This window comes from Phytophthora infestans, genomic scaffold (assembly GCF_000142945.1).
Source record: "Phytophthora infestans T30-4 supercont1.74 genomic scaffold, whole genome shotgun sequence".
Classification (NCBI taxonomy): Eukaryota; Oomycota; class Peronosporomycetes; order Peronosporales; family Peronosporaceae; genus Phytophthora; species Phytophthora infestans.
Genome location: NW_003303685.1, coordinates 180,572 through 243,111, shown reverse-complemented (window position 1 = coordinate 243,111; position 62,540 = coordinate 180,572). Strand labels below are relative to the sequence as shown.

The window sequence follows — 62,540 nt, the reverse complement described above, 5'->3', positions numbered from 1 at the left end:
GATATGATTGATCAAGGTCTCCAACCTCTATTGGAAGTTATAACCAATTGGATCAACCTGTATCCCGATTCGACGAATTGATTACTTAAATTCAGCATCTCCTGGTTCAAGTAAAAACGACAGATGGGCAACAATCAAATCGCTTTTACAAGAATATAAGAGAAGAAACTTAAATCCTAAGAGCATCACGAGCCACAATTCTTAAAGACCATGCTGAAACTGCTAGAGCAAGTGCTGCCCGTTCGTTCGGCGTCTGACTACGGAAAAATTCGGAACAAATAACCTTATTCTTTAAACGTAATAGCGAATGTCGGCGCGATCAAATTCTCTCGAACATTGAAGCATCGCCTGGACATGATCATCCCGAAGAATATCCGATCGAAGAGCGTATGGCTTCAGCATGGAGTCACGTGTTTGGGCCCTCTCATGCAGATAGCCAATTAAACTAATTCACAGCAATGAGAACAATTTCTACAGGTGCCTGAAAATCAGCAACTCTCGCCGAAAGAAGCAGCAGAGATGTTAACCACATTACAGAAAACGAAACCTGGCTGGCGTTCCAGCTTCGGAAGAGCCATAAACAACAGGTCTGCCTCATAAAATTTACAAGGCCTTTGCAGCACTAGTAGTTCCAACCTTGTCGAAACTATTCAATGGTATTTTGAGTGGTGCAGGGGTACCCCAATCCTTTTGGCAGCTACGGTGATTCGGCTTCGTAAGAACGGAGATTCGTCGGACGCAATGGATTACCGCCCTATAGCTTTGTTAAATACAGCGTACAAGCTGTCCACTCGAATAATTGCAGAACGCCTGCACAAAGTACTACCAAAGTTGATAAGAGTCTCTCAACAGGGGTTTGTTCGCGGGAGAAGTATCAATAAAACGGTAACGATATTGAGAAGTATTTTGGACATGAGGACCAGCAACGAAGAGATAGAATGGAACGATGCATCTGCAGTACTCTGTCTGGGCCTACGAAAAGCGTATGCCACACTGGATCGTAAATATCTACAAGCAGCTCTTGGATCATACGGATTCTCAGACAGTTTTTTTAAACTCATCCGAATTATTAACAACAGCTCAATATCTCGTAAATGGCAAACTATCTTTAAAAATGGAGAATTAAATCAAAAATTCGACAAGGATGCCCGTAAGCACCGCTTTTATTTATTATCGCGGTAGATACGTTTGGTCAAACAATTAATCGACACCCGGGGATACGGGGGATACCGGTAGCCGGTAATGGTAATATCTGACACGAATCTTCGGCTTTTGTGGATGACAGCAATTCTTTTTTTCAGTTGTCGTCGCCATCGATTCGGGGGGCTGTGCCAACTTGGCACACATTAAGAAGCATGTATTGTTGCGCCTCCGCTGCCAGGGCGTGGCGTGGAGGATGCCCCAAAGTTCGCTACAAGGCAGGCTTCTTCATCATGTCGTTTGCCATTCGCGATGTTAGCCGCCCCCCCCAATGCGGGTATAACGCTCCACAGCGTCAGACTTCCACCTTCCAAATTACTCGACCGCCAAACTATCAAATCCAGCATTAAAGAGTGCGGTTGCACCTCCACTGCGCAGTGAGTGAGACTCAAAACGTTCTGGATTGTAACCCGCCTAGCTTGCAGCGCATTTGAGCGCCTTTACGACATCTTTGACTTGCAGATTTGTAGCCACACTAATCTTGCACAATAGAGTATTTTCCGCAACACCGAGTGACTTGTGATGCCAAACAAGATTCCATGCTGCTAAAACCGGACAGCACCATTGATACCCTAAACGCTCCAGTCTACGACTGCTTCCATCGCCAAACTGGTCGGACTTACTTCCGCGGAATGTAATCACTACTGCCACCACCTCGTGTAGATTATCAGTCGGTCTCTCGTCGGAATCCACAAATGAAATATCTGACCGCTGTATTGCATACGGCAACACTTTTGCTCCTTCGGCTAAATACTCCGATCTTTTGAGAAGAAAATAGAAACCCAGCACCGAAGCCCCCCAAATGACTCGGTGCTGGGCGGACTTGAAATCGAGGAACCCGTGGAGTTTCTTGAGGATATCGGTTATGACAGGAGATTTTGGGCTACGAGGTTTGTCCTTCCTCCGCATGCCAGTGATTGCAAGTTGGTGTCCTGGTAAGAGTGCGACGCTGAAACCGAGCATCCGTCGGTGATGCCACGAGATATGGCTAATTTTCGAGAGTACGGTGTCGGCAGAATTCCCTGATCCTGTGTCCCCATCCATAGCTCCAGCAGTGAATAGCGAATAAGGCGAGTTGGTAGGAATGTTTTCGTGGGCTGTCATGTAGCCATCTCGGGGCATTAAGCAACTTGCACCATTTACACCATTGTCGCCATGTACTGCTGTACTGCGATGCCGACGACGCATCCAATGAGCAGGATTGAAGCTGTCCGAGAAGTTCATGTAGAGTCTTCTGCATTGCAGCGGCACTGTGCTCTGTGTCCAGCAAGAAGAAAAGTTAGTCCATCTGGTTAAATGAGGTTCAGTCCAAGCTCGTGAAGCTGCATACGCGATCCAATTCGTCGATCCTGGGATATGGTCGGCGGATACACGTAAATTAAAGTACACTTCGGCCAGACCAATGCACCTATTAATTTCTTGGCTGAATGAGTTCCGAGAATGCAGCTTATTGCACAACTCAACAGCGGAAGTATTGTCACTCCAACATTTTATAAGTAAAAGCTTCCCTTTGGCTAATCGGCACCATTTCGCACCCCAAGTCCATAACGCAAGAGCAATACACAAATGCTCACGGACATTGATAGAAAATCCAGATTTGTGTAGCTCGTTAATCATCAATAGTTCTTTGGCATCAAATTGTATCTGAATAAATGCATTAGCCGCAGGATCAAGCACGGCCAATCCGACGTTGGACGCATCCATATACAACTCAACGTGAGGCGCAATCGTCTCTATACTTCCGAATATCGTCAGCGGTAGCTCTGCTAGGCAGCCATGCATAAGGATTTGGGCCGAATCACCGCAAATCGGTTGCTGTGCCACCGGACAGACGTGTTTTGCCAAATCGTGGCACTGCGTTGCATTGAGATTGAATCCGTTGATAAAATGGTTAAGCAGCTCGCAAGCATGTAGCTACGTGTCGAAGAGACCCGAGGACCTAGTAAAATTCTGTTTTCGTAGCCGTGTCTCGCTGAAGTATCGCTTGTACGCGTCAGTGTGCTTTAGATACTTTGTCGCTAGGGATTGATACCGTACGCCGCACGGTGTTCCACAATAACCCGAGCGTTACTATCTCAGAGCTCCAGGCTGAGAATTTGTCCTCATTGATTGAGCGAAGTCCAAGAACAACTAGCATAGCGTGACGAAGTGCTGCTTCTGCTAACTGTAACCTATCACCTTCGTCGGGCCTCACTAAAAAAGGGTCGTCAACCCACTCGTAAGGGAAAAATGGTTCATTGTCTTTGGAATCTGGCACTGACGCAGGTGAATTTGAGCCCATGAGCCATGGTATTGCCCGGCCAAATAACGCGTAGCATGCCGGCGACCCCGACCACCCAAACGGAGCTGCCAGATCGATAATAATAATTTCTAGCTCCTTGATAAAGGCTGCCATACAAAAAAACGGGTTAGCTCGGGTACGTAAATGCCGAAAAGCACCCTTCACATCGTCGTTAAGCATCATAATTCTCTCCGTGTAACCGCATGTAGCCAAGTACTCAATTCGCCTTGCAATAATCGCGACCGATTCATAGCGCACTTTTGGAATCGAATCCGCTACCAACGCGGAATTTACCGAGTCGTTCTTCTGAAATGATAAGTCATGAATAGTGCAAACTTCCTCGTTCGGATCTCCACCCTTCTTTACCACAGCCCCTAAAGAACTGCAGGTAATTTCAGACCATCGGTCGAGGGTTTCGGCCTCCACAACCATATACTGACCAGCGTCTTGGCCTTCGCGAATTGACCTGGTCACCGCGCGCAAATAACGACGACACGAACCGTGATTCTTAGGAGGTGGACGATTCTTCATCGGTCCTTGACGCCACTCTACATCGGTGCCGACCTCTGCAATTTTAGTTAGTTCATCGAGAGGTGGATAACCTCTGAGTACGCGATGTAGTCGTTCTGGGTCAATAGCTTTGTTCGGCCTTCTGTCATTGTCGTGTTCGCCACGGATAAATTGTGTTGCTTCTTCGACTCTCATGTTGCGTGTGCGAACCAAATGGGAGAGCGACTTACACGCTGCATTGTCGATCTCGTACGGCGAAATCTCGAGCTGTTTTGCGCGGACAAATCCCATTCCACGATGTGTAATTGATATTCGGGCTTCATCGGCGAGTAATTCTTCCTCCCATGCGTGTTTGATTTTCTGTGCCGACATCAACGATAGACTAAACTGTCTACCGTTAATATATGGCGGCATTTGGTGCTGTATGCCACGGACATGTGACACTTCGTTGTAACAAGGTCTTGACCGGCAACCGCTTGTACCCTTTTTCGCCGTCCCTACCGGTGTTGCCTGTCCGGCCTTACAAAGCGATCTCTCGGGACAGGGAACCATGCCAGTCGTGCTCTTTGCTCCAATAGTTGGATGTCTACAAGGCATCTGGTGACTAGTACTTGTATCTCGCTTAAGTATCTCGTTCTGGGGTAAAGCGGATTCTCCATGACCCGCTACTTTGAGACAGCGTACTTTGTCACCCTTGCGCTTTGCTGACACCATCGTTTTACCAATTTTGCATTGCTTGTTCTCTGATACTGCGTTGACGCTAGCAGTCCTCTTTGGGTGCAGACTTGATAATACCTTGTCCGATGCAGACTTGGGGTACACATCCACCGCAGTGAATCGGTCGTTACTCAACACACCATTCACTTGTGTAGCGTCCGAGTTAAGGCGTGAGAATACCAATTTCTGCTTCTTCTCAGGTCGATTTCGGGCCGCTGCCACAAACTTGAGCTGAAAAGCTGGCCGTACTGCCCCGCTGATCTTGGATAGTCATAATTGTCGGTGCTCCTCTTTCAAGCCACCAAACCGTCTAGTAATCGCTTTTTTCACAGCTTATTTGGAACAAAATGACCATGATCACTGGGGCACGTGCCATTTGCGTCGGGTGCACAGCCTGCCTTTGAAAGGTAGCGCATACACAGACTCTTAGACTTGCCCGAGCCAGGCTCGGTTTGTACTGGAAGTTGGCGCAGCACGTCCCTCGATATCCGACCGAGACGTCTTTTACCGTCCTGCCGAGGAGTAAACTGGTAAGTTGGTGCGCGCTTCGCCCCCCCTGTTCGAGCTTCATCCGTTAATCTCTCGTTCTTGATCTCGCTGACGTGTTGCTGTGCTTTCACGAACATCCGATCCCTCAGAAGCCTGTCATCCGTTGAGCAGCGTCTCATCACTTGCCTTAAGTCACCATCGCTTTCTGCAACACTTCTAAAATCCTCTAAAACATCGTTTACCCAGTAAACAAGTGTCGACAGCTGTTTTTGACTCCGGCTAACTCTCATGAGTGCTTCTTCTATAAACCCAACGATGTGTTCGACCAGTTCGATCAACTCTGAGCAGCAGTATTCTCGGCAATAGGTGAGGTACACTTTTGCTGCTTCTACGACATCCTCTATGCGCGAAGCAGGAGTAGCTGCAGGTAGGACCGAGCTGCAAGGCGAATCATTCTCCGGAGTGCTAGAGGCTGAAGGGCGGAAGCAAGAGGGCGTAAGGCGCGATGAGGAAATTCTGAAACTAACTACGGCCGCTCGCTCCTGTGGTCTCCTACGTTGGTTTCATCTTTTGTTACCTCAACTAAAAAAGCAATTTTCACCCGTTGCTTGAAATTTCCCATTTAGAACTCTCAAGGAGCTAGGTATAGTGAAGTGAGTCCTAGACGACTTCAGAAATGTATCGGGATTGAGAGTACAACAGCAAAAGAGTATACTGATTGGCCTGGACACTGATAAACCACCAGCGAAATGAAATGGATTCCCAGTTCTACACCCTAAAACGACGTCTAGACAGCTCGGTTACTGGGTTGGGAATGCAGCAACTGCGGTAGAAAACCGGGAAATACGAATAGAATAAAATACAACGACGACTGAGAATCGTGGCGACCATCAGCAATTCGGTAGCACAAAGAATTTTAGAATTTAATGTGGTTGCACAGCCGTCAATTTTGTATACGGCAAAGCGGTTTGTTCCTTCAAAAGCTATATTACGTCGACTGGAAAACCTACAAAAATAATTTATCTGGTATGGATTAGCAAGTACAACAGCAACAAAACACAAGTAAAACCCAGCGCTTTTGTTCACGCCAAGGGCACACGGAGGCCTCGGACTACAAGAAATGGGATGCAGCGCTACAAGCAACCCGAGCTAACTTAGCTGAACGTTGGCTACCGAGGCAAAAGACAATTACGCAGCAGCATGACATCAGGCGATACACACAGGACAAACTATGACGTCGGAATGCTGTTTCTTTCAGCCTACAAGTTTGAAAATGGTCAAGCGCTTTATAAGAGAGATTCATGGGATCCCCGCAAGCAACAGCATAGAAAGTGGGACTGCTCGAGCTGTCGTGGGCACACTCAGCAAGTATTGTTCCAACTTTAGCGCAGCATGATAATATCAAACTGTAACGGGGTAAGAGATGCCGTCACTTACACTATAGGGCGGAGGAAGCTCGCAATAAAAAAACCAAGTCTTAGATTTGTGCTCTGATTTATTTAGGACCAGGGCGGCTACCCCTGGCCTCGTGTGAACCACTCAAACACATGTCTACACCTGATTGGTCAATTAGTGAGTCTGGCTCCTCACTATCAACCAATCCGGTCATGACACCTTGGCACACGCTACCCGTGCGCCACTTTACCTACTTATGTAATAACTAAAGAAATATCTACCTACTTATGTAATTGGAGTTGGGCCCATTACACAAACAGCGACTGAGACAGGGGGCTAAGCAAAGCGCATGTTTTTGGGTGAAAGAAGATATGATGAAATTTACGTCATCAGATGTTAACACGGCGGATCTATCAGATAATGTGGTACCCTTACATCAAAACTCCACTTGGCACAATAATGCAACGATACTCGACGTTCAAGGAAAGCCAATTAGACAAAAGGATTTCCCAGCATTACTCTCCCAAAGACTGAGTGACATTTTTGTATATATTGCCTTGGAGCCGACCCGTACCGGATTCAAATAAAGCCGCCGATCAAAACAATTATACGCCAAAGCTAGCAGATACTTAGATGGTGCAGAAGCTTACTCCTCAGTTTTCCGTGGATCTTTTGGTCTCACCTACACTCTTGCAAATATTCGCGTCACCGGGAGTGAATGAGGAACTTCAATGGGAGGCAATAGGCTCGGAATGTGTGGAGGCAACATAAAAATAACAGATAGCAAACTTGAGCTTTAATGAGGGTTACACTCAGAAATATGGGATGGACCTGGTTTATTAGTTATGCTACGGATGTCTTCAAACAAACTAATGACGTTTTGACATGGAGAGCGTAGAAAAAACGGAAAGGGATAGCCTTGAAGGCTCACCCTCAAGCTGTAAAATATCCGTGGACGGCCCCTTGAATTGCAAAAGAGCTTCAGCGCGGAAAATGGTTAGAAAGTAACTTTCCAAGTAGATCAAGCGCATGCAGAATCCTAATTAACGCGCGGCAATCCAAAAGATTCAAAGCCATCAGATAAACTCAGTATGGCAACAGAATGCTATATCGCAAACAACAAATCAGCTATGGAAACGGAATGGACTCTTTACGGACTACCAAAACTGGACAATATATCGGATAGCGATTGGAGCTCTCAATCTGTTTTATGAATGATGACCCCAATGCAAAAAATGCCCCGAACCCACTTGCTCATCAATAAACGAAACAATCGACCATACCATTGGGGAGTGTGATAAAGCTCAAGGAGTATGGAAACACTGGATGGACCATTGATTAGCTAGAGATTCGTCAATACGTGAAAGATCAACACTACAACCATTCGCAGCCGCCAGCCAACCGCCCGCGATTACGAAAGAATTTCTTGCAAACGCTTAGCAATGCATAAGTAAATGGACACCGCAACATGAAGTCGCTATGAAGACATTGTGGATTATATGGTCCACGATAACACCAACGCTATAATGGAGACTACGCAATCGACATGTCTTCAATTAACTCCCTTCCAACATAAAGGAAATAGCGTCCATCATATGGGCAGCATGAACTTTGCAAGTCATGGCTGTTGCCAGCGCGTGGAAATCGCAACCTGAAAGAAGTATACACGAATATTCTTCAGAAGCGTGCCATGCAGTAATGAAACTTTCAATTCAGGAGGCCACACACACAGATTTCTCGGTATGGCGGCAACTGTCCCATAAGCAAAGCTCCCTTTAAGGAGGAGGATGGTTGACCTACCGTTTAGAAAGGGGGGAGAATGGAAGTTGACCGCACCGGGAAGCGTCCTGTTTCTTGCACAATAATTACACAACAACTATGGAAATGTTCGATTGAAGCAAGGCACAGCCATAGCTATGAACGATGAAACTAGTACCGTTTTTCTACAAGTAGATAGTCTGGAGAAACCACCTTCAGTCGAACACAGCTTTCAAGAAGGAGATCGATCAAACACAGAACAACTAGACCTGTTTTATGTGTCCAATGGGTCAAGCCAACACACAATTCCCTGCGAGTGGCGAAGATGCTCGCTAGGAGGAAAGAAACAAAGAGATATTTCTTCTCAAAAGAGAAACGCAACAATGACCCAATGAGTGTCTTCCTAGAGACAGAGGCGAGCGGTCCACGAAGAGACTCAGCCACGGATGAAACAATACGAAAGACGATCACTCTGCTTGATCGTCGTAATGCATATCAGGCTTCTATAGAAAAGAAAAACTAAACCAAATAGAAGGCCAACTTCTCTATCGATAGCTGTTGTTCACACTGAACACTACCAAATCCGTCAAGGGTGTCAAAGTACGTTTTGCTCTAATTTACTAATTGTTTTATGCAATTTGGTTTGAAATTTGTGTGGCGAATTTTGTGCAAATCGGTCTTTGCGATTTTTGCCAGGAAAACCGCTTTTTTACTGAAAATTATTAAACAGTAAACACCTTTTTACCAATGTAAATGAAGATGTTGTACAGTAAAACGAGCTACCTTGCTAAACAGAACAATAAAATACTTGAAACGCTATATTGCACATACTCCACCATTATGTGACGTACCGTTTCGTCTCAACGGACCGCAACACGAGGTATACGGCGCCTGCTCCAATTATTGTCTCCAGTGCAATTTCGTCCACAAAAAAGTAATACGAAATCGCGTACCATTTTGCAAAGGTTATTCCCATGCATATGTCCTCAAAATGCTCAGCTTTCCCGGTGTAATCTCTGTTGGACCTTTAGCTTTGAGATCCACAATTAGTTTCAATTTATCAACAGTCTTTGTCCTGCTTATTATTTTTAAAGAGATGGATGTATCTGCTGAATACTGTATGCCGCGTTTTACCGACTTCTCCTTGCCGAAAGGCAAATTAACTTACTCTTCAGAGCGATGCGAGTAGCGAATTTGATTGTCGGACAGTCGCTCGTCAGCAATTGAAATGTTGATAAAACTGGAAATGCTTGGGTCCAAAAAAACGTAAACTATTAAGGTTACCACCCGTTGTGCCTCTTCGCTCGTGGTGTTGTAGTATGATGTAGTGGAGAGTCATGAACGGCTCGTTGGGGAGCTTGGCGCAGGGCCCGCCTTCGCAAATATCGCGCTCTTGCCTTCGTTGATTTGGGGCGCTATCGCGCCTATCTGAAAAGCTAAAAAACAAATGGTCTAGTTATTCATTTTTACTTAAAACCCAGCCTAATATGTTTCTAACGCCTTCCATAATTGTAAGGATAGCTTCCTCATTAAAAAGAGACCATTTTCCTAACAAGAACTCACCTCACGTGCTGGGATCTATCGACAACGGATCGAATGATCTCAGTGTTCTGGTACACGTCGGACGTGGCCAAGGGCATACACACCATTTTCCCTAGAGCAGACAGAGGACGCAGACCGCAATCGATTAAAGACTGTACCAAGGGACTAAAGCCTTTAGTAAAGGTGCTTTCGAAGAAGCGGAAGGTGATGTTTTCTACATCATGATACCCGATGGATAATTTGACCTGGTGAGTCTTTGCGGTGGATGCTGTGTCGACAAGTATTCCGGCAACAAGTCGGTTTGGAACAAAAAAGGCGAGAGATTGAGTCGGGAGTAAATTCTAGCTGCTACATTATTAACAGCGAGATTTTTGTAGGGTTTGTCTTTTCTTGTTTCTGGTACCGAGGTATCTAGCTAAGGTATTCGTTAAGTCTTCCTGATCTATTCGTGAATTTACATTGGGGAGTGTCCGAGCATTAGCATCACTTTTCCAAGTATTTGCACAGCGCATCAACTCACTTGGGGACGGTTCTTTCCTAAAAGGAAAAAAAGAGCGCGACTAAACACCAACATACGGTTCATCAGACGGCTCAGTAATGTTCGAGCAGGGATTGCCGCTCTCACAGCTCGAAGCGCAGCACTTGTCAAAGGCCTCATTACTTAGATGACCCTTCTCCTGGCAGCAAACGGCGATGTTCACGTTCAGTTCGGAGTAGACGCCTCCTCCTCCACAGGCTGGCCGACAGACCCTCAGCTCTTGGGCTGCGGTGAAGGTAGTAGCCACAACGCCAATGACGGCGACAAAATACGTCTTGATATTCATCGCTGCTGCTTGGTCTTGTTTGCTTCTCGTCAAATTCGAAACTGGCATATTGACGGGATCCAGACCTTCAGATTTGTAAACATCATGGATCACACGATGACGCCCAAGAAGAGGCTGTGAACAAATGTAGACTACAGTATTCTGTATAGACCATATCCCATATATATCTATAAAAGTTTAGATATCAACTACCGAAGGTGCTCCATGAATCATTTATTTGGGAGAGACCTTATTACTGTACTTAAGTATTGTTTATCATTGAGGATTGGTTTACTTCTGAGTAATGGTAATTATATAATAGGAGGATAAAATTGGAACTGGATTAAGGCACCAAATAGGGCTAGGGTGTAAATGGAGGGAGTGATGCAGCTCATACGAAACGGAGTTTAATGAATTCGTGCTAGTTCTTTAAAGTGTAAACGCTTCAGAGCTTGTCTTGAGCATGATCTAACTAGTTATACTCAGGTGCTCCCTTGATCATGCAGAGCTGCAGCCAACAAAGCGCTTAAAAGTAGATTCCGAAGTGAGTCCATTTAAAGCAAACGATTCTCGTTCCTACTTCCTACTTTTCCTGCCTTCCCTGACGCCGTGCTTCGTGACAGCACTCGCCACCAGTCATTGTTTCTGGATTATGAATGTCGCTGTTGACGGGGCACATATGTAGATTAAGCAGTCGAGGTGATGATGCGGTCTTCGCGGTTGCTTGTTGTTGTCGGTCTATCATCATGGTCCATGATGATGCGACAGCACGTTGCACACTATTTAATAAGTGCCCTAGCGCTATTAATACTGTACAAGAGCGCTACTATGGTGATAATGTTGCCGCCGCTAAAGCTGGCTTTCAGGATTTGTGCGACATGACATCCATCCCTTTGTAGTAAAAACTTTTAGTCACCCACTTTAAATTATACATTAAGTTCTGGGTTTCGTGCCCTGTTTAGTGTCTAGGGGTTTGTGTTTTACATGTTAAGCTGTTTGGTGCCCCAACTTATAATATTTTACGCCTTCTTGTTTGGTGCCTCTATCCTTGGCCATATTTTTTTTGCCAGACGATAGCAGGATTGTTGTATTGTGCGCGATGCAGATGTTAATACTCTGTTGTAGTTTCACATTCATTTTACTATATTTATCCCTGTATTTACGGGTTTTGTGTGTAGCACATAATGATCTTGTTTCTCAAGGACAATAAGTACTGGGACGTTACTACCGTCGGCGGATGCATGTACGAAATGGTGAGCATACAGGTAAATGTAGCCTTCTGTTTGGATTTTAATCTAATTGGAATAAAGAAGCCTTATATGCACGAGGACTCTCGACGATGAGGAAGTGGAAACATGTTCAATTAATGCACTGATATATTATTTTGTAATGTTCAAGCTGCACTTATTTTTCTTTGTTTATACAGATCTGCCCTACGCTATTTTTTTGCCGCAGATCCAGGAAATATACTGGTTGTGTATCTAGAGAGCGTCCTTGTCCACCACCTGGAAATCTTGCAGTGCGATCTTGCCTCGACCATCTCGATTAAACACGAAGCGCTCGGGTAGTACTTGGACTGCATCAGGGGTCACAGAGCGTATACGGTGAAGTGCTTTCTCATACATAAGAGAATAGATCTGACAAGTGGTCACTATCCAAGATTAGTGACAACACCAAGTGGTTAGGGAGGATCTGGATCGCCCGGCATGGATCCACTGCTCGAAGTGGATTGGCCAAGATGAAGTGGCATCCTGTATGGGTCGACGATGGATCTGGTATGGATAACGTAGGGGGAGGCAGGATCCACCAAGTGGAGACTCGGATCCATCCTTACCTGATTACATCTAGGGGTATGGAATATACCATGTGCAGGTGGATCAAGTGGGGATCCTATGAATGAAGGATGTAGGTGGTATCCGAAGGTTGATCTGGTATCAACGACAAACGAGAAGGCAAGATCCACCACAATATGTCTCAGATCCCACACTTCCGAGTCCGGATCCAAGAGGGTGAGATCCCACACCCACACGGAGCGACTTGAATCCAGGATATGGGGATGTTGGATATAACGAATCGCGAGCTTTCGTGGAGTGATGAAGATAACAGACGGTCGTAAGACGATGTTGGAAGATTGAAGAGCTCAGATCTATGAAGAGCGTACACTTGTAGTGAGGTGGATCAAGGAAACCTGGATCCAGACAATTGTACCCATGATGTGACGACCATAATGATTACGCCATGGATCCGGTGGATCTGATGATAATACAGCTGGGATGATGGGCCAATGAGAAAAGGGACATGTAGCCGATCCTGGTAGGAGATTTGGCAGGTAAAAGACATAGAAGGTAGAAATCCAGGCAGGTATAGGCTTAATTATCATTACAGCTCTCAATTTGCACAGTATCACGCAAGTGCCCTCATGCCCTCAAGAATCGGAACTGCATTGGCCGTACGAGCTCGGTGAAGGTTGGGAATTGCGAAACTGGTGTTGATAGTATAACTGGATAATACATTGGCCAGATCCTACAGCCTAGTGAGCTTTCCTTTACACGTGCAGATCCGAAAGGTTAACCGGATTTACTACTTGGCCAGGTGTACCTAAGAGGCTCTCCACTCTCAAGATCCCGTCACAGGAGGCGGCAAGTACGACGAAAAGGAAAACAAAGGCAAGAAAATGCACCCGCAAGACAACCCTACAGCCAGATCCCAGATCTAGGCCCTGGATCCACTACTCGCTTAGGATCCAGAAACATCTACGGACGCAGAGTGGAGATCTTACCACTACTGCTCCACCTTATCCCCACGTCTCGCCAAGACACTCAAGCTTCACCACTTGAACGCTTCGAAAGTTACCGAGAGAGCAAGATCTCGCCCTACCGACGGGTACACAATGTGAGGAAAGTTCAGCAGATCACGGATCATAGGGGGGCCCAGTCGGTGTCTGGGTGCTGTGGGTAAGCTGGATCCAGCAATCTCGCAGATTTTGCTGATCCTGCTACACCACACGTAATTCGGGACCTAGCACGCCTAAAAGAGTAGTGTGACCGGCTACCGACTCGTATTTGAATTCGTATCGCTTGAGCGAGCATTTGCTTAGAGGCTCGAGGCTTTCGGACATGTTAACGTTGTGTATATTCTGTAGGGCGTCCGCATATTTTTCCACCGTCACGTTAGCTGCAAGCCCACCACCTTTTCCGCGAATTTCGAAGCGAGTGTCGCCACGCAGCGGAAGGAGATACAGTGACACAAACAACAAGAACCAGCACGCGATACTACCAGCAGGGGGAAAGAGAGATGTCGCTTGCCGTCATATTGGTTAAGTGAGATAGTGTAGCGCTGGAGGCACTGGTTCTACAGCCGGCCGCCGCATCATCATGTCCAATGACGATCAACGAGCTACGACAACTATATGTGTGCCACGTCAACAGCGTCATTTAAAAATCAAGGAACAACGGTTGGTGGCGAGTGCTGCCACGAAGCACGCCGCCAATGAAGAGTAGGAAGTAGGAACAAGAATCGTCTGCTTTTAGTGAACTCACTTCGCAATCTACTTTCAAGCGCTTAGTTGGCTACGTTGCTAACAATACCTACCCAAGACGACGATGGCTGGTTTCGGCGCTGTGGATCAAGACGGAGACGCCGAGATAACCGTCCCCCAGCCGATCTTCGAGCTCACCAAAGCGCCCAAATTGACCGCATGAAGCCAACCAGTGTTGGTCATATTCCTACGAGGCCGTCGTCAGTATTTGAGCAAGGTTCGAGAGCGATGTATGGTCACCGGCGAAGACCAAGAGAATGTGAGGTTTAGCATCAAGAGCTCTGTTGAGCCTCGGATCCTTGAGCATCTCGCACACTATGTGCTGCGGATCCCAGTCGCGGATGTGACGAAAGAGGCACTGGAACGCGAGATGGAGAGGAAGGCCGGTAACATGATGAATGATCATGTGCCGGATGGGGAGAAGCTGTTTGCCGAGGAGCTGAAGATGGACCTGAAGGAGGCCGACATCGAGGCTCGCGTGTCAAAGTACTTCATGGACTTTGACAGATTGGTCGAGGGTCAAGATTTGTCTACATGGATGGGTCGAGGTATTGTCTCAGACGTTGCTGGTAGACAACGAATGAAACCTCGCTGCAAGTTGCTGATAACTAACCTTCTGCCGGATGTGCTGCGAGTGGACGTGGAGCGGTTGGTGGGCATGACCCATCGTGAAGCAAAGACGAACGATGTTATCTTGTACGATCTAATTGTCGAGAGGGCGGTTCGTCAGTCGCATTATCACCTAATGCAGGCTGAGTCCAAACAGGGTATTCATGTCAGCGACAAGGTCAAGAGGAGCCAAAATGATAGTACTCGTCAAGGTGAGAAAACAAGAGACGCTTCAAAAGTGAGCAAAACGACTGCAGTGAAGAAGAGAGCCTCTCGGCGGCCACCAAGGGATGGCTGCTTTGTATGCAAGGGTCCGCATCGTGTCGCGGAATGTACCACTACTACAACAGAGCAGAAGGAAGAGGCGCGTTGGGCTTGGGCTGCGCGAAGGACGGAAAGACTCAGGCATATCGCTACGGGTAGAGTAAGTGGGCATACTGCAACAATCAATGGAGTCATGGAGGTGCCTTTGTGCGCGGACGCTGGTGCAGGCAGCAACGTTCTAACGCGTGGCATGGTGAAGGAATTGTGTACACTGGACAGCAGTGTGGTAATGAAGCCTCCCACTGTGGTAAAGGTGGCCGGAGGCACCACTTTGGAGTGCAGGAACTCGGTTAAAATTGACGTGCGCATCGGCAATGCAGCAGGTCTGTGCACCTCACTCGTGTGTCCTGTCTAGTATTGGATGGTGACGAGGATGAATTCCTGCTGAGTCGGTCGACGCTGAAGGACATCGGCACAGGAGGACAAGAGTCAAACTCCACAAGATGACACAAAATCGACCGAAAGCCGACGCGAAACACAACGTGCCTTAGTGAATATGCGTCGGTCGTTATGGAGACAAGATAATGAGCGAGAAGGAGATGTTAATGCGCTAAGCTACATAACTTTCCACTGAGCTGGCGAAAAGAAACAAGCAAGAAATTAGATGTTTAGCTGCTTCGCGACAGTTGGAGAGACGGGTGCAAGGGGAGCAGCAGAGGGGTTTACTGAGGGCAGAGGTTGTTGAAAGCGAGACTCAGCTATCGGATACTAGGAGAAGAAGCTGGAGAATAAAATATGCTAATAAATTTTCGTTTTGAAGCTCAGTAATATACATTGAATTGTGAGGAGAAATCGTAAGGCAGTTTTCTGACGATATAGAGATGTGTGTTGATTGGTTAAAATACATGCGCTAAGTGGCGTCGGTGGGTAACTTGATCATATAACACTAGAAGGCCTGCAACTGCTGCCCCCAAGGTAAGATGTCTTGGCACCCCGCATCCTATCCTACCGTCGGCTCACTCCGCTTGGCGCGTTTGCGCTTTCAAAAAGGTTCTGACAGTGCGTTCATATTGCAGACCCAGTCGCTTTTTCGATCTCAACCGTGATATGGCGGACGAACATTTTCCATTTTGAAAGCGTGTTGGCTCTTTGCCGGCTTGACAGATCACGGCTTGGAATTCGGTAAAGCGGTGAAAATCCTAGCGTTTTGTTTCCGAACCACCATAACATCCACGCCGTGAGCGGGTCTGCGCTGGGAAACGCAAAGTCAGCTAGTAGGAAATGGAACTTGCCGCCCCAGAAGTGTACATTTTGACTGCTTTCTGAAGGAGACTTTGTGGGCTGGGTTGCTGAACATGGCACACCTATGCCAGCATCTGCAAGTAGCTGGCGTATTGTTTGTGCTAACACGTCCCGCGTGATATTACCGGCCGCAACACCCTTTTCATCGAGCAAAATTTCAACTCCACTGAGCAAAGTTATCGGTAATTGTTTAATTGACTCGCGTAGGTCCTCCAATTGTTTGTAAATCTCAATATGAGGTGGGATACCAGTGGATTGCATCCAAGGCGAGTTGGACGTTATAACCTGCTGCTTCAGGCTAGTCATTACAGAGTCGTCTCTGAATAAAAATGTTGAGAGCAGCGCGTGGTTAAAAGGTAGTTGCTGTCGAAGAAAATCCGCGTGGTTCACTAGTGCAGCGACACACAACTGCAGACTGTCCTAGTTTTCCGTCAGCAGCAAGAGAGAGGAACATCCGTCGAACACACGCATCAACCTGGCTGTAACTGGGGTCGATGAAATGAGGCGGTAACGAGGAAAATTTACTGCTGTTAAGCGGTAGGCCTGCTACAACACGGCCGAGATACTGGTCCCCTGCACTTTCATAGCGAAAATATCTGTCTTGGACACTTTCTAGGGACCAACCACAGCGAAGACAGATACTTACGATGGAGGGGCCACCAGTGGAGCCACCCGATGCATATGATGCCACTCCTTTGCAAATTGAGTGTGTACCGAGGAATTTTGCATCAGAGTCATCCTTGAGGCACTGTGATAGCGCCTTACCGAACCGTAGTTTTTGATTAGAGCCTGGAAAAAGGGCACCGGGTTGAAGCCGTGGGTGACACGCTAAATAAACCCCTAATGCAGTCAGCCAGCACGTCACAAGCGACCCAGGATAAGTGTAGATATGTCGTGGATCTTTAGGGCCGCTTCCTTCTTGGTTGGTTTTCCTTTTGGGTAGCACAATGCCGATGCTGTCGTCGGCACCCACCAAGTGCGAGGTTTGGATAGTCTCCACAGATTTTGATCGGCACATTAGTTCCACTGCGCTGTCAGGAATAAATGGGCAAACCCACCATCATGCCGAGCTAGAGTCGACTTGCACACCGCTACGTATCGTGAATATGTAAGTGGCCGTTTTCCAGATTCGCGTCCTTGACCGGTTTGGTCACGATCAGCCTCTAAGCGCTTTAGACCAGAAAAAAGCGTTGTCATTTTCTCGCCGTACTCGCTTGGGAGGGGCAACTGGTGGCGTCGATACAGATCCTTCATTGCGCTCCTATACCCTCCGAGGGTACAGGTCGTCAGTTTATCTTGCTTGTCGACGAGGATCGCCTCAAAGTCCTTGGCCTTAAACTTCCTCGGGTCGAGATTTCCGGACGCGTCGAAGAAGCGTTGAGGGTTGGCTATGCTTTTGTTTGCTAACACCCATTGGCGAATTCCTTTTAGATAGCTGCGGTATCGGGCTATGGTGCCGTCAGAAATGCACCGTGCTCGAACGCCATCCCCATCTAATCTCTCTTGGCCAGGTGCGTCCACTTCCTGGCGCTGATCACGAGCGATTCCGTGTGAGCTCATCGAGCGCGTTTCTGCCAATGATATCACTGATTTCTACGTAAGGCAGATTTCTTACGCTGTCCCATACAAAGGCCGTTGATGCCCACCCCAGTGATTAGCCAATAGAAACCTGAGCAATGCTTTTCATCATTCTTAGAAATCGTAAGACCGCTGCCTTACGCATGACCTTTAGCTTGTATTGCTGCCTTACGAAAGCGCATGAATGAATTGTGAGGAGAAATCCGTAAGGCAGTTTTCTGACGATATAGAGATGTGTGTTGATTGGTTAAAATACATGCGCTAAGTGGCGTCGGTGGGTAACTTGATCATAAAACACTAGAAGGCCTGCAACTGCTGCCCCACGTGCAAGGTAAGATGTCTTGGCACCCCGCATCCTATCCTACCGTCGGGACACTCCGCTTGGCGCGTTTGCGCTTTCAAAAAGGTTCTGACAGTGCGTTCAGATTGTCTGCTTTCATCGCTTCACGTATAAGGCGAGTGAGGGTACTCACCTTAAGCTGCGTGTTTCTTCGAGCCCGAATAGTGGGGAGTAACTTGAGTCTGCCCATGCATTGTGCGAATAGCTTCTCAGCCTCTGTCTTTGTGTGCATGTTTGTTGCAGACCCAGTCGCTTTTTCGATCTCAACCGTGATATGGTGTACGAACATTTTCCATTTTAAAAGCGTGCTGGCTTTTTGCCGGCTTGACAGATCACGGCTTGTTATTCGGTAAAGCGGTGGGTATCCTAGCGTTTTGTTACCGAACCACCATAACATCCACGCCGTGAGCGGGTCTGTGCTGAGAAACGCAAAGTCAGCTAGTAGGAAATGGAACTTGCCGCCCCAGAAGTGTACATTTTGACTGCTTTCTGAAGGAGACTTTTTGGGCTGAATTGCTGAACATGGCACACCTATGTCAGCATCTGCAAGTAGCTGGCGTATTGTTTGTGCTAGCACGTCCCGCGTGATATTACCGGCCGCAACACCCTTTTCATCGAGCAAAATTTCAACTCCACTGAGCAAAGTTATCGGTAATTGTTTAATTGACTCGCGTAGGTCCTCCAATTGTTTGTAAATCTCAATATGAGGTGGGATACCAGTGGATTGCATCCAAGGCGAGTTGGACGTTATAACCTGCTGCTTCAGGCTAGTCATTACAGAGTCGTCTCTGAATAAAAATGTTGAGAGCAGCGCGTGGTTAAAAGGTAGTTGCTGTCGAAGAAAATCCGCGTGGTTCACTAGTGCAGCGACACACAACTGCAGAGTTTGTCCTAGTTTTCCGTCAGCAGCAAGAGAGGGGAACATCCGTCGAACACACGCATCAACCTGGCTGTAACTGGGGTCGATGAAATGAGGCGGTAACGAGGAAAATTTACTGCTGTTAAGCGGTAGGCCTGCTACAACACGGCCGAGATACTGGTCCCCTGCACTTTCATAGCGAAAATATCTGTCTTGGACACTTTCTAGGGACCAACCACAGCGAAGACAGATACTTACGATGGAGGGGCCACCAGTGGAGCCACCCGATGCATATGATGCCACTCCTTTGCAAATTGAGTGTGTACCGAGGAATTTTGCATCAGAGTCATCCTTGAGACACTGTGATAGCGCCTTACCGAACCGTAGTTTTTGATTAGAGCCTGGAAAAAGGGCACCGGGTTGAAGCCGTGGGTGACACGCTAAATAAACCCCTAATGCAGTCAGCCAGCACGTCATAAGCGACCCAGGATTAGCGTAGATATGTCGTGGATCTTTAGGGCCGCTTCCTTCTTGGTTGGTTTTCGTTTTGGGTAGCACAATGCCGATGCTGTCGTCGGCACCCACCAAGTGCGAGGTTTGGATAGTCTCCACAGATGTTGATCGGCACATTAGGTTCCACTGCGTTGTCAGGAATCAATGGGCAAACCCACCATCATCCCGAGCTAGAGTCGACTTCACACCGCTACGTATCGTGAATATGTAAGTGGCCGTGCAGCGGGGCTGCCGTAGCTTTAGTGTCAGAGGAAGACGTTCGACTCAAAGAGTCACTAATATTAAGCTCCTTATCCAAAGGACACTTACAGCCCAAGACCAGGGCTCAAAGTTAATACCTTAACTTTTATGCTTCAAAACCAGAAGTGTTTTATTTACTATTATTGCGGCCAAGCCGCCTAGGTGTAAATGTATATGTTTAACTATCTAGCATAGTTAAACCTAATCAAATGCATAACGTGTGGCTTTCAGCCAACGTACTGAGAGACCTTGTTAACTCTCCAACTTATGTACTGAGAGTTTGTTAGCTCTCCGGGTACTTCGTACCCCTGTGTGTTCGACACCATGTAACCCCGTTACACTCTCCCCCACTAAGATGAGAACATTCCGTTCTCAAAACTTTCCTCAGCGAGGTCACGTCTTGTTAAGACGGCGGAGGTTACTACACCTCACACCAGCGTTGTACAGCTCCGTGAGCTCACAAACGCCTACGCATCATTAATGCCCAACTTCTCGTCGTCGGCCCACGGCCCAATGTTCCAAGCGCAGCGCGCATCTTGCTCTCAAGCGGTATCAGACCTACGCTCGCGCTCCGCGCCTACTCCAAGAGCTGCAAACCGCTTAGAGCAATGCTCTTGACTCATTCGAGTCGTCGACAACAGCTCAGCGGTTGAACACTCGCTTCACAAGCGATAGGTCGGTGGTTCGAACCCACCAGGGCACAGCCCTCTCGTTCCATGAACGATTGTTCCCGCTTGGACAAGCTTAAGGGCAACACCCTTATAGCTCAATAGTTGAGCGTTGGCTTTGGAAGCCCCAGGTCGGTGGCTCGAAACAAACCAGGGCACAGCCCTCTCTTTCCATGAGCCGTCGCCCTTGAATGGACAAGCTTAAGGGCAACCCCGTTTCAGCTCAGTGGTCGAGCGCTGGCTTTGGAAGCCACAGGTCGGTGGTTCAAATCCACCCGGGCGCAGCCCTCTCATACTATGAGTAGTCCGCTCTCGGACTGACGTACGGGCATCGCCCTTATAGTTCAATGGTAGAGCTCCGGCCTGTCAAGCCAAAGGCTAGTGGTTCGATCCCCGTCCTGGGCACCACTTTAGCTGTTACAGCGCATCCACATTTGGATCATGCTCATCGAGCAAGTTGTTTCAAACAACTATGCGTCTATCGTGTTCAGCACAACACAATGCACCTGCTTCCTTCGGGACCATGTCCCTAACACTACGTGGTCTCTCCACCTCCTGCTCCCGCTGCGAGCACCGCTCATACGTACGAGCTGGCTGCTGCAGCCACTGGTCAGAGCCTGAGCTCAACTACTGACCTGATCGCTCCCCACGCTAGTGGGAGGCGCCCAGCGCCTGGCGACGCTGTCGCACGCCATGGTGGCGCTTCGGTACATGATGTGCCCGGTCGTAAGCGTCAACGACGTCAGGGAAATCTTTCCGGAGGATAACCTCAACCTCCCATGAGTTCTGTGAGTGAGGGTAACCCCTCCACTTCACCAAGTACTGGGTACGACCCTGGCGTCTACGCCACGCCACAAGGTGTTCCACGTGAAAGTGGAGCTCACCATGCTCATCGAGCAGAGCAGGAGGAGGCCTTGCCTCAGCTGGGCTCTCGCGGGGAGAGTCAGCACCTGCCGGAACGGCGTCTGCGTCCATACGACGCCGGCGTCCACGACGCGAACGTTCACGTTCACCGCCCATCGGTCGATCTCGAAGCGATGATCCACCTTCTGGATAGGTTAGAGCCACCACTGTTGACTCGCAACCAGGTCTCGGGACCTTGAGCGTCCAGTCTCTCGGGCTGAACGTTCAGCTTGCCTTGCTCCTGCATCTCGAGCACTTCGCTCCGCGACCTGGTGGCTCTGCCACATGCTGTTGATCAGCCATCTGTGGATCCACCACTTGCTGTCGTTCAGCCTCCGTGGCTCTACCACTGCTGCCTGCAGCGTCATGGTCCAACCACGTTGGGTGCCAACACCTCCGCGTTCACTGGAACAGAGTTGGGATGGGGGTTTAAACCAAACCCAACCTGAGAGGACGCGGGGGGCGGGGCATCTTTTTTTTGGGAGAGTGGGAGACTTTTAGGTTGAGCCCCTTTCGGGCCGCCACCCTAGTACGTTCCTTTGAAAAGGGGGGTGTAATTTTTTTTTTATTTTTATTCTGAAAGACTGCAGACACTGCATGAGTAGGTAGGTTTTTAGCGTTTAATAAAACTTGGTCTCCGACCTCACACCTCTCAACATTGCTTCTGCCCTTGGCATCTGCATGTTCCTTCTGCGTGTCTTGGCTTTCAGCCATAGCGTCGCGTACTTGACGCATTACGCTCAGTCTCAAAGAGACAAAGTCATCGACTTGCTTGCGAGCCGCGACAGGGCTGACATCAGCTAGCCGCTCGGCTATCCCTCCCCCATCAAGCCCTGAGCCACTGTGTGGCGGCGTCAGTGGGACGCGAGGGTTAACCAAGCCGTTCACATAGAACGGAGTGTATTCTGTCGAGGCGTGCACTGCATTATTAGATGCGAACTCAACGAGTGGGAGCATCTGGCCCCAGCGTTTTGGCGCCTCAGCGCATACGCTTCGGAGGGTATCCTCCACAACGCGATTCACGCGTTCGGTCTGACCATCGGTCTGCGGACGGTCCGCTGTGGACATGTCCAAACGAGTGCCGAGCACTCTGAAGAGGGGTGTCTACAACTTCGCGGTGAAGCGCGGGTCTCGATCCGAGACAATTGCCTCAGGCAAGCCATGTTGGCGAAAGACTCGGTCTAAAAACAGCAACGCTGTACCTTCACCATCAATGGTGTTCGGCACTGCCGCTAAATGAGCCATCTTGCTCAATCGGTCTACAAAGACCACTATACCCGTGTTTCCCGCCTTATCCTTGGGAAGGCCAAACACAAAGCTCATACTCATGGACTGCCAGCATCCCTTGGGGACAGGCAAACTCGCCAATGGCGCTGCCGTGTTCGGCGCGGACTTTGTCCGTTGACACGTCTCACACGTGCTTACATAGGTGCCAACCCACTTATACATCTTGGGCCACCAGTACATCGAGCTCACCGAGCCATAGGTCTTCTCCCGACCTCCACGGGCGTATCATGATCCTCATAGAGGATTCGATACTTTAGATCCTCATCGTGAGGAACGACTACACGAGGGTTATCCTCAGCGTCGGTGCTGTAGTACAGCAGGCCGAGTATCGATGCAGCCTCGCGCGTAAGCGCGCAGACAATTCCTTGTCAGAGTCTTTAAACTCTTCGCTCCCAAGAGCCCGTAGCAGCGCTACGCACATGTCGTCCTGTGCATACGCTCTGCGTATCAAGTCAGGCACTGACGACGTCACTGTCGCGACATGAGCTAATTCGTAGTCCGGCCTGCGCGAGAGCGCATCGGCCACTTCATTAAGCCGCCCCGGCTTGTACTTCACCTCGAAGTTATACTCGGCAAAGAAGGAAAGCCATCTTGCCATTCTCTAAGAGAGATGAGGCGACTGTGTCGCAGTGTCTAGCGACGCATGATCAGTAAAGATCACAAAAGACTTAGAGCCTAGCAGGTGTACCCTGAATTTGACTAGAGCATACTTCATTGCAAGTAGCTCTTTTCATGAGCTAAATAGTTCTTCTCTGCAGCTTTAAGCTGGCGAGACTCAAACGCAATCACGCGCTCACTCCCTTCCGCGTCTGCTTGTAGTAAAGCACAACTGATTGCAAAATCGGAGGCGTCACAGACGACGCTAAACGGACTATCCGGGTCCGGTAGCGCAAGGATCGGAGCCTGGAGGAGGCTCTCCTTCGCAGCCTCAAAGGCTCCGTCGTGCTCGACGTTCCAGCACAATGGTGCGTCCTTCTTAAGGAGATCTGATAATGGCCGAGCCATTTCCGCGTAGTTCGCGCTGTACTTGTGCAAGTAATTGGTTAAGCCTAGCCACTTGCGTAAATTCTTTTTGGTTCTTGGGAACCGGCCAGTCCACGATGGCCTTGACTTTGGCAGGGTCTGCTCTTAAGCCTCGCTTCCCAATGAAGCACTCGAGGAAGGGTATTTCCTTCGCGCCAAAGACGCACTTGTCCAAGTTGGCATACAGCTTATTAGTGCGCATGCACTCGAGCACCGCTCGCAAGTGGCCAATGTGGTTTTCCACGTCTGACTTTCCGTGCTCAGCACGACTATGGACGAATATATCGTGAAAGTACGTTTAAGCGTACGCCCGGTGGGGCCTAAACAACTGCGTCACAAAACGATTGAACGTTGCTGGTGCGTTCGACAGCCCCTGGGGCATCACCAGCCACTCCCAGAGCATACCGCTCGGAGTACTCACCGCTGTCAGCGGAATGTTGCTCGCTTTCATGAGCAATTGGTAGTAGCCATCGACCAAGTCGAGCGCGCTGTACAACGTACAGCCTACCATGTTGTTCTGCAGAACATCCTTGCGAGGAATCAGCGTTTGCGCCTGGATAGTGGCCGCATTTAGCTTGTTAAAAGCATGGACAATGCGCCACTTGCCGTTCGGCTTTCTGACACAGAACGTGGGTGTCGAGTGTGGAGACTTACTCTCCCGCACCATCCCTGCCTCGTGCTTCGCACGGAGGAATGCGTCAATGACGTCACACTGCTCTCTCGGCAAAGGCCATTGCCGTGTTACGCAGTATTTGGTTCCAGGAGCCAGGTCAATCTCGTGACACACGCCTCGATCCGGAGGCAGGCCCGTCGGTGGGTCTTTCGAGACAACGTCTCCATACTCCTTCACCACCGGGTAGAAGGGATCCGAAGGATCTTTGAGGATCGCCGATCCACTTCTTGCGCTCAGCGCCTTCTTGGTGTCCTCTAGGACCGCGTCGTCCACGACGGATGAGGAGTTCAACTCCTCCTCAGGTCCTAGCAGGACCACCTCGGCTAGCTCGCCTGCCTTTAAGGCTTCGCCAAACTCGGCAATGGACATCTCGTCCAGCTCTAGCAGAGCATCTGCAGCGGGCAGAGTGTCAAGGCTGATATCGCCTTCTACCTCCCCCGTCACTCCGTTAACGAGTGTATACAGCTGTTCACAGCAATCACGTGGAGCATCACCGCTCGTCACGTTGGACACATCGTCCGACGTCGAAGACGTCACAGACGCCCTGCGTCTTCTTCTCCTCTCCCTCCGCGACCGAGCCCGGTCGGATGAGGGCGGTGTGGCGACATCTCCGTCACCATCACCAGGTGCAGCAGCACCATCACTCCTCGAAGAGGATACAGTGTCTCGCAAGACACTCGGCTGAAAGCCAAGAGGTTCTTGACCTTCACACAGTGAACTTGGTGTCACTTCACCTGCATCGCCTGGGCCACGCCCATGATGCCTTGACTCGCAGTCGACCGCGACCCTCGGGTCACGCAGCGGTAGGTCATCGACCAGATTCGTACCACTCTGTGGATTACGCGCCACTCCGCGCTCGTCCTCACCAGGACCCAGCTGTTGGTCATTGACCTGACCTGCACCGCTCAGCGGATAACGTGCCGCACCACGTACGCCCTCAGGGCAAACAGCAACCTCGTGGCTAACAATTTCGGACATACCAATGTCCAGCACTACGGCCGCCTCGGCCTCGTGCTCGCGCCAAAAGCGCTTCTGCTTCCTAGCGGAGGTGGGCTCCCTCATGACTCCTTAAAGCTCCTCTAGAAGCAGGGTGCGACGCACCCAGCGTTTTCTACTTCCAGTCGATCCATGGCTCATGGCGTTTCAGCCATGCCATGCCAAGGATGAGGTCATACCTCGCATCCAGGTCTAAGACCAAACAGCGTTCCACGCTATCGAAGTTCTCAAACTTCACTCCAAGGTCGACAGAGACCTTCGACACAGCTACCAGTGTCCCCGTCGCGAGACGGACAGAGATCGTATCTCTCGTTGGCACTTCCAGTGCCTCCGCATACAGCTGACTCCCTTCCAGGGTGGAGCGACGGGCGTAGTTGCCCGAGGCTCCCGAGTCAATCAAGACCCTCCATGGCTTTGCAAAGCCCTTCACGTTCGCTTGAACGACCAGCAAGCCCGGCTTGCACACACTCTTCTCATAAGAGAGATCAGCTCTCTTCGGGGCTGAGCCCCGTTGCCCTCTACCTCTTCGATGCACAACAGAACTCAGTTCTTCCCCAGTAGGCCGCCCCGCGCCTACTGGGAGTTGCCGTTTCCCGGCGATGACCCGGAGGGTTGGCTCGCTGGAGCCTCGCGCTTCTTGCGCAGAGGGCAATAGGCCCTCAAGTGCTTAGTGCTGCTGCACACAAAGCATCGGCGGATGCCGGCGAGCTGCTCCGCAGCAAGAAGCTCCGCTTCTTCATCTTCAGCATAGCTGAGGTCCATCGGCTCTGGACCGCTCGAAGATCTTGCGCTACCAGCGCTCCAACCAGGTCGCGCCGACCTGAAGTTGTGCTCGGCATTCAATGCCACATCCACCGCCTCTTCAAAAGAGTTAGGGCGTACAGGGAACACTTCCGTTCGAGCTGCGCTCCCACGAAGTTCCTCCATGAACACGGTCACGCTGACCAGTTCCGGAAGAGGGTCCGCCGCCATTCCGGCGATAAGAGTTCTCAGCTCTTGGACATAGTCCAATAAATCCTTCTTACCCTGGCGGGTAGCAAGGAACTTTGACCGGATACGGTACGCCGGATTGGGCGGCGCGAACACACGCGAAAGCTGTTGCTTCAGCTGATCCCAAGTGGGAAATGCAGCGTCAACAGACGTGCCGCACGTTAGTGCCCATTCGCGAGCACGACCTCCAAGCCTGAAGATAGCCAGCGCCACGCGCTGATGCTCAGACTGGAGCAGGGCCGATCCCATGGCCATCTCGACCTCACGGGTCCAATAAAGGAGATTATCTCCATCCTTCCCCTCGAAGGTTTTTACGCTCACCATGAGCGGTTTCAGTCTCATAGACTCTTCACGCGTCATCGACGCCGCCGCCGTTGCGGCGCTCATCTTCTCTTGGACATGCTCCAAGAGCGCGTTCTCGTAGCGGGAGAACGATTCCATCCTTGCGGTGACCGGCTCTGGACCTTGCGATGCAAGATGAGCCACGCCCTCCGGGCCAAGCAAGGACATAAGCTTAGTAAGCGCGTCCTGCTGCGCCAGGGACGAATTCGCGAGCACGGGGTGTTCCATCCTCGCAGAGGATATAGTCAACCGACTCGGGAGCGGGATTGACTACAAGTGCTACCAAGTGCAGCGGGGCTGCCGTAGCTTTAGCGTCAGAGGAAGACGTTCGACTCAAAGAGTCACTAATATTAAGTTCCTTATCCAAAGGACGCTTACAGCCCAAGACTAGGGCTCAAAGTTAATACCTTAGCTTTTATGCTTCAAAACCAGAAGTGTTTTATTTACTATTATTGCGGCCAAGCCGCCTAGGGTTAAATGTATATGTTTAACTATCTAGCATAGTTAAACCTAATCAAATGCATAACGTGTGGCCTTCAGCCAACGTACTGAGAGACCTTGTTAACTCTCCAGCTTATGTACTGAGAGTTTGTTAACTCTCCAGGTACTTCGTACCCCTGTGTGTTCGACACCATGTAACCCCATTACAGGCCGTTTGCCAGATTCGCGTCCTTGACCGGTTTGGTCACGATCAGCCTCTAAGCGCTTTAGACCAGAAAAAAGCGTTGTCATTTTCTCGCCGTACTCGCTTGGGAGGGGCAACTGGAGGCGTCGATACAGATCCTTCATTGCGCTCCTATACCCTCCGAGGGTACCAGTCGTCAGTTTATCTTGCTTGTCGACGAGGATCGCCTCAAAGTCATTGGCCTTGAACTTCCTCGGGTCGAGATTTCCGGACGCGTCGAAGAAGCTTTGAGGGTTGGTTATGCTTTTGTTTGCTAACACCCATTGGCGAATTCCTTTTAGATAGCTGCGGTATCGGGCTATGGTGCCGTCAGAAATGCACCGTGCTCGAACGCCATCCCCATCTAATCTCTCTTGGCCAGGTGCGTCCACTTCCTGGCGCTGATCACGAGCGATTCCGTGTGAGCTCATCGAGCGCGTTTCTGCCAATGATATCACTGATTTCTACGTAAGGCAGATTTCTTACGCTGTCCCATACAAAGGCCGTTGATGCCCACCCCAGTGATTAGCCAATAGAAACCTGAGCAATGCTTTTCATCATTCTTAGAAATCGTAAGACCGCTGCCTTACGCATGACCTCCAGCTTGTATTGCTGCCTTACGAAAGCGTATGAATGCAATATGTACAGGACTTATCAATAATATGGTATTTTGACCAATTATTGCAATAAATACATTAGCCCACTTTGATTTATACTTAATTTAGTAAGTCATTGACCATTTCAGAAATAGCTGACCATTTTCGAAATGATAATGGTCGCCAAAGAAGGTATGGTACCAGAAAATGTCTGAAAAAAAAGTCAATTCTGACCCCGGTCTGTTTTGTGGTAATCAAAGTCGAGTTCTGCGAGAAAAAAGGAAATAAGTCTGCCCTTGAAGCTGTCAGAACAATCCAAAAAGAGGGATGTCCTGTGTTCACCGTAATAATAGCCACCCACTATCATATCATAATCTTTTTTTTACGTTGACAAATTACCATAATTCACTGAGTTAGGCACGCGCCGAGGTATGTACGGCACAACGTCTCCTCTTACAATGACCTCACACTATCCAAATGATCTTGAGCTTCACTCGTACAGAATGATAGGGGGCTCGTTACGTCGCGACGAATAAGCTTTTGCTGGCTCGTGCTTCCTGGCACTGCGTTCGCGTCCTCGATCACTGTCCGGACGATTACTGTCAGGACGATCACTACGATCGCTGCGCTCCCGCTCCCGTCTCCGCTCGCTGCGTACGCGTCCTCGATCGCTGCCATCAGCGCGATCACTGCGCTCTCGTTGCCGTCTTCGCTCACTACGTACGCGCCCCCTGTCACTACCATCGTTTTGCTTACGGTCCTGTCCACGGTCGCTACCGTCACGCCGCTTGCTCGGAGGGTGAGGCTCCGCTAAGGCGGCCGCAGCACGACGGCTCGTTTTTCGCGCTGAAGTAGGCTGAGGAGGCTCTAACGGGGCCCCGGCGCGGCGACTGGGCTCACGTACAGCAGCCGTGGACGGGTCAAACGCACGTTTACTGGGTTCGTGTACGCCGGCAGCGGACGGATCAAAGGCACGCCGACTTCCCATGGCCGAAGGCTCCTCCAGAGCAGGACGTAAACTGCCTCCTGCCTCCACGTTGCGGTAGTTCGGGTGAATATGGGGGACGCTTGTGCGTTCCTCGTTCGCTCTCTTGTTGCGTTCCCGACGATTGAGATTCCTCCTACCCGCCGCGCCCGTGAGTGCAGCAGCAGCCGAGGGCGTTGCGTGATCCGCCTTGAGGTTGTCCGCCTTCATCATCACACGCACACGCCACACCAACGCGATCACAAAGAGTAGAGCGAGTGTACACACAACAATAGCACCGATCGTCATCCAGGGCTGCCAGAAGGCTGAGTCGCCGTCACCAGCCGACGTCATGGACGTGGACGACGGAGTGGACGACGCCACGATCGAAAACTTCTGGCCGCTAGTCGTCGCGTTCTCGCCCGCCTTGACACTGTGGCCACTCACGACTGCCTGCACGTAGATGAAGCCGTCGTCCACAACCATCCCAGCCTCTGTCACGGCGTCCAGCACGTCGTCGTAGGAAACTTCGACCATCTCTACGTTGTTGACCGAGTCACGCGACCCGTTCCCGGACAGCGGATAGAAGACAGCGGTCGTGTTGGCCACTTTAAGCGTCAGATCCAGGTCGTTCTGCAACGTCGCCTTACTGCCCACAGAGCCAGGAGGATCCGTCCACACGACCGTCACTCGGAGATTCACACTGGCTGTCAGCATGAAGTGGAACGTCACCTCACTGCCTTCCGTCACGCTGGGCTCGGATCCAGTGGACGAGTTGGGGAAGAAGTAGATGGTGTTACTGCTACTAGTCGACGAAGAAGACGACCCGTTAGTACCGCCCATGAACGACACGAGGTTGAGCATCGTGGGTTTGCCGTAGCCCTGGTTGAAGTCCGGGTACGACGTGAGTGTCTTGGCCGCGGCTTCCAACGCCACGCAAGACGTGACGCCCGTGCTGGGCTCAATGAGCCGTCGAGACATGGCTTCTCCACTGTGCAGCAGAAGCGCCTTGATCAAAGACGCCGGGATCGTGTCCATGCCGTACGTGGGGTCCGCCACGCCGTTCTTCCACCATCCGTCACGCAGCCACTCGTAGATCAACACAGCCATCCCGGCGACCACAGGCGTGGCCTGAGACGTGCCCTGTAGCGAGCACACTGCCGACGACTTTATACTAGAGCCTGGTTTCTCCGACTGCGACGAGGTGATGGACATACCGGGCGCCACCAGATCCGGTTTCTGCCGTCCGTCCAGCATCGGGCCGATAGAAGAGAAGGACGCGACTGTGTCCTCCTTAAGAACCGACTGGCAGGGCGTGGACGAGAACGACGCGGCTGCATTGAGACTCGCACCCACCGAGATGACGTTCTTGGCGCCCGACGGACTGCTGATGGTGTAGTCGCCACTCTCGCCGCTGTTTCCTGCCGCCACAATGATCAGGATCTCCGGATTGTCGTAAATGTACTCGTCCACCTGCTGCGTCTGCGTGTTGTAGTCGTTGGCGCCTGTGCCCCACGAGAAGGAGAAGATCTTGGCGCCTGTAGCCACCTGCGCCTTCATGAGGTTCGCCACCTCACCGGGCGTCTCCAGCGACACCTTACAGCCACTCGTCCCCGCACACGTCGACTCCTGTTTCCCGATATCCATAAACGCGATCCGCGCACTGGACGCAATCCCAAAGTCGCTATTCTTTCGACTGTACGAGCTGCCAGCCAGAATCCCAGACACATGCGTACCGTGTCCGCACGTCACGCCTTCCGCCTCGTCCACATTGTTCGCGAACGTCTGGTAGTAAATCACTTTACGCGCCGTCAAGTCCTCGTCGTCGTACATATCCCGAGAATCCTGGTCGAACTGGTCGTGGTCGACGTACAGTCCCGTGTCTGTGATGCCCACAACAATGGAGCTGCCTGTGATGTTGTGCTCCTGCATAATTTTCACACCCACGAGGTCCTGCACATAGTCGTCCAGTCGTCGACTCGTTATCTCCTCGCTGAAGCTCTGGCGTAGTAATCGTTGCTCCAGCGCCGGCGTCTTGAGCTCTTGAAGCGCGCCGGTCTTGACAACCTGTTGCAGATCCACCCACTCGACGGCCTCGTCGTCCAGTACAATAGCCAGCGCTTGTGTCCACGTGTCGTAGTCGTCCACTGCTGCCTGTAGCAACACACCCCCAGTCTCCGCCGACGATCTCTGCATCGTAATCAAGTTCGTAATCCCCGTCGCCTTGGTCACATACGCAGACAGTTTCTTCAGCGTCTGCGCAGTGTTGACGACTTTGGCCAGTCGAATCTCCAGCGCTGGCCCTTCTTTCTTCTCACCCGCGCTCCTGGATAAAGCGTACGAGCTCTTGGCGAACGGCATGAGCTTCAAAATAGCCGGTAGCACCGTGACGCTCTCCACACATTCCAGCTCCAGGATGTCGTCCCCCACGCTTGCACTCACGTGCACCAGCATCACTGTCGCAGTCGCATCGTCCTGGTCGCTTCTGGTTAAGAAGGGCGTGTGGCTTTCGCTTGTTGCGGGCCAAAGTTTCTTAATTTGGGCCAAACATTTGAGCTCGTCGCTGGTCGCGTTCAGCTTGACGAGCGTCGGCTTGATCTCCATCTCGTCCGGTTCGTCGTCCAGTTCGGCCGAGTAATTGGCCAGCAGCTCCTTCTGTAGGAACTGCAGCTGACACGCATCGTACGTCGCGTTGTCCCCGGACAGCATGGCGTCATACGCAGTGCTGAACGCCTGGTAAAAGTTGGCGAACGCGTCGGTCTCTGGGTCTCCGATCGAAAGCGTCACGTCGGTGACGCTGGAGCAGGACACGACGCTGATGATGGTCACGTTCTTGTCGTCTTCGCTCGCTGCGTGGACGTCGCCCACCACTGCCGACTGGTTGGTGGCGCTGCTGTCTGTGAACGAGAAGGCCGGACGCAGTCTCCGTCGCGTTCTGAATTGTGTGTTGTCAGATAGAAATCGCCCACAGTTGCTCGCTAGACACTCGGACGTCTCGCTCAAGTGGCGATAGGCCTGCGCAACGTGCGATGCACTGCAGTGGTAGGCGCAGAAGGCCGCCTGGTCCACGAACTGCAGCCCCCTGTCGTCGATAAGGGACGACGCGTCCGTGCCCCGTACTGTCAAGGCCAAGCCTAGGAAGAGCACCCGCATGGTCCGACGCAGCGGCATGCTGGGGCTTCCGTCCTTAAGTCTCTGTGCGCAGCCTTGCCCCATTGCGCTGGACTAGACGATGGCCGCATGGCGACGGCACCTCTACTGTAACACCTGGCGCCCTGCCTGCGCCCATGAGATCTCCTTTTTGATCGGCCCGTCGCGGCTCTACGCACGTCTTTCGTGTGGGTGCCACCCCCACTGGGTGGTGGATAACTGTGGAAATAAATAGAAAGGACCAGTGGAATCCTTTGCAAACCTTCCTTTCTGAAAGCTGTTTAATGTTATACCCTGTGGATACGGCTGGGCGTAGCAATAAAAAGACAGCAAGTCAGCGCGATTAGGTCCGACTTCTGACCAATGACCGGCGATTCTCTGGTGAAGCAGATGGGAAAGCTGAACCCCATTTTAAGCGAATTGAGAACGTCGAAATGAGTACATGTACTGAAGCGGAGCAAGGCGCAATGTTACTCTGGTACTGTAGTCACTTCAAGTTTTTCAAGTTTTTTCGGATTGCGGCCACTTTCCGCAGGTGCAGCGATGCATCTTCGCTATCCAACCAGATAATTTGACGTCAGGGTGTTTATAAGGTATGGGTGTGGGCATGGACATCATTTACCCATACTATTAGTAAAGGCATCCGCCTATTCGGTGAGCCTGCTGAACCGACGAAGATACCTGTGCCAACTTTATCTTGTTGCTTCAAGTTCTGATAATTTCGGTGCTCACAGCGAAATGGGCATCTGGAGTGGCCTGTTTGTCCATATGTCTTGAAGGAACTCACACAAAATTGGGTCGCGTGACAATTTAGCGAGCAAATGGCGAGAGCATTTAGCTGTTTGGCACTGTCGTTGACAGTGCTCGAGCTTTGAGCAAGAGCGAGGTTTTGTACGTGTACTAACAATGATGTTGTGCACATGTACACTGTGTAATGTCGAAATGGATAGAAACCCGGCGCCATGAGGCTCCGAAGCCGATCATAGGATTTTGTGGCCGAGTTTATGGGATTCGGGCAATGCCCGCAGCAAAATTTCCACTTGATCACGAAAAGGGCAATGCCAAATTGGGTATCAAATCTACTATTCCAGAGTTACTCAGTTATAGGGAACACGTGTACAGCTAGTTTAGCCTACTGCGGTACTGCAACTAAGTTCGCTGCGGTTCCCACTAAGTTCGCAACACCTCCGCCACAGATCATCGCTCACGGAGCAGGATGAGGCCACTTGTCACGCGCCGTGTGCGTCTCCGGCGCCACTTCCATCGACTTCCTATTGGGTACAGCGTTGCATCTGCCTCCTCTATCTCGACATCCCTCAGTGATAAGTCACCGCCCCGTACAAGCAACAAAAACGCGTCAGATCTGTCGATATCTCTGACCCCGGCGGAAGACTCGCTTTTCTCCTTTCTCGAGTATATCCAGCAGCTTTACGCCCCCAAGACGCAACTGCGAGTAGCCGGTGGGTGGGTGCGTGATAAATTACGTGGCGCCGAGAGCGAGGATATTGATATCGCGCTGGACAACTTGATGGGCGCCAAGTTCGCGCGGTATATCACGAAATTCCAGCGAGACCGGAAGCTGCCGCCAAGCTCTGTAGGCGTCGTGAAAGCCAATTCGGATAAATCCAAGCATCTCGAGGTGGCGACAGTGACGATCGAGGGGTCTACCGTCGATCTGGTGCATCTCCGAGCTGAGGAATACACTCCAGACAGTCGAGTGCCCGAAGTTACGTTCGCCACCCCGGAAGATGATGCCAGTCGTCGAGACTTGACCATCAACGCCTTGTTCTACAATCTGCACACACGACACGTGGAAGATTTTACTGGAAAAGGCGTAAATGACCTCAAGAACGGAGTTATCCGCACTCCACGAGAACCCGTGCAGACTTTTCTAGACGATCCATTGAGGGTGCTAAGAGCGTTGCGATTCGCGTGTGAGTTTGGCTTCACGTTAGATCCAGCACTGGAGACGGCAGTGCTGGAGCAGAGAGAGATCGTCGGCGCCATGAGAAGGAAAGTGAGTCGCGAACGTATCGGCATCGAAGTGCGTAAGATGCTCTCAGGAAATGACCCAGTGCGTGCGTTTGGGTTGTTGAGGAAGTTCTATCTGTTGGAGCTGGTGTTCAACGACAGTGCCGGTAGATTGGGTGAGGGGGAAGCGTATGACGAGGTGGAGGACAATGGGTTCAAGTACCCACCTCGAGAATGGACCGAGTCGATCCAGAATCGAGCATGTCACTACCTCAACTACCTGCAGCAGAGCCGCAAGTGCGACATGTCGAATGTCGAGTCTACTGCTGCCATTTTCACGCCTTTATTCCTGCCTAAAGTGCCTCTGATTGTCCCTGAAAGCCACGTGCAGGACGAGTTCGTCGACGTTACTGAGCGAGAGATCGTCGAAAGTTCACTAGAGTTTCTCGACCACCGAGAGGCTGTCGTGGCTGCTCTGGACACCATCGAGATCGTGGAGATGCTTAAAGTCCATGTGAAGTGGCCCAAGCCTTCTGGGAAGCGTGTGGCGCTGATAATCGAGGCCATTGCGACGTACCCCGAGGCGCAACCGGCACCTGATGACACTGCTAGCGTCAACTGTGCCAGTGTGAAGCACCGTCTGAAGCGATTCATGTGGATGACGCAGTATCGCTCCGTTATCGCTCCAGCCTTAAGCATCTTGACTTCTGCACGTAGCTTGGACAATAAATACACAGCTGAAATGACTGCAGACGAGCAGGAAGCGATGCTGAAAGTGTGTCTACACATGGCCAAGTCGTACGTCAAAGACGAGAACAAGCCGAGTCGATGTCGGCGACTGGATGGGAAGACCGTACAGACGCAACTTGGTCCCGGGGCTAGTACCAACATCGCTCGAGCTCTGCGAGTTCTGCTCGTGTGGGAACATGTACACCCGGACGCGAGTGTTGAGGACGAGTTGGCGTTCCTCGAGCGCCTAGCACCTCAACTAGGGGCTCCTATTAGAGACTAAACAACATGGTCACTACATGAGAATGAAGTTGTACGGACTGCGATGTGTGTAAGCTACAGGTTTGGTTCGTGTGTGTGTGCCATAAGATGGCTGTCCAGACACGTGCAGCTGGGATGTCAGAGGCGAAGGGTGACACCCAGGCCCGTCACGGTCAGTCTCCTGACAGCAAACCCACTTCCCAGCGATCAACGACCCACCCACATTTGACGCAGTATGGCTTCGAGACTTGCTGGAATGTAGAGGCGAAGACAGTACCGCAGCGTGAGCACAAATCGGTCTTTTCATTGTCTCTTTTCTACGTCCTTCTTGAAATGATAACAGCATGATGCAATGCGATGGCTGTAGCGTACAGCAAGAAGCTTCCGTCGTACACGGTCGAGAGGGGGAAGTAGTACGCCAAGCTGCTAGTCGTCGGATAGCTTCGAACACGACGTCAGTCATGGGCACACCTTGACGAGGTGACCTCGTACTCTTTCAGCTTGCGTATCCAGTGCCAAGACTTGACTTAAATCAATTGACTTCTCTCTGATCAAACTTGGATACACTGAACTGTGTAGTGCCCGCTAAGTCAAGAGCCCACTCCGTTAAATGTCAGCGTACACGAACTCGTCGAGGTGACAGTTAAGATACGGTTTCTGATACCGGCTACCGGTATCTTGCATCTGTCAACTGTCACGGTAGGCTTTCGTTAGGAGGGCGACCATACACGCTACACTCTCCACGGCGGCATCCATCGCATGTGACCATACACGTCAAACTACGCTCCTAAGTTGTGTACATACTGTAGCCTTGTTGATGGATGGATGTGAGGGCCGTCCTATCTACTAAAGTTTTGGGATGCAGCACTAAAAGATAGAACACAGCACAAAAATAATCTTAATTGGCACTTTAAAACATACAAGTCTCACTAACTCAAAAATAGAGGAGTTCCACTATTTGCAGGACACGCCCACTAAAAGTAGGAGAATGACAACTATCTCATGCGAATTTGAAACTCCTGAGCTCTTTTAATTGAACTATGTTTGTGAGCACTTTGCCAACCGAACTCGGTCCACTGGGGTACTACTTGGACTTGTTTGGTCTGGACACGCACTTATCAGTGGTGCACTGCCACTTATAAAACAGGAGTCATCACCAACTTTTTATTTTCTTCGTGTAACTGTCAACTTGATATTCTAGCACTATAAAAGGGAGCTAGGCACCAATCGAGCGGAGCAAAAAACTAAGGACATGCATCCAGCATTACGACACGGAGAAATCCTGGGTCACTTACGGTATTATTTACATGGCTGCTATCTACGTGGTGTTCATGATCTTGTCGGGTCTTGCACTTGAATTCCTCCGCTACGAGACCCCCGAAAATTTCGACGTGTCCGAGAAGCCCATCAAGGACGAAATCTACACGAGGATGGAGACGCCCAAGAACAACATATCAGCGGCGACGGAGGACTGCGTTGTGGGCTTTCAGTCGACCGCTCAGGAGAAGAACTTCGTGCCAGTGACCATGGCTTTACAAGACCTTCACTACTTCGTGCTGGATCCCCACAACCCCAAGGAATCTCTCGAGCTGCTACAGAAGATCAACGGGTTTGCTGTGCCCGGGTCCATCACGGCTCTCATGGGCTCGTCGGGTGCAGGCAAGACGACGCTAATGAACGTAATCGCAGGACGTAAGACTGGCGGGAAGATCACCGGCAGAATACTGTTGAACGGCTACGAAGCGAACGACCTCGCCATCCGTCGGTGCACGGGCTACTGTGAGCAGATGGACGTGCGCTCGAAGGCTGCTACGATCCGCGAGGCGTTGACGTTCAGCTCGTTCCTCCGCCAGGATGCCTCGATCTCGGACGACAAGAAGTACGACTCGGTCAACGAGTATATTGAGCTCTTGGGTTTGGAGGACATCGCGGACCAGATCATCCGCGGCAGCTCAGTCGAGCAGATGAAGTGCTTGACTATCGGCGTGGAGCTCGCTGCTCAGCCGAGTGTCATCTTCCTGGACGAACCTGCCAGTGCCTGGACGCTCGCTCGGCGAAGCTCATTATGGACGGGGTTCGCAAGGTGGCGGACTCGGGACGTACCATCCTTTGCACGATCCACCAGCCGTCAGCCGAAGTGTTATTTTTGTTCGATAGTCTGCTGCTGCGGAAGCGTGGAGGCGTGACGGTGTTCTACGGGGACTTTAGCCGTGATTGCTGTAACTTGATCGAGTACTTCGAGGGTATCCCGAGGGTGTTTTCCCTCCCTCTTGGCTACAATCCCGCGACGTGGATGCTGGAATGTATTGGAGCCGGTGTAAACAACGCGGCGGGTAACCAGACGGACTTCGTGAACTACTTCAACGCCAGTGCGCTGAGTGAGGCTCTGAACAGCAACCTCGCCAAGGAAGGCATCACCACGCCCTCCCCGGACCTACCAGAGATGATCTTCGCCGACAAACGTGCAGACAACTCGGCGACGCAGATGAAGTTTGTCGTGACCCGATTCATCCAGATGTACTGACAAACTCCGAGCTACAACCTCACGCGCATGATCCTCGCTGTGTTCCTCGCACTGGTCATCGGTCTCGTGTTTATCGACGCTGACTACGCGTCGTACACGGGTCTCAACTCGGGTGTCGGAATGGTCTACATGGGTGCTCTCTTTTAAGCGATTCCGTCGCGAGGAAACCGCGTCAATCTTCGGACTACTTTTCAATACCGTCACGATGATGGGGGATGGGCTACGGTCCTTTTAGTATCTTTGTTATTGCTTCATGGTTTGCTATTTTGACTGGCCTAATCGTTTTCGTTTTTTAAGGACTACAAGCAGTACGTACCTGTAGAGAGCCACTTCAATAAGATAAGCATTATAAGTCGAATGAGCTCCTTCAGAACCGTTCTCGTCGTAATGCTGGATGCATGTCCTTAGTTTTTTGCTCCGCTCGATTGGTGCCTAGCTCCCTTTTATAGTGCTAGAATATCAAGTTGACAGTTACACGAAGAAAATAAAAAGTTGGTGATGACTCCTGTTTTATAAGTGGCAGTGCACCACTGATAAGTGCGTAAACTCAACTTACAGTTTAAATATTCACTTTTGTAGTTTTTCTCTCGTCTCGTCTAAGACCGGTTCCTAAGTTAGGCCCTAACGGGATCATCATCGGATCATGATCTAGAAACTCGATACCTGATTGGCTAAAAAAAATACATATGTTTATTTTTAGTTACAATCGATGATCCCAAATTGGGATCATCACTCACTTTGGGATCAGGGGTCACGGGCACCATTCAAGAGAAAGACAATGAAAGTATCTCGCATTGTGGTATGTCGCCGTTGTAGTTGCTGTGAGCGAATTACGTCGTCGACGTAGATCGAACGTTGTTTCACGCAAACGTTTGGAGTGGGAGCCGCATCGAGATCGACTAGTGCAAGAAGGACAATTCGATCGTTATTATAGAATGAATGTTATAGCATTCGAGCGGCTCGTTGAATCTCTAAAGCCTGTCTTAGAACGCGATCAATTGAAGTCACGGAACAGAATTGGTATCGGACCAGTAACGCCAGTAAACAAGGTACAAATGACTGAATCATGGCTCGCTGGAGGCTCTCATTGTAATGGGCCCAACTCCAATTACATAAGTAGCTAGATATTTCTTTAGTTATTACATAAGTAGGTAAAGTGTACACGGGTAGCGTGTGCCAAGGTGTCATCATCTGATTGGTTGATAGTGAGGAGCCAGACTCACTTATTGACCAATCAGATAAAGACATGTGTTTGAGTGGTTCACACGAGGCCAGGGGTAGCCGCCCTGGTCCTAAATAAATCAGAGTTGAATTTGACACAAACCTAAGACTTGGTTTTATTATTGCGAGCTTCCTCCGCACTATAGTGTAAGCTAGTAACGGTATCTCTTACCCCGTTACACCTGGTAGCACTTTGTAGTCCTTCCAACGACCAAGTCTACGATGAGCCAAGTCCAGATCTCCGGGGCGACCCTGGAGCATGCTGCATTCCCCCATCTCACTCGCGTGGAGTGGAAGCGCTTCACCGCCTCGTGGCGGTGTCCGGAGACGCTGTCGTCGCATCGCTGCTGAGCTCAGCGACGCCCGACCAGCAACGTCTTGCAGCACAAGAGTTCATGGAACGCGAGCTCGCCGATGCGAATCGGCGGGTGTCAACTCCCTCGCGTCCATCCCAGAATGACGTCGTCAAGATGGAGACGTCTACGTATTCTGGCACCGGTGAAAACCGGCTTCCGCTAAACCGGTGGTTCCGCCAGATCGACATCGCTATCGCCTCGCGACGCATCGAGGTGTCATCGGCCAAGATGAACTTCCTCCTCTCCCGGTTAACAGAAGGCCAAAGAATGGGCCCTCGGGAAGCTGGTTGTCGACCCCGAGGCTTTCCCGACTCTGAAAACTCTCCAGAGCGACTTGCGCCTCGCGTTCGAGCCCCCGCAAGATGAGTCTCGCGTTCGCGCAGAGTTCTTCGCTCTGCGGCAAGGGCAGATGTCCATGCGTGATAACGTCCAGAAGACGCGACATCTGGCGTCATGCATCGTGACCAAGCCAATCGACATGGCCTCGCAAGTCCACGTATTTGTGTTCGGCATGCGCGAGGGTATGACCCGCTACTGCCTCACCAGAGCTGAGCCCTCCTCTCTCGAGGAGGCGTTTGCACTCGCGATTCGCGAGGATTACATGGTCGCTGCATCGTACGCCGCAGCCATACCTACGGAAGCCCGGGAGTCTACCCCCGAGCCCATGGATATCGACGCCATCAACGCGTCGAGCAATCGACGTCGCGGGTCCTACCGCGGCAGCGCTGGGCGAAACAATCGCTCCCTCATTTGCTTCCGCTGTGGGAAGAAGGGTGATCGCGTGGAGGAGTGCCGCGCGCCAGCTCCCGTCGTCTCTCACGTCGACGCGGAACACTCCTCGGTCGCTCATTCAAAAAACGACCAGGACCAGTAGGTGCGGGGCGCCCTACTGGCTTTAACGAAGGACCGGGCCCTCCGGTGGCTGCCCAACCTTCGAGCCCTCCCGTGCTCCAAGCACACACCAATGCCACCACTACGCCGGGCGACTCGAGACTGATCATTGTCAGCCTCCACGTCACCGGTGCCCGGCGACCACTGCGCGCGCTCCTTGACTCAGGAGCGACCAACAACTTCTTTCGCGCGTCGTGTTTGTCGGTACTACCCAAGAACGTCCGCGTCCGGAATGGTCCGGGCGAGATCCAAGTCAAACTCGCAGATGGTAAGGTTTGCCGCGTTGCGCGGCGTGACGTGTCTTTGTCGTACACGCTCGACGGCTGCCGTAGCAAGGACGACTTCTTGGTGATCGAGATGAACTACGCGTTTGACTGCATCCTAAGCGTCCCTTGGCTTGCGCGATATCAGCCAGAGATTGACTGGCTGGCCCAATCAGTCAAGCGTCGACGTGGATTCGACGTGAGCGAGGTCTTCACATGGCGCCAAGAGACTGGCCCCACGTCACAGTCGTCGACAAAACAGCAACGACACAAGCAGTGCACAGAGCGAGCGATGGCCCTCTCTGCATGGCTTGTGCTACGTTGTTGGACGAAGAGCCCTCGCGGTTTCGCGAGGTAGATGATGAGGTGGTTGAGCAGCGGCTCCCACAGTACAAGACGGTGGTCGAGCAGGGGCTCCCACGACACGAGATGATGGTCGAGCAGGGGCTACAATACGAGACAGTGGTCGAGCAGGGGCTCCCACACAACGAGACGGCGGTAGAGCAGAGGTTCCCACACAACGAGACGGCGGTAGAGCAGAGGTTCCCGCCGAGCGATGCCGCGGTTGAGCAGGGGCTCCCGCGTGTTCCCGGCCCGGTCGAGTACGGTCTCCCGCGCCTAGAGGAGGGTGATGCATCGTCGAGTAGCAGTGCGTCAGACTCGAGCGTAAGCTCGAGGAAGTCGAAGAAGAAGTCGAAGAGACGACACCTGAAACCTCGTCGAGACTACACGACCAGCGATAGCCCGCCGATGGAATCGGTCAGCGCGCTGGAGTACGTGGAAGGAGGCCCGAATCGGTCGCGCAGCATCGCAATCGCGAGCCCGCCGCGCGAAGCGGCGGCGATCACACGCCTTCCAGGCTTGTCCTGGAAGAACTTTCTTCGGGACCTCAAGGCTGGAGACGTCGAGCAAGTATGCTTGGTCACCGAGGCAGTCTCGGTGGATGAGGCAGCAAATGCGGTCGCAACGGACAGTGAACGTTCACGTCCGCTAGGTGCTGAACCTAAGTCTGCTCGAGAGGAATGTTTCCAAACGCAGTCTTGGGAGGCCTTGCGGGAGTCAGCGAATCCCGTATACGACACCGCCTGCGAGTACGCCGACGTCTTCCCGGATGAGATCCCCGCCGAGCTACCGGCGGATCGTGGGGTTCAGCATGAGATCGACCTCGCGCCAGGTACGAAATACTGCGTTACCAGACAATGGCCACTTCCGCGTGATCGAGTGAAAGCGATCGATGACTTCTTCGAGGGCCGCCGAAAGGCGGGTCACGTGCGTGAGAGTACCTCTCCCCATTCCAGTCCAACGTTCTGTGTGAAGAAAGCTACAGGGGGATGGCGTATCGTTCACGCATTCAACAAGTTGAATGATGCCACCATCCCCGCACAGACTCCGATACCTCGGAAGGACATGGTACTGGACTCCATGGCTGGCAGCGTCATCTACAGCGCCATCGACCTGACCGATGGATTCTATCAGATCCTGATGAGAACATCTGATGTGCCTCTCACCGCCGTAAGTACACCGAGCGGGATGCTCTGGGAGTGGCTCGTGATGCCACAGGGCCTCAAGAACGCGCCTGCCACCTTCAATCGCATGGTCTCCCATGTGCTTCGCCCGCTTCGAGACTTCGCGCCGAGTTACTTCGACGACATCTTCGTGCACAGCCGCGCTGAGGGCAACCTCAGTGCCGTGGACGTACATCTGAAACACCTGAGACAAGTCTTCCAGGTGATGCGAGAGAGCAAGCTCTACGCAAACCTGACGAAATGTGTCTTCTGCGCACCGGAGATTCCGGTGTTGGGATGCTACGTGAGCAAGAACGGTGTGCGCGCGGATCCCGAGAGGGTATCGTCTATCTGTGATTGGCCAACGCCGACAAGTCCCACTGAGTTGCGTCAGCGGCTTGGCATGACCAATTACTTGCACAAGTACACGAAGAATTACGCTGGGTTGATCCAGCTGCTGTCCTCGCTGCTGAATGGGGACGTGATCTGGGAGTGGAAATCGGACCACCAAGCTGCATTCGACTCGGTGAAGAAGAGCTTGGCGTCTGCGCCGATACTGAAGCTTGCTGATGACTCAAAGCCATTCCACGTCGTCTGCGACGCGAGCGATTTTGCCATCGGCTGTGCGCTGATGCAGTTCGATGATGACGAACACGAACGCGTTATCAGCTATCAGTCGCGCCAACTGAAGCCAGCCGAGAAGAATTACCCAGTCCACGACAAGGAGCTCCTGGCAATGCGGTACGCTCTAATCAAATTCAGAGTGTACCTGCTCGGTGAACAGTCATTGATCACGCATCGCTGCGGACAGCGATGAAGAGCCCTCACTTGTCGCAACGGATGGCCCGTTGGCTGTCATTCTTATCCGAGTACAACTTCGTTGTTCACTACAAGCCGGGCAAGAATAACATTCTCGCCGACGCGCTGTCTCGGCGTCCGGACTACGATCCCCGTGAAGCGCTAGGACATCAGCTCGCTGATGAGGACGACGACGAATGTGCGGTCTGCGTGTCGTCAGGCATCAACTTGACGTTGACCACGCCCACGCTCCCGCCGGGCGACGAGATTGCTACAGCGTACGATGATGACCCTATATACGGCGCCATCATGAAGCACCTGCGTGCTCCTAGTAGTGACACGCTAAGTGGTCTGTCAAAGACCACGCGGAATCAGATCGATCGATATCGACTGGACGGTAATCTGGTCAAGTACAGCATCGACAGGTTCGATGGACCTAACGTCGTCGTCCCAAACGACGCTGATCTACGTGCGCGCATAATCTACGCGTATCATGACGCCCCGACTGGAGGACATCTCGGTCGCGAGAAGACGTACGCGGCTCTGTCGAGAGACTTCTATTGGCCGCACATGTACAAGTGGGTACGCAAGTGGGTCCGCACATGTGCAACTTGCCAGCGAGTCAAACCGTCTTCGACGTCTCAGGCCCCATTGCGCCCTCTTCCGGTCGCCACGGAAGCCTGGCGCTCCATTTCGATGGACTTCATCTTCGGTCTTCCGCCCGATACAGCCGGGCGCACAGGTGTACTTGTATTCGTCGATCGTTTCAGCAGGAAGGTCCATCTCGTTTCGGTGGCGGCCTCAATCACCGCGGAAGAGTCCGCGGCCCACTTCGTCGACGTGATTTTTCGTCACCACGGCCTGCCGGAGTCTATCGTGTCCGACCGCGACCCGCGGTTTACATCCGCGTTCTGGTCACGCATCTTCGAGCTCTTGGGAACCAAATTGCTGATGTCAACTGCGGCACATCCGGAGACGGATGGACAAACAGAACGCGTCAACCGCGTCCTTGAAGACGTTCTCCGCAGCTATGCAACTTCGTACACGAGCTGGAGCTCGTTCCTACCGCTAGCCGAGTTCGCACTCAACAACGCCGAGCACTCCTCGACGGGTATGACGCCGTTCTTCGTGAACAACGCTCGCCACCCACGTGTTCCTGCACTTCTCGCCGTGGGTCACCCCACGGATGCTGGCGGCTCCACCCTTGGTGGGGGAGAACCTCCTTCGGTCGACATGGATGCTGAAGCTGCGCTCAGCTCTAGGGACAACGTGTCCGTGTCGTGGTCATCACCGGCACGTGAACCGGTGTCTCAGCACGCACCGGTAGCCTCACCGGTGTCAACAAGCCTGCCGGCGCACTCGACTTCAGGGTTATCTTCGGGTGTAGCCAGTGCGAACGCCCTGACTCGTACTCCGTCCAGGCAGTCCATCGAGCCTCCTCGGCATACTGCATCTCCGATAACGAGATGGACGTCGCAGAACTTGATCGATCCAGGCAGCAAGATTCGTGAGCAAGAAGTTACCACGGCAAACTATACACCGAAACCCTCGGTGCTTCCTGCCGATCGCTCGGCAGTTGCAGAATTCGTCATGCAAAGGCAATCCATCGCAAGGTTCGTCCGCGACGCACTGCAGAACGCGGTGGACAAGCAAAAGGACCAAGCTGATAAGCACGGTCGAAAGAACGTGAATGTATTCAAGATAGGAGATCGCGTTCTCCTATCGACCGAGGGAATCCGCGCTTCCGCCGTGACCAACCTCGGCGCCAACAAACTTGCCCCACGCTTCATCGGTCCTTTTCGTGTAACCAAGGCTGTGGGCGACGCCTACACCTTGGACATCCCGTCATCACTTAGACTCCACCCGACGTTTTACGTCGGGCGACTCAAGCGGTACTTCCCTGCGACGATTCCTGATTCGAGCCAGCAGACGGAGCATGCGTCGGGCGACCAGCCCGACGGGCCTGACGCGCCAGAAAGCCGTCAGCCACTGGCGCCCGCTCTCGCGGACGATCTCCCTGCTGGGCAGAGCCATGCACATGCGTCTCCAATCCCCGTAGGCGAGATAGCAGCTCCCGATTCGACTAACGAAGCTCCGACGCGATCTGCTCAGCCCGCCAGGCACGATCTTCCGCCCGCTCAGCCCCAACCTGAGCGTCCAACGCACGGCTCGAAGCTGCCTCCACCTCGCCCTGAACGTACAGGGCGTACGCCGTATCATCGTGAAGGCCCACCACCGATAATTGACTCGGTGGGTGATGCGCGCTGGATTGTGGAGCGTATCGTTGACCACGAAGATCCCCACAGCTCGACCGCTCAACGAAACGTCCGTAGTCGTGTTCCTCGCGCGGTTCCGACCGCGCGCCGCTACTTGGTACGTTGGCTCGGTTATCCCCCAGAACATGATACGTGGGAGCCCCGCGCCCGCGACGTTCCGGACGTGGTCCACGAGTATGAGACCATGCTGCTTGAGAAGAAAAATTCCGCGGGTCACCCCGTGGAAACCGTGAACGAGATCGAGAACGGCCACGAGAACGACCCGCACGAGGAGGCGACAACGATGTCGCGCTCCGACGCGTGCAACGTCGGCGTGAGCCGCGGCGAACACTGACACAGCTTGTCAGTGCAAGAATGAAAACAAGAAGCCACCGGCGACATCGAACCGGTGACCAGTAGGTTGTCAACCCGACACGCTACAACTGCGCCGAAATGACTTCGATTACCAGCGGCGACACGGTGGCCAAGAAGTACATGATTCTGGTGACACCAGTGGTGACAACGTGGTGCTCACTTGGGTTGCTCAAGTGGTTGACTTCCGTCGACAAGTCTCATGTCTTCGAGATGTTCTAAGCTGTTCCGCTCTGGCAGCAAAACAACACTCGCGTGTGCGTGAGTGAATGCGGCTCGTGGGAATCGAACCCTGGCGCTCTGACTGGAAGCCCCATGCATCGAGAACTGCGCCACGAAGTCGACTTCGTGAGGTTCCTCGTGTCCGTGATCCAAATGCCTCCAGCTCGGAGTCTTCTAAGTCGCATGTACTGGGCACCTTGTCGATGTGTGTCCTGGGAGCCAAGAGGCGCAGTAACGGTTCTCACATCCAGAGCTCCTGGCGCACCTGTCGACCCTAGGCTTGCCCTTGTTACCACCGCCAGCGACGCGCTGGCGCCGCCGCCCTTCGCGCTGTCTCCGATGTCTCCGTCTTGTCGTTTTTCGAGTTTTCTTCAAATGTGCTCCGTGCGCTTATGTTGTGTAAGCGCAACTTAGAGAGGAGGGTGATGTAATGGGCCCAACTCCAATTACATAAGTAGCTAGATATTTCTTTAGTTATTACATAAGTAGGTAAAGTGGCACACGGGTAGCGTGTGCCAAGGTGTCATCATCTGATTGATTAATAGTGAGGAGCCAGACTCACTTATTGACCAATCAGATAAAGACATGTGTTTGAGTGGTTCACACGAGGCCAGGGGTAGCCGCCCTGGTCCTAAATAAATCAGAGTTGAATTTGACACAAACCTAAGACTTGGTTTTATTATTGCGAGCTTCCTCCGCACTATATTGTAAGCTAGTAACGGTATCTCTTACCCCGTTACACTCATCATGCAATTCGAGCTCTGGCCGGTGTTAGCACCTCTGAAACAACGAGTCTGGAGACACAAGACGGTCGAAGTCATCGTTAAATTACTGAAAGCTTCGACCACCTGCTCCCAGAACTCCCGACCACCCTCATCTAGCTCACGCCGTGTAAGTGCGTCACAGGATGTAATAAATTTCTCGAAAAACGCTTCAGAGAAGAGTACGTTGAGCAGGCGATACAAACAGTGTTTGCTTCTGCGTTGAGTGGTCTCTGCAGAAGGCCCCCTACCACGTTTGGCCTGCCGCTGACGGTCCAGTAGCAGCTCCATGGCATTTTGGGACTCATCGTACCCCTGAAGGATAGTAACTCGATCGGCCTTGCTGATATTCTTTGCCACAGGAAGCTTACGCGCGGTACACTCTAACTTTACTTGATCTACCGTCCAAGTGCTGTAGTCGCCCGACGAGGGCGGAGGAACTGTGCGCTTGCTGCCTGCCTTCTGTACAGCAGTCCAGTGTGTGCTCACGCAAGCTCCACTACTAGTGGAGGCATCTGCGACCGTCGAGACGGCGGACTCCATGCTAAACGAGATACCTCAAGCACACCGGTTTGTGTTGCTGAAGCAAAACGTCTGTGCTTCGTGACCCGAAGGGTCACGATCCCATTAAGAGTGAATTAATCATGATCTGCACGTACACTTAGCCCTAACTGGATCATGCTCCGTCGTGATCCCGTTAGGAACCGGCCTAAGACAGTGTGTTGCGACCCCCATTGGTATGAGATCATTGAATAACAACCTGTCTTCACTTTTCTACTATTATCCATCTTACATGGCTGTACCCAGATCGACGGCTTCAACGGTTTCTCGCTTCTCCAACTGCAACAGGATCTTTTGGGTACGTACGACAGGATTCCAAATCTTTTTAGTGTAGCTATTAGGCCAGGAGAGCGCTAGCCGCACTAACACATTCAATCAGCTCTCAATTTACTCCCAGAGCTCAAGAGGCTTGGCACTTAGAATCGATTCAAATCAACAGCGGTTTGGTCCACCCGTAGCGCCAACCCGTCAAGCTGAGTCGTGTCCTTCCTAAGGACGACAAGGAACGTTACCTGACGTACTCGATCACTGTGCGTCTGGCTAACAAGGAAAATGGAATAGAAGAAGAAGTCGTCACCAAAACGATGGTCACGTTCATCAACGGCGGTCCCAAATACTTTTTCGAGTGGGTGACCACTTCAAACAACTCGCTAATCTCAAGCACTGGAACGCGGAAGACAAGTTCCTCTACGCCATGATCCTTCTTGAAGGATACTTGTGAGAAGCATTCGAAGATGCGGCCTTTTCCGACGACGGCGTGCGCATGGACGAGGAGCTTACGCGTGCGTTACACAAGGCGTCGATCGTGGTCCTGCCCGTGGACTACAGCGAGAACCTCCAGAGGAGCTTTGGGAAATTAGAAAGGCTCGAGCCGAGTCCTTGGCCAAGTACATTACGCTTTCGATTGTTAGTTCGCATGGAGCACACTCAGGCCAGGTTGAACGGAAAATCGCCGATGAGTGAGGACGCTCTGTGCCGCTTGTACAAGCGCGGTTTGTCATATGAATGGCAGAACAAGTACGACGCCAGTGGGCAAGCTTATTCGACCGTTGCTGCTCTCGTTCCATTCATCGAGAGGATTGAGCAAGGCAAGCAGCGCCTACACAGTACCGGTGGTTCTGACAGGAAAAACAACAGTCATGACAATTCGCGCGCTCAGGAACGACGAGGCAACTCCAACAATTGCAATAGCAATAATAACGGCCGCCAGCATCATAACAGAGGAGAAAACAGTGGCCGAGGAGAAGGCAACAACAGCTCAAGCAGCTCAAGCAGCAATATGTACTGCACATTCCACCGGGCCACTTCGCACAACACCCAAGACTGCCGCGCGCTTCGTCATTATGAACAGCAAGAGTAGCACCACAAGCCGATTATCAGCGTGAGCGGCAGGGGGCTCAACGTTCTGGAAGACGAGGTTCAGGTGGTCGTCGCCAACAATCCACTCGAGTCGAGCAGCGTGGGCAACGTGCAGAGAGATCAAGTGACGAAGAGTACATGTTTGTGGGACTTCTTGCAAAAAACCTATCGCAATACCATCCATTAGAGTCGTTATTATGATGGAGCACGGCAAGGAATTTTTAACGCGCTGCTGGATAGTGAATTTTCACGCAGCTGTGGTGTAGCGGGATCAGCAAAATCTGCGAGATTGCCAGATCCAACTTACCAACTGCGCCCAGACACCGACTAACGGAGGGGGTCCCCCGATGATCCGTGTTCTGCTGAACTTTCCTCACCTTGTGTACCCGTCGGTAGGGCGGGATCTTGCTTTCTCGGTAACTTCCGAAGAGTTCAAGTGGTGAAGCTTGAGTGTCTTGGCGAGACGTGGGGATGGGGTGGAGCAGCAGTGGAAAATCTTCACTCTGCGTCCGTGGATGGTTTCGAATCCTAAGCGAATATTCGAGCTTATGGATCCGGGGCCTCGATCGTGGATCTGGCCGTAGGGTTGCCTTGCGGGTGTGTTCCCTTGCATTTGTAGTTCCTTTGCGTCGTACTTGCCGCCTCCTGTGACGGGATCTTGAGAGTTGAGAACCTCTAGGGCGTAACCGACCAAGTAGAAAATTCGGTTAACCTGTCGGATCTGCACGTGTATAGGAAAGCTCACTAGGTTGTAGGATCTGGTCAATGTATTATCCAGTTATCGCTACCAACACTAGATTCGCAATTCCTAACCTTCACGGAGCTCGTACGGCCAATGTAGTTCCGGTTCTTGAGGGCGGGAAGGCACTTGTGTGTTACCGTGCAAATTGAGGACTTCATTTATTAAGTTAATCCCTAGGGTCGAAGTATACACGAAATTTGTCCAGGTCAATGCTCATATCCGCTACGATTGTTCTGTGAGGCCAAATCCAATCCCTGTCGAAACGCCATACGTAGTTGCGCTCCAATTGCTGATCCCGTTACGATTCCGTGGCCACTTGCTCTCTAGTTCGTGATATTGATTACTCCATAGTGAGACCTGATGCTTGGCGGGCGAAGTAGACGCTGTCCTTGTCCAGGGCCAATGTTCACTCCTGTTACGGCGATCGCCCGAGGCCAAAGCCAACCCCTGAGACGACTACAGGTCACTTGCTCTCCACAGTGCAAATTGAGGTCTGTATTGATATTTAAGCCTATACCTGTCTGGATTTCTACCTTCTATGTCTTTTACTTGTTAAATCCCTTACCAGGCTCGGCTGCATGTCCCTTCTTCCCTTGACCCATTATCCCAGCTGTCTTATCTTCAGATCCACCGGATCCATGACGTAATCATCATGGTCACCCTATTATGGGTACATTCATCCGGATCCAGGTCGCTTGGATCCACCTCACTGTAATTGTACACTCGCCGTGGATCCGAGCTCTCCAATCATCCAATATCATCTTGCAACCGTTTGTGATCTCCATTGTCCCACGAAAGCTCGAGATTTACTGCATCCATCATCCCTATACCCTGGATCCAGATGCAAGTTGCTGCGACTACGCTGTCGCCTAGTGTCCTCACTGAAGTTGTTACGAAACACCTACGTCCCAGAAGGCGGTCCCGCTCAATGGGCTGTGAGATACAATGTGCTGATGAGTGCAGATCCTGCGGATCTCCACAATGGCACACGAACGTTGCAGCTACGCCATGGACGACTGCGTCGGCCTGTTGTGTGTTGGCTCGTGCTGCCGACGCGTGGACCTGTGCAACGTGATGACCAAGACTTAGTGTTTTTGTAGATGCTTGAACTATTAGTGCTAAGTACTAATACAACTTACTGCTGGTGCGGTGGTGCTATTGGCACGGAGCTGCACTCTCGTGAGAACTTGCCTTCTGAATAGCAAGTGCAGACTCCGACCAAGACCTTCACCGTCACCTGCCGCTGGCTGAGCCTCGGCACATACGTGCTTCTCTTGCTTCCTACTTTCTACTACTTCCTGACTGCTGTGTGGTGTCAACATGACAGGCACACGCAGTCAAAGCTAGCTGGTGAGCTCTCGTAGTTCACCTCAGGTTATGAGCCCAATAGAGAATGCAAGTGCGGCAGAAAATGCAAGAGAAACTCCTAATGCCGAAACGATGGCGCCTCAAGAACAACTTGTAGACTTTGGACGTCAACTTGCAAACATTCTAAACGGCGTTTCACTATTGACCCTACTAGTACAAGATGCACGCCGTCGATTGGTCAATAATGTTCGTGCGAGTGAGAGAGGGTCCAGAAAACAACTGGAGAGTCGAGCAGAGGCCACAAGCTGCAGCGCAGCCTCCAGGAGTCCAGGGAGGCCCGAGCGATCCCAGCGAGCCTGACGAGAGCGACGCCGGACACGCGGACGACGGAGAGAGCCGAGCATCTTCACACGTTACAAACATGCTGGACAACAGGCTGAGAACGCGGTACAACGACGCTGAGCTCGTGGACGCGACCAGTAAGATGATCGGCAAGGAGGTAGTGCTGCCTTCAAGCTGAAGGATGTCAAGGAGGAGCTCGCGCGGTGGAGAAGCGAGGTGACCTTGCGGCTCCCGCTGTACAAGCTTGACGTGGTAACGTACGAGAGCGAGAGGTACGACTCGCAGCTTGGCTACGTATACCCCAAGTACCATCGCTGGTACGACACGTGGCGTGTGATGGCATTCACGGCTATGGCTTTGTCCATTGACATGAGCCTACGAGACCTCTTCAAGGTTGACGAACTCAGAGAAGAGATGGAAGCTCCGCCTCTACTTTTTGGGACCGAATTGTGGCTTACTTCACTCGAGGTGATGGGGTTAACCCCGACTATATCCTTCGTGACCTACTCAACCGAGAGCTGAAGCCCGGTGAGACGGTGGATCAGTATGTAACTGCGAGTGAGGAGTTGGTTCGGCGGTGTAAGCAGGCCAACGGTGAAGTGGATGAGTGGGAACACGCAAGTCTCCTGATCTCCAATATTCAGCGTGTCTTCAGAGTGCTTGCAGAGCAACACACTGTATGGTGTAGCAAGAACGACAGACGCACATTGACACGTGCCGATGCTACGCGTCGCCTGCGACAGGTGGAGCAAGCTCGACTGCAGGTGGCCAGACTACAGCCATCAGTGATCATCCGAAACCGCACGAGCTGCGACCGTGAATGCAGTCAACAAGAAGGGCACCAATAAGAAAAAGCGAGCAGCTTCGAAGACTGAGAAAATCGCCAAGAAGAAAGCACGTAGTAAGTGTGGGAATTGTGGTGAAATGGGCCATTGGTATGCAAAGTGTACGGAGGTCACTGGGAAGCCACTTAAGCCGGATCTGAAGCAAAAGAAGCGTGCAAACTCCCAGAGAAGAATGCAGTCGCTCGTCGGATCGGTGCAAGTTGTACCCAAGACCAATACTACCAAACCGCCGGTATCTCCTGTGTATTCACCAACAACGCCAGCAAGCAGTGACGAGGAAGAGAAGTCGAGCGGGCTTCCAGGTCACCAGCAACGCTGGGATGACAAACGAAGTTGGGACTCGGGTGGACCAGGATTTGAGGTGAGGCGTCTTGAAGGTGGGTCACGATTGGGCCCATCTCCGCCAGAGGATGACCGATTTGGGCTGCGTTTCGAGAACCAGCGTCGTTGCGATGGTAGTAGAGGCTACGGTACTGACTACTATGGCGGTGGATACGAAAAAGGACGTGTGTGGACGCAACATGATGACTACTATGGTGGTCGCTATGATGGACGACCCGATGATTGGCGTGGTCGTTCTCCACCACGTGGACCGCCAGAATCTCCACGACCGTGGCAACAGCCCCAATACTCTTTTGACCGTCATGGACCGATGCCGCAGCGAGGCCCTAGACAGTGCGGTCATTTTGAGCGAAGTTGTGAACGTGATGTGTCACCACGCAGCCGTGGCTACCGTAACCGTCGCAGTGAGTCAAGAATGGTTAACGCGGTTGAAAACAGAGGAAACTGGAGACTTTGAAGTTCGACTGCTGGATGACGTGGTGTATAGCCCGACTGCTCGGTGAGCATTATCAGCCTTGGATATATGCAGATGACTGGAAAATTTTAGGTTGAGATTTCTGATGACCAGCGCAGTGTATGGCTATACAAGACTGGAATCACGCTAAAATTTGATATGCATGAAAATATCTACCGACTACGTGCTGTACATGTACCTGGCAAGCTGGTGAACGCTGTGCAGAAGCCGCAAGAAGACGCCAATGACATGATGAAGGTGCTTCACCAGCGCTTGGGACACATGAGCATGGAGACAGAGAAGTTGCTGAGCAACAAGATCGACCTTGTTGTTAAGATAAGAACTCCCTGTCTACCTACGACTGTGTTGCGTGCAATTCGAGTAAAGCGCCAAGGATGCATTATGCGCGGCGGCCCATGCGGGACTTGCAGCCGCTGTCCATTCTAGAGATGGACGTATGCTCCATTTCTGAAGAAACCTCCAGTGGTGCCACCATGTTTCTGTTTGCGATCGACGAAGTGTCACTATACAAGTGGGCATTTCTGCTGCGACAGAATGGAGAGCCCGCTGCATTCCTGATCAAGCTCCTGTGTGAGCTGAAGACACAGTATCCGAAGTACTTAGTGCAGCGCCTGCACTCGGACCAGGGTAGAGAATTCGGTAGTACAGCTCTGAGTGACTACTGCGAGCACGAAGGCGTCGTCTTGCAGACGACGAACTCTACTCTCCTCAAGAAAATGGAATGACTGAACGAGCAAATGGAGTGGTATTGCCCAGACTGAGGGCGATGCTGACTGCAGCACAGCTACTAAACACGCTGTGGAGTGGCGTTATTGCACGTGGTGGATACGTTGAACATTCTACCTACGAAACCTCTGGGACTTGTGTCGCCACACGAGAAGCTAAAAGGTGTAACACCCGACCTCAGTGTGCTACGTACTTGGGGTTGCCTTGCCTGGGTGCGTATCCCACCAGAGTCTCGACAACGTAAAGAGAAGCTCCAGCTGAGAGCCCGTTTGAGCCTTCTGCTTGGCTACAGTGCAACAACAAAAGGGTACAAGCTCCTTGATCTGCTTACGTGTCAAGTAATAACTGCGCGAGGCGGCAGCTCGCGCTTCCATGAGCGGTTTACAGCACAAGGGACATACGTGCGTCACTTACTTAAGAGCAATTACATGCACCATGCGCATGAGTTGCCGACCAGCGTGCCTATTGATCGGATTAAAACCACTATGGATTCCTACATTCAAGACGGGGCGGAGCACCCATCTGCGGGCTTGCAGCTACTGCTGCCGAGTAGGGAGCCAGTGGGAGTTGCAAATGCGACCGAGGTGACCTCGGATGCCGTGCAACCGGCACCGATGTCAAGTGGGAGAAAACGTGTGAGCTCCAGTGGGAAACATGTTGATTGTTTTAGCAGGACTGGGCAAATGGACCCAAACTCACGCGGTGAATGTCCAGCGAGTCAGCGACCGACTCGTACTGAGATACGGGCTACCAGTGAAGTGGAAGTGACACCAGCCAAGAAGAAGAAGAGGACCCGCAAGCGTGGTGTGCAACATCGAGGTGAGAAGACTGGTGAGCAGTCCACTGGATTTAAGATTCAGGAGCCACCGGTAGAACCATGTTTGAATCGCCCGCGTAGGACGCAGAGACCAGCGTGCAGCTACTTGACTACGTGGTAGGTCATGTGCGGGCTACGGCAGAAGATACTGACATTCCGAACACATACAAACAAGCTCGATCTAACAGGCAGTGGCCGCAATGGAGGGCATCAATGCTTTCCGAACTACAATACCTGAAGGGTCACAACACGTGGAAGTTAGTTTCGCGGTCGGTGGCAAAGAAGGTAAAGGTGATCACGTGCCGCTGGGTCTATGCTGTGAAGCGTGATGAACGAGGACGGGTAACCAGATACAAAGATCGGCTAGTGATTCCTGGACACAAGCAACAGCGAGGGGTGAACTACTCTGAAACGTCTGCCCCAGTTATCAGGTTTGAAGCCATTCGAGCAGCTATCCATTATGCGGTACAACGAAAGTGGGACGTACGGCAACGATGTGAGAGCAGCTTTTCTGTAAGGTGACCTCTCTGAAGCGATCTTCATGGGGCAGCCTCCCGGATTTCAGACAGAATGCCCTAAACTTGAGTGCAAGCTCCTGCGGAGCCTGTACGGGCTGCTGCAAGCACCCCACATTTGGAACAAGACGTTGCATGCCAAGCTGATGGCGATGAAGTATGAGCGTGCAGACTCTGACTTTGGATTGTACATTCTGAAAGAAAAAGGTGAAGTCAAGATGCTCTTGACGGTCTATGTGGATGATCTACTACTAATGGGACCAACCCAGCATTGCGCCAAGGTTGTTGTCATGCTTAAGGAGTCATTTGAGCTGACGACTATGAGAACAGTGAATTACCTGCTGGGTATTGAAACCCCGATTGATCGCAGGAGGCGACAAATTATCTACTCGCAGCAGCAATACGTATTGGACGTCTTGAAGGACTATCACATGACAACATGCAACGGATGTGCGACACATGAATCAACGTCGCCATTCAAAGTGGAGATCCCTAAGACTACGGAGTACCTGCCTTACCGAGAGTTGGTCGGATTGTTGCAGTATCTGGTTAATGCATCAAGGCCAGATATCACACTGTTGTGCCTCACTTGGGGAATTTTCTAGCCTTTACATGCCAAACGCGTGCTCTGTTATTTGCGGCTTACGAAGGACTACGGCTTGGTGATGAATGTGAAGCAAGGAAAGTCGGTTGAACTGACGATCTACTATGATGCTGATTATGCGAATGATCCAGCGGATCGTCGCAGTATTAGCGGCTACGTGACAATGACTGACGGGAATGTGATCTCGTATGCTTCAAGCAAACAGAAGCTCAATGACATGAGTACCTGTGAGGCGGAGTATGTGGCCATGTCCGAAGCTGCAAAGGATATTCTGTGGCTACAAGACTTATGCAAAAAGTTGGTTTGGTTGCATCCAATGCCTATTATGTTCGGTGACAATGAGGGTGCTATCTCGTTGAGCACTAAACCCGACAAGCACTCCAAATAAGCATATTGAAAACAAGTATCGCATTGTAAGAAGGAATGTCGAGCTGAAGCGCATGCAGTGAAGCACATCGGAGCCCAGGACATGGTTGCAGATATCATGACGAAGGCGTTGGGAGCTGTGAAGTTTGCTAGCTTTCGGTAGGCAATAAATGTGCTACCTGTTGTGACTGCTGAAGGCAATGCTGAGGCTTAAACCGCTGCGATGGTTGGCTACTTCTGTGACGACAACACCTACGTTGAAGTTTTCATCAAGTGGAAGACGCTATGGCTACAGGAAGCCAAGTGGATTGCTGATACGCGGGTGGTTGAACCACTGCTAGCTTTGATGGAGGATACTGTGCAAGTGGCGGTTACTACTGCGGGCACACGCTATTTTTGGATGCAAGTGTGATCACGTCGACTACGCGTTAGATCGCCGTGTTCAAGTGAAAGTGTGAGATACAACGTGCTGATGAGTGCAGATCCTGTGGATCTCCACAATGGCACACGAACGTTGCAGCTACGCCATGGACGACTGCGTCGGCCTGTTGTGTGCTGGCTTGTGCTGCCGACGCGTGGACTTGTGCAACGTGATGACCAAGACTTAGTGTTTTATAGATGTACTTGAACTATTAGTGCTGAGTACTAATACAGCTTACCGCTGGTGCGGTGGTGCTATTGGCACGGAGCTGCACTCTCTTGAGAACTTGCCTTCTGAAGAGCAAGTGCAGACTCCGACCAAGACCTTCACCGTCACCTGCCGCTGGCTGAGCCTCGGCGCATACGTGCTTCTCTTGCTTCCTACTTTTTACTACTTCCTGACTGCTGGGTGGTGTCAACATGACAGCCACACGCAGTCAGAGTGAGCTGATGAGCTTCCGTAGCTCACCTCATGGGCGGCCCGACACGGATGGCAGAACTGCTCGTGACCGGTTCACGCAACACATACAGTGGTGGCTTCTTAGATGTAGACATGCCCATGGGTGGGGTGGTGGTCGACGGGCGATGTACTTCGTGCCGGCTTCCGTACGAACAAAAGGGAATCTGGCGAATAAACACGATTGGTTGTGCGACAGCTGCCTAGAAAAATATAAGTACAGTAGCTACTCAGAAAAGAATTAACAGTTAGGTTTTTCTTTAATAAACCTCGCATGTGTGATTGGTCAATGTCCATTCTGAGATGGGTACGATTGGTTAAAATGAGTTCGTATATGCAAGCGGATTGAGAGTAATAGACGCGAAAATGGATTCAATTGCTTTTAGTGATATACCACTTGATTAAGCTCAGTTTGCGCTTTTTCTAGTATACTTTAAAGTTTAATTCTGATTATTTTTGACATCAAAGCGAAAAAAAACTTCACCCCTCCGTAAAGTAATAGTTCAAATGGTCAGGCATTGGCAAAATTGGCGGGAAATTTGTTCATATAAAAAATCGTGCTGACGCTACGTAAGTAGAGCTTTCAAACTATCTCAACCACGCTTCCGTTGGAGCTGTACGACCGAAGTTATCTCCGACTTAAAGAACTGTTAATTATTTTTCGGACCAGACACGTACTACTTTTATATTTGTTGTAATGGGGTAGGGTAACCAATTCTATCCCAAATATTACACTTCCCTTTTAAATTAGAAACCTTTGTTAGCCCCGCGAAAACCCTGAGCGGACATCCACTAAGATAAGATAATTCTGCTGAGGAATGGCCGCAGAAGTATATGACAGCCAAATCCTGATATTCAAGTGATATTGCAGAGCACAGAGAAATTTTCTTCATTAGCACGAAGCCGCAACACATTTATCCTCATTTATCTTGTTTTTTTTCACGATATGAGAAGCTCGTTGACGTACGCCACTGTTGGTACAAGAATTGGGGGGGGGGTAGAACTGACTCACAAGCTGCACGCCAAGACCAGGCTGTCGCCGGTGATTGATATGATTTAAGCGTATAATAACGGGTACTTCGAAGTATAAATTGTGTTTTTGAAATGACAGATCGTCAGTGATGCTGGGCGTTTAGCTCGCGTAGCATGAAATTATTGGGATTCACGCCACCTTTTGTCCTTTTCACTACCGGTACAGCACAGAGTTGACCTTCGTTTAAATGTTCTATAACTCTACAGAAGTGAACATTTATTTACCAGTCCAATCCTCAAGTCTATTAATACCCCTCCGAGTTGCATATTTATTAATTTTTTTATTAATTTGATAAGAGGGGCAATTTCATGACTCATATTATGATATTGAGAGTGTGTACTGCGCCCAACTCGCGGGTAAAAAAGAGGCACAACTTTTTCACAGATTTTATCCTATCCCCTGGATCTATCCGTCCGAAGTATATGATATACATCGGTGTATACCGACCACACACTTCATTCGGAAATAAAGCGGAGGGGGAATGAGCCGTGACCTGCGCGTGAATACCGTGCCGAGGCCGTCCCTGTCGACGCAACGCCGCAATCTGTGCTTGGGGGCCGCCGACGATGCCACCACGTATGCTTCGTCGCCGTGCGTACTCAGCGATGAGGAATGGGTGGATTCCGCCTCTGAAACTTACATCGACGCGAGCAGCCAGTCCAAGCAGGGGCGATCCGGACGGATGGCCCATCCACGGCGCGTTCAAGTCGAGCCTGAAGATGGCCAAGGGCTCGAAGTTCTCGTGCCCCCGTTGGAACGACTTGAGTTCCAGTCGTGGGAGGACCTCGAAGGTTACTTGGTCGACTACACTAGGGGAACGTACCAGGTATTATCTTGCTTTGTTTCGGATTACATATGATTCCTATGCTAACCGCGAGCGTACTGTTATGTTGACTTCTTCGTAGAGCTTCCGTATTCGCACGAAGAGCACAGTGGTAGCACGTAATGCCAAGATTCGTTCGTCGGGGTCGAAGAAGCCGTTGCTACCGGATGAGTGGGAGAACTACGGCAAGACGTACATATGCACGCACTCGGGGTTGTACAAGTCGCGATGAAAGGGAAAGAGGAGGCGTCTACAGTCGCGAGCTATGTAGTGCGAAGCCCAGGTAAGATTACTGCTCAGTTGAGACGAGTTGGTCATCCAGTTGGGCCGAGTTGGTCATCCAGTTGGGCCGAGTTTGTCATCGAGCTGGGCACGCGGATCTTTGAATTGTGTTGGGATGAGTTGAAGCTTACTGATGTTGTGCTTGCATGTGCCCATATTGCAGATCAATGCGTGTGTCCAAGTTGACGATGCTAAGGTTCCGACCTTCATTTTGAGGATCACCTTGGCGCGTTTAGTGCACAATCACCCCGTAAGCAAGCACGTTTACAGTCAATATCCGCACGTACGAACTGAATTGGAGTCAAATGTGGTGACTACGGTGAACGAGCTTCGGAAAGCCGGCGCGAAGAAGAAGCGTATACTCAAATTTATCCACGACAACTCGGAGCGCAATCAGTCGACTTAAGCTGTGTCCAACTAAGTGCGGAGGTTGAAGAAACCGGAAAGCACGGGTTCCACCAGCGCCAAACGACTGAAGAAGTGGATGGTCGAGTTTTCGAAAGGGCCTGGAAATGCTGGAGGAATATTTGTGGATTCAGTGGGAGATAAGGTATGAATTCGTTCATACATCGTTAAGTATAACGCACTAACGCTGTAATATGTTGTAGACAATTGCCACTTGTATTACGTTGCAGACTAGGCATATGCGAATGTTTTCCCGAAGTTTTGATGATCGACGCGACGCACGGTACTAATGCGTCCAAGTACAAGGTGTTCTCAATGATGGCACATGATGTTTTTGGGAAAGGGCAGTTTGTACAACATGCAGTCGTTCAAAATGAGCGTCGCCACACCCTAATGACAGCTTTGGAAGAGTTCAAGCGCAATAACCCGGCGTGGACCCAAATCAAGTGTATCTTGATCGACAAGGACTTCACGGAGATGTCCGTTCTCAAGATGGTAATTCCTGATACTATCGTGCTGCTTTACCAGTTCCATGTCCTGAACTACCTGCGCGAGGAAATTGCTTGCGCAGATTACGGCTTTACGCCTTGGAAGAAGCAACTGCATGGAATTATGAATTTGTTGGTGTATTCTAAAACTGAGCGAGAGTTCCTAAAGTATCGAAAGTACATGCGCCACATCATGACTATTGGGCGTGGTGATCCAGTCAGACAATCCGCAGCTGGTTCTCGTTCAAATTAGTTGGGTTCTGGTACCCATGAGTTGGGCGCGGACAGAGGTGAGCTGGGTGCTGGTGAGGGTGAGTTGGGTACTGGTGGAGAGTTGAGCTTGGGTCGTAGAGAGATGGGCGCTACAGTTGACCATGAAATTAATGAATTGCCCAAACATCCTTTCGAGGAGTATTTCGTGAAGAACTGGGACTCATGTCGGGCCATGTGGTGTTCATCTGAAAGGCAAAATGCAGTTACACTGGGGAACAACACGAACAGCAGAATCGAAGCCTCTTGGAAGCAGCTTAAGGATCTTGTTGATTCGTGCATGGGGGTGGATGAGTGCATTGCATCTATTATGTGCTACCATTTTCAAGAGGAGAAGAAATTCGTGGACGCCGTGTACAAGTTGACTGTTGTGCACAGCACCAAGTATGATGCCGAAATGCATTTTGTCTCGAATTTGGTCAGCGAGCACGCGAGTGAACTCATTTACGAGCAGTATGTGTATGCAAATACAAAGGCCAAGTACACTTATTACGAGCCGGTACCTGACGTGTATCTCCTTCAACACGACTGCGATGAAGAAGACGCACTAGATGAACCCAGGAGTGAGTACTCTGTGACTAAAAGAGACTGGTCATGCTCGTGTCTTTTTATGACATCGCGGTTGTTACCCTGTCGGCACGTTTTGTATCTTCGGAAAGCACTTGGATGCGAGAACGTCATTTCTACTCGGCTGCTACATCCTAGATGGCTGCTCAGCTCGTTACACTCAGACATTGATCTACCGGAACTACCTGGAGAATCAATCTCCGTGTCGCGCGTTATGAAAGATACGAATGTTGTGTGGGACTCGAACTGCAAATTCCGTGAAGCCAACTACGTCGCAGCGACTATCAGCGAGCATCTAAGTGGTCTCGGCATGAATGAATATCAGGCAGCAATGTCAGCGTTGCGCAATGTTGCTAAACTTTTCAAGCACGGGAAATACGGTCATATGCTTCCACAGCAGGACCAACACTCGAGTAATCTAAATGCGAGTGAAGCAGGAGAAGTTGCCTCAGTTCAGTATGAAGACACGCGCGGGGCACCCAGTGACGAGGTTGACATGGGCGGCATCGAGGGCGAATTGGCCACCGATTTTTCAGTAGTGGAAAGCTCAACTTCGGATGGTTCTCAGCCGGCTACGAAGTTGGGCTTTCAGACAAGTGAGTTGGGCTCTGGAAATGACCAGTTGGGCTCTCAGAGAAGTGAGTTGGGCTCTGATAATGACCAGTTGGGCTCTCAGACATGTGAGTTGGGCTCACAAACAGTCGCGTCGAGCTCTGATACAGGCCAGTTGGGTTCACAAAGCGCTGACTTAGCCACGAGCACGCGCCGGATTCCAACGTCGGTCAATCAGATACAACTATCACGCACACGGCAGATCGGGAGAGATCAATCAATTTGGCTGATGAAAATGATGAATTCGATCTTCAAAGCCCACCAAAAGCAAAAGGTCGACCGAAACAAAAACTCAAAGCCGTCAAGGCGAAGCGAAACCTCACTATCTCAATGGTCCAGGATGATTTGGCTATGCACGAAAGCCAGCTGAGCCTTTTGACGGCTCACACACTTTTGGCAGATACCCCAACCTTCAACAACTCACACGACAAGTTGCTGCAGTTCCAGCTCTTCAGGTTCCATACCAGGCCCAAACCACCAATCGGGCACGAGATCTCAAAGCTACCCGCAACAAAACCACTACTGCGTCCCGAAGAGATCGTCAGAATCTTTCAGATCGAACTGATAAAAAAAAGCATGGCTAAGGTTTCGGCATACCAGCGAAAACACCGAGCCGTACTAGAATTGAACATTGCACTGGAGATTGTCGGTCTAGGTGTGGTTGCTAACTCAACTGTAGTACTCATGAAAAAGTGGCACAAAGCTCATGATGGCTTAAGGAAAATTGAAAAGACGCTCGATATGATAAAGCAGCTCGACTTCTCGCGACCTAGTACTCCCGGGTTTTTGGTTGTTGAAGATCCAGAACTACCGGAAAAACTGAAGAGCATCCATCTATTTTCACCACATGTACGGACTACTTGCACGAATATTTGTAATCAAAATGAGCTCATCCGAGTGTGTATTTACTGGACAGGCAAACGTACTGGATTTGGCGGCAAAGGAGTGCCTAACGGACGATATAATGCACATGGTACTGACAAAGAAGTTCGGACAGGATCCTAACGTAGTTGTTTTTGAGGCGTCAATGCTAGGTGCTGTCGTCGATAGGCACATGGGGGCGGACAAAGAGAGTATTCGGAGGAAAATGGAGGGACTATCGAATCAAAAGGTGCTCTTCCCCGTGAACTGCAATTGTAATTACTGGTGCTTCGTGATGATGAACCTCGAAAAGGGAAAGGTGGCCATATATGATTCCAGTTCGTCTACGTACTTAGTGAGCGTTCGCTCCGTGGCTCAGGTGCTGATATCTCTGCTACCAAACGGCGTGAACCCGAGCCAACGAGTACAGACGTACGAGTCGGGGTTGGGCGCTCAAGTGGATAGCTACAACTGCGGCATATACGTTCTACTCGCTTTCGAGATGTTCTGCGGCGCCGAGTCTCTTGGCTACATTGGCTAGAAGACACTGCAGTGTCTGCGCTACCGCTACCTTCGTATGTGCATGGAAGGCTAAAGAGTGTTAGTCTCTACACCTAATACAGAAGTTCACGTATATTTCTATCCATGTTATTATACAGTTCTTCCTCCACCATTAATATGGTACGTTGCATTGTGCAGTAAGCCCAAGAGTTTCCAAAGTCTTGCTCCACACAATGCAAACACTAAAAGTGCTGTCCAGCATCCTCGAAAAGTACGACTTCATTATATCCGGGTATTCGCCTCGACAGGGATTCCGTAAATACAATATAAAGCTGCTGGAAGTATTACTGTCGAATACATAACTGATTGAGACTGCTGTTGCAGGAAAATAAATAACTGAAAAACGAGCACATTGTAAAATAAAATACTGCAATCAAGTCAAAACTGGACTGTATTAAAGGAACGACTTAAAGACTAGCCTCTACTGTTGACACGT

General features: G+C 51.1%; 5 protein-coding genes across 5 annotated transcripts; 2 read left to right on the top strand and 3 right to left on the bottom strand.

Annotated features, from left to right (window-relative positions):
* Nucleotides 1-3,139: 3,139 nt before the first annotated feature.
* PITG_19002 (uncharacterized protein) lies at nt 3,140-5,396 on the bottom strand (the record flags this gene model as incomplete). Its single annotated transcript, XM_002997447.1, has 4 exons — nt 3,140-3,172; nt 3,776-4,351; nt 4,676-4,939; nt 5,394-5,396. The coding sequence occupies 4 exons, from the start codon at nt 5,394-5,396 to the stop codon at nt 3,140-3,142; spliced, it is 876 nt and encodes a 291-aa protein (XP_002997493.1).
* Nucleotides 5,397-10,452: 5,056 nt separating this feature from the next.
* Nucleotides 10,453-10,764, bottom strand: PITG_19001 (PcF and SCR74-like cys-rich secreted peptide, putative; the record flags this gene model as incomplete). The annotated part of the gene is made up of 1 exon (XM_002997446.1): nt 10,453-10,764. The coding sequence occupies one exon, from the start codon at nt 10,762-10,764 to the stop codon at nt 10,453-10,455; it is 312 nt and encodes a 103-aa protein (XP_002997492.1).
* Nucleotides 10,765-28,570: 17,806 nt separating this feature from the next.
* PITG_18999 (serine protease family S08A, putative) lies at nt 28,571-32,260 on the bottom strand (the record flags this gene model as incomplete). The annotated part of the gene is made up of 1 exon (XM_002997445.1): nt 28,571-32,260. The coding sequence occupies one exon, from the start codon at nt 32,258-32,260 to the stop codon at nt 28,571-28,573; it is 3,690 nt and encodes a 1,229-aa protein (XP_002997491.1).
* Nucleotides 32,261-33,381: 1,121 nt separating this feature from the next.
* Nucleotides 33,382-35,215, top strand: PITG_18998 (tRNA nucleotidyltransferase, putative; the record flags this gene model as incomplete). Its single annotated transcript, XM_002997444.1, has 1 exon — nt 33,382-35,215. One exon carries the CDS (start codon nt 33,411-33,413, stop codon nt 35,175-35,177), a length of 1,767 nt encoding a protein of 588 aa, XP_002997490.1.
* A 1,247-nt stretch (nt 35,216-36,462) lies between these two features.
* PITG_18997 (ATP-binding Cassette (ABC) Superfamily) lies at nt 36,463-37,679 on the top strand (the record flags this gene model as incomplete). The annotated part of the gene is made up of 2 exons (XM_002997443.1): nt 36,463-37,229; nt 37,313-37,679. The coding sequence occupies 2 exons, from the start codon at nt 36,463-36,465 to the stop codon at nt 37,677-37,679; spliced, it is 1,134 nt and encodes a 377-aa protein (XP_002997489.1).
* Between the last annotated feature and the right edge of the window lie 24,861 nt (nt 37,680-62,540).